The sequence below is a fragment of the Melanerpes formicivorus genome, unplaced genomic scaffold, assembly GCF_026170545.1.
Source record: "Melanerpes formicivorus ecotype bairdi unplaced genomic scaffold, bMelFor1.0.p_v2 SCAF_8, whole genome shotgun sequence".
In the NCBI taxonomy this organism is placed as follows: Eukaryota; Metazoa; Chordata; class Aves; order Piciformes; family Picidae; genus Melanerpes; species Melanerpes formicivorus.
In genome coordinates, this window is record NW_027142360.1 from 21,387,738 (window position 1) to 21,447,429 (window position 59,692).

Here is a 59,692-nt window from a genome sequence, read left to right on the forward strand (position 1 = left end):
TGTTTTGTTTTTTTTCCTTTTCCTGAAAAAATATCTCGTGTGTGGTTTTTTTTCCCCCTCTCTCTCTCTCCTCTTTTTTTTTTTCTTTTTTTTTTTCTTTTTTTTTTTTAAGAAAAAAATCTCCAAAAGAAAAAAAAAAATAATTACAGGTTGTTTTTTTTTTTGTGTTTTTTTTTTTCTCCTCTTTCTCCTTTTCTGTTAGAAATATACATATATTATATATACCCTCTCAACATTTTACAAAGGTAGCAAATTATTCCATACAAACGGACGTCGACAAAATAAAGAGAACACAAACCCATTAAAAAAAAAAACAAAAACAATCACAAAAAGAAAAAGAAAACTTTTTTTTCTCTCTCTCTCTCTCTCTCTTTTTCTCTCTTCCTACGAAACCAGGTAAATTAGTGCAGGTTTTTCTTTTTTCTTACAAAATAAACTCGAAGCTGAACGCCTACATCCGAGACTAGAAAAGACACCCCCCCCCGAACCCCACCCGCAAAAGGCCGTTTAAAGTTTCCATCGCTGCCTGTCGCTGGAGGAACGTTTCTGAAGCACTCTTTTTGTTTTCCTTCTGAGATACAAAGAGGTTGGTCCCTCCCTCTTTTCCTCCTTCCACTCACACCACTAGGTTGAAAGCGGGTACAGGAAGTGTTGGCAGGGCGAAGCGGCATCGAAGCTTCACACACATAAGCGGGTGGCCGGGGGGCGGGGGGGGGAGCATCCCCATCTCTCCCTTGTGCCAGAGGAGAGCGTTGTTGTCCCGCGGCAGCGGCTCACAGGTGGCTTTGCCAGGGGTGGGGATGGGGGGGGCAACTGGACTAGGTCCTGCCATCAGGGGCTGACCACCCCTCAAGTCCAGTGTGGCAAATGCGCAGCAGCACACTCCCAGGGAGAAGGATGGGGTGGCAGTGGTAACATCCATAAAGGGTTGAAAGCAACAACAGAACCCCCCCCAAAAACCAAACCAAAAAAGGGGGGAGGGGGGAGGGGGGGAACCCAATAGCTCAGCTATTCCTCAGCAACTTGTCCTAGTCTGGAAACCTGTGGAGTCAAGGCTGCAGGCACTGGTTTGAAGGAAGCTAGCTGGGCCTCTGCTCCCCTTGCCCACCCACTGCATTGGTCATAGCTCAATGGCAAATAACCTGCTTGGGAACCTACACTGGGTGCAAGGTTGGGACTGTGTCACTCCTGGTCGCCCAGTGAGGGGAAGGGTGTGCTAGAAACTCCCTTCTGAAGAGCTCCAGGCAGTGGCAGTTTCTCTGGGACAGTATATTACCCCTGCAAAGGCTCATTGGCAACACAGTTACAGAAGGGCTAGAGTACTTTTGTCTGAGCTCAAGGGAATGGAGCAGAAGCATGAGTTCAAGCCCGTCTCCCCTGAAACAGGGGTGTCTTGCAAAGAGCATGTTGGTTCAACAGATGTAACAGAAGTTAAGTTTCAGAGGGTGCTCCAGAGATGTCATTAAAAGAAAACCAAACATCAAGTTTGGGAGGCAGCAAAAAGCTTATTTTTCTTTCAAATTGAGAACTTCAAAGACTGGAGTCTCATCACCTCCATCTCTCTCCTCTCTGCACGCTTCCATACTCCCACAACAGCTTCCAAGGAGACCTCCTTCCCACCTAGAGAGCTTCCACTCTGCCTGGGAAAGACACAGCCCTTCTTTGGCTTCCTGTGGAGGTTGGGTTTTGGAGTCATGAATGCAGAAGTGACCTAGCAGAAAAGCCACTACCACCCAACTGCAGCACATCATCCCAGGGAAAGCTGCAGGGGCATCCCCAGATTCCAGCCCTGTGGTGGGGCAGCACCAAGTCACACACCAGCATGGCTGCTAGCTGTCCCTGCTCTAAGCCTGCCACCATCCACATTGACATAACCTGGCTGGAATAATGAATTTAAGGTAGGTGCTTCCCTTTTGCACCAGAGGAACCACTTCCTCCCACTCCTCCAGAAGGGCAAGGGAAGGGATTTAGTCAGGTGTGTGCCTGACTGAAAACACAAGCCCTTGTGATCAAGAAAGCAGTTTCAACAACACAGCCCATTTTCTTCCTCAAAACGTAGTGCTGCCTCACCGACTAAGGAGGAAGAAATTCCCACTCTGGGACAAGAAGATGGATTCACAGCAGGGAACGAGAACTCAGACCTCAGGGGCCACCCCAGCTGGGCGGTGGCCCCTACTGCCGGACAGTACGCCTGGGAAGCAAGGGCAGGATCCAAGTGGGGCTGCCTGGCTCAGCACCTCCTATCCCAACTGCAGGGACAGGTGGGTTTCTACGCCACAGGGCTGTCAACCGGATCAACCAGGCAGCCCCGAGGGGGCACCGCAAGGGCCCCTGGCTCACGTGCAGAAGGGGACGACACCGGAGTCGCTCAAACGCCAGCCCCCGTCCCCGCAGCGGGAAGCACAGACGAGGAAGGGAGCAGCAAGAAGCCATTTCACAGGAACACTCTGCCCTCCACGCTGCGTGCTGGGAGGCGGTCAAGGAGAAGAGTTGGTGCTTTCCAGCACAGACAGAACAGCTGACGCCAGGCCAGGCTGGAGCAAAGACAGCACAGCGCTCTGCGCCCGTGGGCACAGTAGATGGTCTCTGTCTACATGCAGAACCGTAACAGCAAAAGCAAGCTCACCCACCCGTTCCTGGCTAGCACGCAACAGGACTGTGTGTATCTCCACCGACACTGACTCATCCTCTCCCCATTCCTCCTCCAGTGAGGTGGCACAAAGAAGACATCCCTACACCCAGGTGCAAGGAGCCTGTGTCCAGCACTTATGGGGGATGGCGGTGCAGGGAATCAGAAGCATCGTGACCTATGGTTGCACCAGTCCTGGCTGGGGTGGGAGAAGGGGGAAAACACAAATTGAAATAATTCCAAGACTCATTTAAGGAGTAAAAAAGTGAGTAGGAAAAAAGCACAGGGACTGAGTTAAAAATAAGTCAGTGCTTCAGGAGCATTGCCAGCACAGCGCAACAACACTGGGCTCTCTCTTTTCCCCCAAGAAGCTATATTTATAAGATTTGAATATTTTCTGTATATTTCTATTTTGCTTTTCTCTCCCCTCTGTTTTGTTTGTTTTGTTCTTGTTTCCCCCTCCCCCACCCTCCCACCCCAAAATACTCGCACTTCTTTGTGTTCAGTTGGCCAGGACGACAGGCTGGAAGGACTGGCTGGGGTACTGCATGGCATTCAGGTTGTAGCTGAGTCCTTCCACGAAGGGAGACTTCTCCAAAAAGAGGCTGTTGGTGCTGCCACCGAAGACCTGAGCCATATCAAAGGCACCACCAGTGCCGGTGTTGAACTGCGATGCCGGTGGGATGCTGCTGGCCTGGCTCTCGCTGGCAACACCATCGAAGAAGAGACTGCTGGCTCCCGGGGACCCGCCGCTGTAAACGAACTCCTTGGCATTGGGGGAGAGCTGCGACTGCGGGGCTTGGCTCCCAGCACTCCCGACGAAGTTCAGAGAGTGCATAGACAGGGAGAGGCCCTTGTGCTTCAGCAGGTTGGTGGTGGGAGACCTGACCATCCTTGGCTGCTGCCCAGCCCCTGCTCCAGCACCCCCTCCTCCAGCTCCTCCACCCTTCTTCATCTTGGTAGAGCCAAACTTTGTGGCAGCAAAGGTAGCAGTGGTGAAAGTGATGGGCTGGGCAGAGCGAGGGATGAAGGTAGGACTAGGTGACTGGCCAAAGGAGGGGGATGGAGAATTGGACAATGAGTTGTCCTGGCTGCCAATGGGGACAAACACCTGGGCATCAGGGTTGAAGCTGCTCTTGATTTCTTTGTCCAGCTCCGCAGCGCTGCAGCCCTCGCTGTCATCCAGGTAGAGGACCTTAACAGAGCCCTTCTCACCAATCTGGTAGGAAACCTCAAAAGGATCAATCCAGACACTCAACTCTTCTGGCACATTGGCACGCACATCCTCCACGGCCAGCCCACTTCGCTTGGCCGCCAGCTCCACCACCGGATCCACCGTCTCCCCTATATGAACACAGCGATAGCCAGATCCCTTCAGAGGCTTTTCTGGGTACCAGTGACCCTCATATTTCTTCTTCAGCAGGCGCTCTAGCTCCTCACCAAACAGGTCTGCCCGCCTCCTAGGAAGCTTGTTGTACAGGTATGAGATGATGAAGTTAAGAGCAACTTTGATCTCCAGATGCATACTCCCTTCACAGCAAGCAAGTCAGGGCAGCGTATTAAAAGAGACAAAATGACACACACATAGGATTTGGCTCCAACAGACCTAAGGAAAAAGAGATAAAAGGATGGATGAAGAAAAGGGAAACACAGCAACTTTCCACCAGTTGAGATAGGCATGCTTTTTCATTGGCAAAAGCAGAACAAGCAGTTTACACAAAACCTAATGAGCAATCATACTCTTTAGGAGAGTCACCTCAAATCTACCGGTCCTCAAAACAGACAGATGCTGGTAGGAAGGAGTCCCCCTGCTCCTCTACAGAAGGAATAAGGGTGTAGCTACTACCTGCACAGAGGTACACACATCAGATTCACCTCACTATCACGTACTGCTGCTGAAACCTGGCAGGCCAACTGTCTGCCCTGGCAGAGCTGTTTCAGCACATCTAACATGCCTCCCTCTGCCCCGGCGCTCTGCTGCTTCCAGTACAGCTCACCTGCAGCAGCCTCTCCAGAACGTAAGAGAGGGCCACCTGAACAGCCTCGTGACTCGCTCAGCAGCTTGTGCAGAGACTGCTCACACTCAGGATGGCAGGGCCAGCCTCTCCTCTGTGAGGCTGGGTGGTCATGCTGGGTGCTGTGTCCCACCGACACAAGTATAGACAGGATGAGAAAGAGCGAGGGAGGGCGCTGAGGCACCAGCTGCCAGCCAATGTTTACTATCTCCTTGACTGGCAGGCACATATCTTATTAAGTGTACCCAGTTGAGGCTCTGCCTAGCTGCGAGCCTGAAATCGCTGTTTAATTTAGTTGTGGGGGGGAAAGGGGGGCAGGAAGCACACGCAGGGGTCACAAAATTCATGTGTGCCAACAGCCTGCCCAATACAGTTCACATTGCTTATCCCCTCACAGAGGAAAGCTGAGCTCTGCCAGGACCAGGTACCTACTTAATAAAAGCTGAGATTGCTTGCCAAAGACTGAAGTAATCCTCTTTCTGTCCCTCCCTCGTGAGGAAGTCACTGAAATGGAGAGAGCTTACAGAGGCACAATGTAAACCACAACACTCAACTCCCCTGTTATACACAGATTTGCAAACAGCATTCAGTTGGGAACAAAAAACCAACCCAGGTAGGTCAACACCATGCTCTGCCACTCACCCAAAGAAAATTAAGAGGAAGCACACTTCCACTGCCTCCACACCTCTCCAGGGGGAAGCAGAATATCCAGTTTTTAATTGGCAGCTTAGTCAGAGGCCACTCCGTCTGCAGCTGCCCTCACCTTGCTCAAACAGACACACCGTGTTCAACCGTCTTCCTAAAATGGGCTTTGGAGATGCTCTCATGCAGCTCTCAAGCCAATGTTTATGACTAGTACCAATTATTTGGGGGTGGGGATAGAGTACAAACATACAGTGTCAGCACTCCCCTGAACAAAACAGGAATTCCAGCAGCACAAATGGGAATCCACGCTGACCTAGGTCAGGGGGAAGAAAAGACTGAGCAGACAGGTTTGCTTGGTCTAGCTTAGTGGACAAACAAGATGAAGTGTATTTTAAACAAACCCTCAAGTATTTAGAGGCATTATTTAAAAAAACAAGAGGTGTAGAATCTATGCTTTATCTCTACTAGCCTGAGTTCAGAGAGGCTTGGCTTCAAAGTGATGGTAACCAGAAGCAAACCCCACAGTAACGAGGTAGTCTGTTCTGGAAGGAATCCCCTTTGGGTTTGACTCAGGAACACGAAAAGGAAAGAAAAGATTAACAAGGGGATGGAAAAGAAGGAAAGAAGTCTTGCCTTTACAACCTGCTGTAAGAAATTACTACAGTTTTGGTAGGTCACTGAGACCTGACCAAATTCAAACAACAAAAGATGAGCATTAAAGAAATAAACAAGCAGAGCTGTTCAGAGAACAGCTAAGAGAAGCCATTTTCAGAGGCAACGTTCTCAGCACAGAGATGATTTATGTGGCCCCTACTACCTCAAAGGGGATTACGTGGAGCACTCCTGCTCCTTTGGCTTTGAGACATCTAAGGGGAAGGACAACTTGGGATCCTGGCAAATTAATCATGAATAGAACAGCCAGTTTGTCAGTCTTTTAAGTCCATGTGAGAAATTCTAATCCAGATCCAAGATCTGTTACGAAGTCAGAAATCACAGACTGGAGAATGAGCAAAGGACACATTTTTTCACCACTTCTATTTGCAACACAAATGCCTCAATGTACTTGGAGGTGCCCACATCCTCATCAACCTTCTGCAAAAGGCAGTGGGTAGATACCATGATAAATAATCTGTTTTATTTTTTTAAGTACTCCTCTCTTTTCCTAAAAGGGGAATACTCTGTACCTTGCCTGTGAAAAAGATGAGTTAACCTAATAATACCAACAGCTGCCAAGGTTATAGTTGATACTTGCCAAAGGCAGCAAAGGTCAGAGATACCACTGACTCCTCAAGTTGTTGACACAAAGAAGATGTGCTCCAGTAGGATCACTTCAACGTCTTTCTAGTGCACCAAAAAGCAGTAACATAGTAATAAACAAACTAAACCAAACCCCAAACAATACCCGAACATCCACCACCCAGCCGAAGCAGCACAGCTCCATAAGAAACAAGTAAATATCAATTGTTAAAGGTATTCTGACAAGTCTTCCATAAAGACGGGCTCGTTCACATAGACAGCACTTCCGAAGTAAAAGCTTAGTGCACGATGGAGGCGCCGGCACGGAACAAAGGGATGCTCTTCTGCTGTGGAGGGCAGGCAGGAGCCCCTTCAGACCACTCGTTTGTCAGCACACCGACGCGCTGGAGCAGCCCAAGAATCACTTGCATCAGGGAAGAGCGAACGCGGGAGCGATGCCCTCTCCCTCTTGCTATTCAAGCACGGCAGGTGACCTTGCGACTATCCCTCTGAGCTCCGACCCCAAGAGGCCTAGCCCATGAGAACCGGCCGGCTACCGCCTCACCCGCGGCGCTCCCAGCGGCTTTAAAAGCCGGCTGCCACGACGGCGTGGTCCCACAGCAGCCACGCCCGCGCAGGACCAGGGTCCGCTTTCCAACCCCCACCCCCCAACTCCTACCCACGGGGGACGGAAGGGCTCCCACAGCTCGGGGCGAGCAGCCCTGCGGGGACACACCCGCGACAGGCGGTGGGCCAGCTGCCCCCTCCCCGGGAGAGAGGCCATTTCTGGTGACCCGGCCGGACACCACCCCCCGCCCCCTCCCGGGGCCGCGGGGCACCCTGGGACCTGTAGTCCTGGCCCCCCTCCCCGCCCCGCGACCTACTTCGCGCCGGACTACGGCTCCCGTCGCTCCCCGCAGCCGGCTCGGCCCGGCGCTTCGCTCGCCGGGGCAGGGCATAAAATTTTCCACAGCACATGCGCCCTCCCTGCCAGCCCGCCCGCCCCGGCACTGCCCACGGCAGGGAACACGCCCCGCGGCCCGGCGCTCGGGACCGCCGGGCAGCCGCCCCCTCCTTCCCTTCCCCTCCCCTCCCTCTCAAAGATGGAGAGGCGCGTCTCCACCCCACAGCAGGCTCCCCACTACCGCACGGCCGCGGGACGGACCCCAGGAGGCCACACGCCCCGTGCCGTCCTCCCCTGCCGCTGCCTGTCCTCATCCCCACGGTGGGGTACGCGGCGTCGCAAACAAAGTCCCCTCATGAGCCCTTCGACGGAGGGGATAAGCCTCACCCTCCATCCCCTTCAAGGACGAGCTCCCGGCCCCACACACCCAGAGAGACACCGCGGCAGGCCCCGAGGCCTACAGGACCGAGACACACAGCACCCTCGCTTCGACACCTTTCCCCCAAGGAAACCCGGGCCTGACCTCACCCCACAGCCGCAGGACCCCTCCACGAGCTCCTCGGCCTCCTCCCCCAGCGCGCCCGGCCGCACTTCGGGGGCTGGGCCCCGCTGCCGGGAGAGGGGCCGGCGGCGCCCAGCCCAGCCCAGCCTCAGCAGCGCCTTTGTTGTCGCCGGGCTTCTCTCTCCCAGACCCTGCGTGGGCTGGATCCGATGTGCAGTTGAGGAAGACATCCCGGCGACATCTCCCCCTCCTCCTCCAGCAGCCTAGGGTGCCCGCCACCGCCCCCGGGCCCAGCCTGCCCTCTCCCCCTCTCCCGAGCTTCCCGGGCTAAGCCGCACCCCGTCAGACCCAGGCAGACCGAACAAAATGGTGAAATGGGGCACTGCAAATCATCGCCGACCCAATGACTTTCATGCCTCCTCCTCCTTTGAAACGCTATTCATCTCCCGCGGGGGCCGGCATCCGCAAAGTCGATCCACGGATAGCTAAATTACCTCCCCGGGCGGCGAAGGGGACGGTGATCCCTCTCAGGCCGAACCCGCAAAGGAGATGAGGGCTGGGGGGGAGGAGGAGGGCGACGGACGGGGCAACTCGGCCCGAGAAGGGGTGGGGAAGAGGGAAAGCGCCCCCAGTCCCACTTACTTCGTTCTCGGCTCCAGGGCCGGCTGCTGGCGGCGGCTGTCGGCCGTGAGCGCTGCCGTGAAGCACGGGCGGTGCGTGCGGGTCTCTACCCTGTCCCGTCCCCTCCCTCGTCTTATCCCCAGCAGTGTGGTTCCTCCGCGGGGCGGGCCGGAGGTGGTGCAGAACTCCCGTAGGTGGGGGTACGGGTGCTGGTGCCTGTGTCGCCGCCGCCTCTTCTTTCCTCGCCCCACCAGCCCACAGCCGCCCGCGCCCTGGCCCCAAGTGAGCCAACTCACAGCAAACTTTCACCCTTAGCAACCCCGCGCAAGGATCCGCACTCCCGCCCAGCGTGATGCGGCCGCGGAGGGCGGGCCGGGACTACTTCCCCCTCCCCTCGCCGCCCGCTGGGCTCCGCCGCCTCCCGCAGAAGCTCGGGGACGGGGGGGGTGCTTTAATTACCCTTTCTCCTTCCACCCCCACTGCCGGTGCAGGAGCCGCAGCCGGGGTTACTGCCAGCTGCACCGGGGACTGCCCTGACTCTAGGCGACAGGGGGAGGAAGGAGCAGGGGCTTTACTGGGGATGAGGCTTGACCTAAGCATTTTCCCAAGCGGCTTAGCCTGAGGTGGAGAGGGACAGCGAGGTGATCGAACGGCACGGCGGTGCTGCTGCTGCCACAGCAGGCCGAGGGGGCTGGAGCTGTTAGACGCCAGCTCCGCGGCAGGCCCAGCCCCAGCGGGAGGAGGGCTGTCGCGGGGAACTCGGGCTGCAGAGGAAACAAGTTCTCTGCACAACCCCAGGGAGCATCCGTGGTGGAAGCCCCGAAGTCCCGCTAGTGGCAACAGAGTTTTGTGGAGAGGCACCTAGAGGGCTGTAAAAACAACAGGCAACCCCAGCTCATTCTCCCTCTGCAAACCCCTCAGGACTCTAGGTCAGCGACAGAAGGGGGAGAGGGGGCGGGAAGGCTGCAGGGCCATCTCCTCTGGGGACAACGGGGCAGGGTCGAGCGGCGCCTGCTGGTGTCAGCCATCCCAGGGAGGCAGGAGCAGGCACAGCTGCCCCATGCTCCAGCACCCTGAAGCAGGAAGGGGGCCTCAGCCCCGCTGACACCACGCTCCCCGCCCCACACAGTACGACCGGCGGACTACTTTGTCTCAGCACGCATGTGCGCCTCCGCCTTCAGCTAAGGGCCAGGGCGGCCGCGGCGAAGGCGAGGGACTCGAAAGCTGCGTGAGCTGTGACAGTGCTAAAAATAACTACAGCATGCTAGCAACAGCCTGCCCATTGGCTGGCCGGGCTCGGCGGCGCCTTCGGATTGGTGCGTTGCCTCAGCCAGTGAGCAGAAGGGGGTGTGCGCGGGAGGGCGGTGCCGGGCGCGGCGCGGCCGCTGTCGGGAGTTGTAGTTGCCAGGGCGGCTGAAGCTCTCTCCGAAGCGGCGGCGCCGGTCCTGCACCGCAGGGGGGCTTCAAGGGCTCTTTCTGAAGAATTCCCAAGAAAATCCCAGCAGGGAGTAACATCCCATATCTGGAGTCAGACCTCCTCAGTAGCACAAATCCACTCAAATACTTATCACTCATTTTCAAAAGGCCACAGACACTTCCCGAGCTGCTCAGTCTCCCACAGGGTGGATAACTCTCAGCAGAAACCATCCATCAAGTGATAAAATACAAAGTTCCTCTTACCCCGTGGCTACAAAGACCCTCAGCCTCATTCTGGGGTTGGTTTCTCCTCCCTCACTCAGGAACCCTTCACCTTAGGTACTGCCTTTGCCACTGGAGAGGATTTCATTGAAGCCAACAAACATCAGGCATTGAGAGATCTGGCAATCCTAGCCCTGGTGCTACAGCAGCCAGCCTTGCTTATTTTCACACTGATTAAAACAACCCCAAAACCCCCAAACCAACCAACAAAACCCACCAACTTCTGGAGTTTTGGGGGTATTTTTTTCCTGCAGAGCAAGGTGGGGGGGAAGAGAAGGAAAAGATTTATGAGGGCTGTTATCAGCAGCCTTATCTTCACCATGCCTAGTTGAAGAGGAATGGAGCGACAAAAGAAGGCTATTATTATTATTGTTGTTGCTGTTATTATTATTTCTAATACCCTCTTGCTTGGCTGGCAACAAAATTATGCTGTCAGCCCAAGCTGAGGGCATTAAAATGACCGTGCTTATTTTTAGCACCATTAAGAATTAAAAAAGGGCAATTACATTTCTAAAATTCTATTGTTGCTTTAATAAGAGGTTACCAAGAGGGTGTTACACGCTAGGGCTCTTTAAAATGCTTGTGCCTTGACCCTGCGCCTTTAATTACCGCGTCGCCCTGCTGCACATGCGGGCAGAGGAATTCTGTCACCGTATCCGCTCACGCATTCCTGGCCCTTTGGCTATGACGTCAAAGCGAAGCTAACCGGATCACGTGTGCGCGGGGAGGGAGGGAGGGAATCGCCAGGCTGCCGGGCCCCGGCTCGTTTAATGCCAAGGAAGGGCGGTCAGGTGTGCTATAATCAGGTGTGCTATAATCAGGTGTAATTAACACCACCGTACCCTGAATCCTCTTTACAGTCACGTCACATGATGGCCTCCAGGAAATGAAAAATTCTTTCCTGCTACTGAAGCAGGCAAACAACGTCTCCAGCCGATCCCTGTAATGAGAAAGTAACAGCTCCTGCGCAGGTGAGGTTCCAGAAGCAGGATTTGGCCTGCGCAGCTCCCCCAGGGAAAGCTCGCAAGCAGACTGGAGGCCTTTGCCTACCTTCAGGGCTGTTCTGAAAGAAAGATGAAGCTTCAGGATCAAGGGCTTTGTCAAGACAAGGTCAAGAGGATTCAAAGGACCAGAGGTGTGTTATAGAGCTATTCACTAAGCCTGGTTCTAGCTGTGGCTGGTAGCTGGTCTCAAGAGCTATGTAGGAGGGAACATCCACATTTCAGAACACAGCTGCAGTACTGGTGGCAAAGAGGCTAATTACTTAACAGGCCAAGAGGTCCCATGTTTTCCCCCAGTGTAAATATTTGAAGCAAAAGGATTTCTTTTACTTATTACATAACATCCTTCTGACCAAAAATGGGAGGGAAAAAGCCCCCCCCAAACCAAACCAAACAAAAAAAGAGCAGTAACCATAACCCTACCTAGAAAAGTAACAGCAGGAAGACATATTTAGCTCCATGCAATTAGGGCTTGCAGGCAGCACCATAGGGGTTCAACTGCCACAGAGATGCAACTGTCCCTCCCATCCAGCCGTCCTTGCAGTTGTCATCCAAGTGCCTCACAGCCGGTGGCCAGGTAGCCCCTGAATCCAGCTGCTTATGACTCCAAGGTCTGATGAAGCCCTTACAGAGGTTGGCAAGAACGTGGCAGCAGGACAGGTCTTGTCTCATTCCCCTCCTGAAGGGAAGCTCATCATTTTAGCACGTACTCTGGTCTCCAGTACTGCCAGAAAATGGCCTTCTGCTGGACAAGTACTTTAAATCCTATTTAGGTAAGAAATATTGCAGTTTTCTAGGGGCCCTGCCTGGGTTTCATTTGCTGGTGAACATAAATCATTACCATGCAACAAAGGCTGAGTTTTCCTGGGCAACCTAACTGTATCCATTACCCTTGTCTGAATTAGCAGCTTCAGGGCAATGTCCCATCCGTGCTCTGAAAGTACCAGAAAGGCAGCAGCGCCGAACTGATCGGAGCACCAGCATTTGGCATTCTCCCCAGAGCTGTCGAAGCAAACAAGGAAAAGGGGGGAAAAGCCTGTCCCTCCCTCTTTCCACCTGCCCAGTGACTCAGAACAACTAGAAATGGCAGCTTAACTCTCACTACTGCCAGTGCACAGACCGATACACCCAGCAGTCAGAGTGAGGGCACCGGGAGTGCCAAGAATGTAAGTATGTTTTTGGGGGTGGGGGAGGGATGGGGACACTCATGTCTCTATAGCAACCCCTGCCTGGCTGATCCTGCCAAATGATCAGGAACAAGGGCTACTCTAAAATTAGATCTTCTAGGGGTCCTTGCACCAGGGACTCCAAGACAACTGAAATAATTCAAGCTTCACTTTCCTCCACCTTCACCAAACAGCTTTTATCTTAGGCCTTTCCAGGAAAGAAAAAAAATAAGTACAACCTTTATGCATTCTTAGTCTGATAACTTGTGTGGCCTGACTGAGAGCAAGTGATAAATTCTGGTTGAAGTGATAAAGTTCCAGGTACCAAAAAAAATCTGCATGTCATGCCTTGCTTCTAAAAAACCACAGAGCTTGACATGTCTGATAAAGGCTCCAACATGGACTCCCACAGAACAAGGGGCATCTGCTTACTCAGGCAGAAATGCTTTGAGTTGCTTTGCTGGAAGCAGAATCCCAGTTTGCTCTGAACATCTTGGCAAATGGCCATACACATTAGTAAAAATTAACCAGAAACTGTGCAAGGGAACAAAGGTATAGGCAAGAAGACCTACAGGTTGTCTCAGGACTGCAAGAAGTTTGGAAGAGAAACCTGACAGAAATAATAGCTGGGAGGATCAGCTGAGATGGCTGTAGGGCCAGTCATAGCTACAGCAGGAAGAAATTACCTCTAAGGGAAGGACAATCACAACTTGTCTGTTTGTTTTCACTCTTATCTGAAACACCTGAAGGACTGGAGCAGGTACAAGTGGCACTTAAGCCAGAAAGGAGCCAGAGGAATCAGTGTTAACCTCAAGAGAACATCTGAAATCCCAGAAGGGGTACAAATGGGCTCTGCACCCCAGAACCCCACAAAGGGAATCCTGTTACTGTATCACAGGGCCTGCTCAGACTTTGAAGACTTTAAGAACTACAGGGTTTGCTGAGCCTGAACTCTAATTTAACCATCTGAGAAGTTCCTGCACTAGTAGGGACTCAGTTTTGTCTCTGCAAAAAGTGCCCATTCCCAGACCTCTGCTGAGCCAACAGCCTGCTTTTAGCCGGCGGTATGTGACAAACAAGCAGCCCCTGGTTTTCAGCCTGCACACGGCTGGTAGCCTAAAGCACAATAGTTGGTTTCCAGTTACAGCAGGGAAGGCTTTAACTTATTCACAAGAACAGGAGAGCCAGTCAAATAGCTTAGTAGGTTTTAGAAAGGGATTGAATGTTTGCATGGTGAAACAACATCCACAGCCGTATTAGCCAGGATAAGGGTTACAAGCTCAGCGATCCTCACGCTACGGGACAAAATGATCAGTGGCTGGGATCACAGGCAGACAAAAGCCACAGCCATTCCCTGAAGCTCCTTGTAGCAAGGTCACATGGCCATAAGCAGACACTGTCAGAAACCAGATAACCCATTATGCAGTTCTAGCTGGGCTAATCCTGCATGTCCCCAGAAAGCTCCAGAGAGGCTAGTCACAGAACAAACCAAAGAGAAATCCTTATTATACCGGGGGGGGGGAACCAAAACCAAAAAAAACCCTCAAAAGACAAAAGAAGCAGCTTTATTTGGATGCATCCTACAGAAATGGTTATAAGAAAGGGCCTTGGATTAATCTGTCAAAGAAAACATGGAACAGCTGTGCTCTCCCTAGGAAGGCACCAGCCGTGAGCAGGTTCCTTACAAAACAGGACAGCATGGAAATATACTGGAGAAAGGGAGCAGGGCTGGGGAGCAGACAAGGGATTGGTGCTCTGTCCCTCAACAGTGAAGTGTAGGGCGATTTCAAACAACTGGGAGGAGACCTGGCAAGAAGAACTTCAAGGTGTTTCCCCACACCAGGAAGGGATCTCACTTTTTACCAAGCTGGTCTCCTCCATGGGTAAATAAGTGCCCACCAGGATTTTTCTAGTGAGCTGGGGCAGCTACTAGCAGACCTTCTGAAAGGGCAAGAGAGAATGATTCTCATTTACTCTTTCTGATAATCAGTTCATGAGTTATCCAACCCTAAGTATACTACTGAATTTGTACTGCTTTAGAAGGAAATTATCAACCCATTTTCAACAACAGTGAAGTTCAGAGATGTTCCAAGACCCTCTTGCCAACCCAACAGGAGGTGTAGCCATGTACAGATAGGATCACCTCTTCTTGAAGCCATACTTTTTCCTTTCATAGAAGAGATCTGTCTTGGAACTGCCCAGGTTGACGATTTTAGGGCAACCATCTCTCTGCAAGAAGAGAAGAGGAGGTAAATTAGGAGATAGGCAAACAGAATGACACCACCGCTTACACAGTTCTGACAGCTTCTCAGTTCCCATGCTCCCCACCCCGTCCTCACCACACAGTTCAAACACCTGTGTAGACAAACTGCCCTCCAATTCTGGTTACTACTAGGAAAAGGCTGAAACAGAGAAGAGGACAGACACCATCCTAATGTTACTCCAGGACATTCTCTTCCTCAGGGTGAGCATGAGAAACAGCTCGGGTAACATCAGCAGTTTAATGAAAAGGATGCTCAGTGCCTCAAGACTGGGTTCTTTCTAAATTAAGATACACAGGATTTATAGAGCTCAGAGGAGTAACCTTTCCCCTCCTTAGCCCAAAAGAATCTTATTGCTTTAGATGCCACCAATCCACTCTCGTGTTCAGGGACCCCTCTTCGCTGTGACAGCAAAACTGAATCTCAGATGTCCTGCATCTTAGATCAATTACTTCAGAGACTGTATGGTCATCTTGGGAGAGGACAGCTATTCACAGCAGCTACATGGATACATTCTTGTACCTCAATTAAAGTAGAGTGAGAAAAAAGCCAGGAAAAAGGGGAGTAGGGGAGACCCACCTCAGAGGTGTGGCTGCAGAAACAAGTCAGAATTGCACCTCTTGGTGTATTAGGGCACATTTGTCCATGGGCCACCTGAGCCCAGCATCTGCGTAATTCTTGAGGGCAAAATGTTGTGGCAGGCAACAGCAACTGTGAGGGGCCCAGCAGGCAGAGGAACACATGTCCTCAGCTGTTGTGTAAGCTCAAGTGGATAAGGTTTAGAAAGCCTCAGGGCAGATGTCAGCCACTGTAGAGTCTGAACCCAAGCTGCCCCACTGCTACCTGCTCCTGTGCAGGAGATGCAATTCAGTGGGGAGGGTCTGCATGGTACAAATAACTGGAGGGGAGGGGAAAATAAGTCATCCCTCCCCCATACACCTGCCCCAACCCATCTCTAGCTACTGTCTCCTTATTTGATTTTGAACTTCAACAATAGGACTCTTCCAAGTCTTGCCTCCCATGACTCAGGGAGTCTGTGACCATCTTGACAGCATTATTGTAGGGCTCTGTTCATTCTTCCACCTCCTCCTAAGGAGGCAGCACATGAACATGCTCCTGTCCACAAGAAAATATTGTTTGCAACTCAGGGCTGTCAGGAGTGACAAGGTGAGATTTTGGCCCCTACCCCCAGATCAGCATGGGGTAAAACACTACTTAATTCCTCCCTCCATCAGAACAAAGGAACTAAGAGTAACCAGGCCCTTTGCTACATATCCAACAGCATTCCACCTCCTCTCTCCATTTTGGTATTTGCTTACTTGCTTCACTACTTCTCCAGTCTTTCTCTGAGGATCACAGAAGTGGTTACTGAAGCCTTGGTGTCAGAGCTCCAGGTACAGAGCTCTTTCCACCTGCTTTTCTTATTCACATCAGCACCAGCTACCACATTATTGTGACCAGCAGCAAACTTAACTTTTACTGTTTTGGGGCCCCTGCATCTGTGCCAGCACTTTTCAATCCTGCAAGTCAATCATGTTAAATCTGCTGTTTCAGATCTGCAACTTCACATCTGCAATAATCCCTAACATTGGAGGTGACTGGAACAGAACAACTGCCTTCACCCACAGCAGCCTTCACCCAGCTATCAGAATACCTCATTTCTGACTTGCCATTCTCATGCTCCTCCAGCTCTGTTTTCTGCAATCCTCCCTTGCAGGCCAGCTGGCTATCACACCTGAACCAGACATGGTAAAGCTACAGGTGAGCTTAGGTTATGAAAAAGGCCTGTTGGCAATCAGTATGAATTGGCAAAATAAAACCATGCCTATTTCACTCATGACTTGTCAAACCAAGTGTTTTGGTTCCAAAGGCAAGTGAACAAAACTACTGTCTCTCACAGCATTCCTAAAGTAGGAAGCAGCACCACCATCACAACTCATATCCATATTTAGACACTAAGAAAGATTATGGTCCTGTCAGGTCTAATGGCTAAATTCAGATGAAGACCTCTCTCTGTCCTGAATTTGGCTGTAGGCCTCCAATGTAGGCAGTGCAGAGAATTAAACCAGCAACTCAGCTGAGCATGTTCCTCTAAATCAATCCAAGTATTGTCTCAGCATGTTCTCCACTGTCATTAGGGTGGTGCTGGAGATGGCATTTGCAAAGCACCAAAACCCAGACAACCTTTAACACTCTCACAGCAATCAAGTTTGTATTCTGTGGATACTGCAGCTGTAAGCACCATGTTCTTGCTTCTCCCCAAGGTCTTTCTACCATGTCACGAGGCTCAAGAAGAGCAAGTGCAGGGTTCTGCACCCAGGCTGGAACAATCCCACCAATGAGGGATGAGGTGATAGCAGCCCTGGGCAAAAGGACTTGGGGATACTGATGGATGAGAAGCTGGCCATGAGCAGGCAGTGTGTGCTTACCGCCCAGAAGGCAAATCACATCCTGGGCTGCATCAAAAGATGTGTTGCCAGCAGATCCAGAGAGGAGATTCTGCCACTTTGCTCTGCTCTGGTGAGACCTCACCTGGAGTAGTGTCCATGTCTGGAGCCCTCAATATAGGAAGGATACAGAGATGAAGGAGCAGGTCCAGAGGAGGGCCACAAAAATGATGAGGGTGTTGGACCATCTCTGCTACAAAGACAGGCTGAGGGAGCTGGGGGTGTTCAGCCTGGAGAGGAGAAGGCTTTGGGGAGACCTAATAGTGGCCTTCTAATACCTGAAGGGGGCCTAAAGTAAGGATGGAGAGAGACTGTTTACAATGTCCAGCAGTGACAGGATCAGAGACAATGACTTTAAACTAGAGATGAGCAGGTTTAGATTGGATGTTAGGAACAGGTTCTTTACCATGAGGGTAGTGGAACACTGGAATGGGTTGCCTGGGGAGGTGGCTGGGGCCCTATGCCTGGAGATATGCAAAGTGAGGCTCGACAGGGCTCTAAGCAACCTGATCTAGTTGAGGATGCCCCTGCTGACTGCAGAGAGGTTTGGATTGGATGACCTTCAGAGGCTCCTTCCAACCCAGACCATTCTGTGATTCTGTGGTTTGCAGTTCTCCACATCCTGCACTGTGTTAGATATTATCACCTTGTAGGAGGTGAGCCTCATTTCACAGGTGTAGCAGAACAAGAAGATTATAAAAAGACTGTAGCACTGAGTATAGAAATAAGGGATCATTACACCAAAAAGTGTCAGCAGAAAGAGAGCTATCTACAATACAAACCATTCCAGAAAAATAACTGAAAAGTCCTATTCCACTGAAATTGTGTAAGAAACTTCAAAACACAATGAGGAGTGCAGGCACTGGATGCAAAGTCTAACATTATGTTGTTATCCAAAGGAAAACCAGTGGTGATTCTGTAGGCATGACAGTACTGTAGGTGCCAGTGGACAGTGGCTGACAATGGACTTCCAGCCAGGAGCTGCTCCTACTACTGCCTTTGCTGTGTTTGGAGTATCTCTGACTGGTAAAAAAAAACTAATCTAAGAGATCTAGTGAGATAATAACTTTAAATGGTAACTTGCAGTGTATGGAGGAAGCAAACCCTAAGCATGCAGTACAAAGTAGTCAAAGATCCTTTAAGATGAAAGAGGTACAATAGCTCAAAAAGCTGTGAACTCTCAAAATGCTTTGCAAACACAGGGGAAGAAAGGTGTGAGGTAATGAAAACCAGTGGTAGTGGAACCCATGCATCTTATGTCCCAATGATCATTTCAGTTGTTCCAAGTCCCTTAAAGACTAAGCACAGCTGCTAAATAAATCACAGAATATATCTGGTTGGAAGAGATCTCAAAGAGCATCCAGTCCAACCCCTGAGCCAGCACTGAAGGGTCAACACTAAACCATGTCCCTCAGCACCAGGCCCACATGCTGCTTGAACACCCTCAGGGACAGTGGCTCCACCACTGCTCTGGGCAGACCATTCCAGTGTTTGAGAACTCTCTCTGTGAAGGAATATTTCCTAACATCCAGCCTGAACCTCCCCTGGTGCAGCTTGAAACCATTTCAGCTGACACCAAGCAGAAGCGGCTGGTCCCCTCCTCTTTCAGGCAGTTGCAGAGAACAAGGAGGTCCCCCCCTCAGCCAATTCAGCAGGAGGCTGTATGACAACATACATCTTTCTCCTGGATGGTACACTCCTTGCAGTAGTAGGCATCAGAGACTCCTGGCCCCCCGCAGATCACGCAGCGCCCTTGGTAGGAGCCGTAGTTACACTCGTCGCAGATGCGCACCAGAGTGCAAGGCCGCACGTAGGAGTCGCAGATCACACACTTGCCATCACCTGCAAGCACAGAAGAGCCTTGGCTTACAGAGCATCCTTTTTACCACCCCACATGGAAGGGGGAAAGCTTCCTAGCCAAAGAACTTGCCCATACCCTAGAAGGCAATATAACTGAACTGCAGAAATCTGTCTGGCAGGCACAGGTGTGACACAGAGTTGAAAAGAACAAGGGCAGCAGCTTGAGGTATTTGTGGGAGCTTTATTTATTTAAGCACTCATAATCAGGGAAGAAACTCTAAGTCACTTCTGTGATTAGCCAGCACCTGCTTAGGTCATAGAGCTCCTTTCACTCTAGAACTTTTCCTGCATTTTTCACTGGTGAAGAAAATGCTGGACTGCCAGGACCAGTGTCCTTACCTACAGAGAAGCAGCAGTGTAAGCTCCTCCCGCAGTGAGACATCAACAAAAGTCTGGAGTTACTATCCTCCAGGAGATGAGATTAGAGATTGTACTCGTGGTCCCTTTCATCCTTCATCTGCGAGAAGGCCAAAGAAAGGGCACACTGGCATGAACAGCCATTTCACAAAAGTCCTTCTTGCTTGCTTTCTCACAAAGGGCTGAGTGAAAGTCAAGCACTCCTATCATACAGGCAAGCAGCCATCAGATGCCATTGACAGTATCTGCTGTGCTGGACGTTATCCAAAACACTGACCTAGGGATGAAAGGGCTTCAGATCCTATTACCAGTTCCCAAGGCATCTGATTCTGAATCCCATAAACAGCTCACCTAACCTGCTCCTCAATCTTCAGCACAACAGCCCTCAACTACTACCAATGGGAATCTGTTTCACTGCTGAGTGCTCCCAAAAACAATCTTGTGGCTTCAGACTGGGCTTCTCCCCGCTTTGCTTATTTTCATACTATTTTGGAGCCACAGTCATCCTATTTGTTCCATTTCCTACAAAGACCTAACAGCAGATTACACTCTTTCTTCCCTTCTATAGTTGAGCCCTGGTATTTAACTTCTGTGGGTGCTCACCCCTACCAACACCTCTTACTTCTCATGGATGCTCAGAGTGTAAAGAAGTCAGATTCCAGCAGTGCATTATTTTTCCTGCTTTGAAATGATCAGGCTGATCATTTTGCATTACAGATTACAAGGAACCAACCAAGAACTCACTGTAGCTTCTGAAAATGATGGTAGCATATATTCTGGAACAGCATGCATTCTGTTTGAGCATCTAACTTTATGTATTCATTGAGTTACACTTGTAATACACAAGCAACGCTCCCATCTTGAAGGGCATCAAGCTCAAGGGTAAAACAAAATCAGGGTCCAGTGTCTCAATCCAGACTGCATGCTCTAACCCCAGGATCACGTTCCCAAGCAACCATACATTGAAGCCACACTTACATTTTTCACAAAGTCTTCCAATTGCTGTAGGAAGAAAAAGAAGAGAAGGAAATTATTTGAGGCAGAAGCAGGGTAAGAAGAATATAACTAACTACAAGCTGGAATGCCAAATCATTTTCTTCTGCAGTGAGCAGTCTTAAAAAGAAATAAGCCACAGACACATTTTGAGCATACATACAAACATTTATGACAAACAGTATCTATATCCTTCTGGAGACATTCACCATGATGAAAGTTTAGGTGCACTATGAAATGCACAATGACACCCATTGAAAAGAAGAAAACCTAAGATTCATGATTCCACTTCAAACATAGCTAGTGTACCTGATTGAAGGAAATCCTGTATGAGTCTTGGCATAGCCCTGACACTGGTTTTAATGAGGCAAATGAAATCAATCAATTACTTGGTTTAAGGCAGCCCAAATAACTACTTTAATTCAGAACATGAAACTAGTTAAATGCATTTTGAACATCTTGTCACTTGCCTAGGGAACTCACAGCCATGATTTTAGTAACCTGGATAAATGCCACAAACATCAAGTCCTACAGATCAGATGTCCACATTCACAAAGACTAAACAGTGATTCAGTTTAAGTTTTGGATTCATGAGGCTGGAAATTAATCTGCAACCCAGACAGACTGTTAGCTGCACCAACTGTTCTAAAAAGAAGTTTCCTATGGACAGCTCAAGGAAATATTTTGCATTCACAGTTCTTTCAGAATAATGCACGTTAAATTTACTTTCCCAAGGAGTGTGTGGGGGAAAAAATCTGCCTGGAAGAGATATCTCAACTCTTTAGGTTGTATAGACCCCTCAGGAGAGCCAATTCTGAGCCAAGGGACAAGAATAAAGCCTGCGATCTGCACACGGTATAAACTGAGGGAGTTTTATCCAGCAGCCAGAAGATGCTCCCAGTGCTGGCTGAAGCCTGCAGCTCCTTCTCCTGGCTGCACTGGTATGGCCAACGCAGCAGGAGTAAAGTACCTTAAAACAATTTTTCCCTGTGTTCAGCCATCAGCTTCACCTCTCCCTCCCTTCACCACAGCAAGAAGAGGCTGCGGTCACGCGCGCGTTGAAGCCCTTCAGCCCTCAGATAGGCCCAGCAGCCCCTGCACACCAGGATCCGCTTGCTGGGGGAGCGCCCAGGACTGAATTAACGCCAGGGGCTTTCCGTACCGAGCCTCCTCTCCCTCTGCATGGGAAGAGCCCATCAAACACGGCAAAACATCCCAATAAAAGTGAAATAAAACAGAGGAGGAGGGATGCGGGCGCCCCTCCCCCCGCCAGGCCTAGCAGCCGCGTTCGCCCCTCACGGCCACTAACGGCAGGCGCGCGCCTCCCCTGGCCCCGCCGGCGGAGAAGGGGCGAGGGAATGCCCCGTCCGGGACTCACCCACACCCGCCTGCTTGCGGCAGAAGATGAGGTCCGGATGATGCTTGGCCATGGCGCAGCGACAAGTACCAGGCGCTGCCGCCTCGCGCCTTCACCTCCGACCCGCACTCTCCACCGCCCACAGTCCTGGCTGGGGTAAGAACGGTGCCTGAAAAAGCACCGCCCTGAATGCAAAACAGCGGAGTTCGAGCGTATGGAGCGCCACCCCAAAAATTCTCTCCATGGAGCTACTCCAACCATTACCCTCTCCTCGACCAGGACGGACCCCTGTCGCGGCTGGTGGCTTTCTTTTTGCGCGGGTACCTCCCTGCCAGGACCTGGCCGTCCCCGCCCCGCGGCGTCCCCGCCCGCGCGCCGGAGGTGTGAAAGGGGCCGGGTGACGCCATCGGGGCGCGACTTCATCTTTGTCAGTGAACAAAATGGCGCCGTACTGCGTCCTGGCGGCTCGGCTGCGGGTGAGCGGGGCGGGCGAGCGGCGTGCCGGCGGGCGGAGCGGGTGGCGAGCGGGAGGGAGAGAGTCGCGGCGGGGTGAGGACCGTTATTCGCCGGGGGCACGGGTGACCTCAACCTTCGATCGGGACTGTCCCTGCACGTCCCGCCTCCGCGTGTAGGTCAACGTGTCCCCGGTCGGGACCAGCGCCACGTATCCATGGCGATGGTGGGGAGGCTGCAGCGGCAGCCCTGCCATCTCCCGGGCTCCGGGGCAAGGTGCGTCCCGCCGCTGGGCCCGGTCGGGCCTCAAGGTGAGGACAAGGTGAACGGCCGGCGGGGACGCGGCCTGGCCTCACCGCCTCGCCCGCAGCGGCCGGACCCCGCCTTGGTGGGCTAGAGTCCCTGTCAAACGGTGGGCCCAGCGGGGTGTCTGGCCGGACGGTGACCCTGAGGGCATGGGCCCTCACGGTGGAATAAAAAGTCTTTCCCGAGGGCCTGCTTTTGTTTTCCTCTCGTTTTCTATTTCTTCCCCTTATCAGCGTCCAGTAGCACAAGGTGACTCCCCATTATGTGAGTGACCGAAAAGCCTCCGTACTTTGCTTCAAAAGATCTGCTTTTAGTATGTGCAGAGGTCTCTGGGTGAAAATATGCGAGGGTCTCTATATAAACAAGACCTAGGAAGGCTGAAAAGCATTCTAGACACACATATAAATTGCCTTCCCCCCCCCCCAAGGCAGTGATAGTGTTTCTCATAGTTCTGTCTATCATGACCTCTAAAAATCACGTCTGCCTGTAGTATGAGGTTACCACAGACATTCTCTTACTTGAGATGTTACTGCATTTAATGTGTACTCAATAATAGAATGTCATGATCTTTCAGAGCTGAGAAGACAAATATCAGAATGAATTCCTCTTTTTTTAGGGCTGCTAACAGATGGAGGAAAGCCTTTGTAACCCTTAGTCAAGCATGTGATAACTCAGGCAATTTAACTTCTGAGTTTTCCATTTGTGACCTTGGCCAGCATGTTCCCTTTTCTTTGGGAGCCAAAGTAAGAACTTGGCTTTTGAAAGTACTTTGTGAAGCTTAATTCATGCTTTGTATTGCTTTCTTCCTTCCTCAGAGGCAGGTGTTCAGTAAAGTAAAGCTTTTTCAGTTTAAGCAGACGTTAACTTGGTGTATTCATTCTTAATTGTTATATAGCTTTTAGTTTGTACTTTGACACACGCATGCCTACTCATAAAATGAAGGCAAATCCTCTATTAGGACACTGAATTGGCTCTCATGAGGTGTCACTGCATGAGAAGAGTCATTTGCTGAGGTTAATGTTTTATCATGCAAAGCAAATGCATTGCTAGCACAGCGAAGGTGAGGGATTTAGTATTCTGGGAGGCTGCCTTCTATGATCAGGCTCTGAATACATGTGTTTTTTTCTTTCCATTGTGAAGGGCTGCATCCATGGTGGTAAATATGCTTAGAAGTGATCTTTTTAGGAGGCAATTTTGTTTTGCCTATGTGTAGCAGCCTAGAGATTAATGAGTGTGAGAATCACCTTGCCAGTTGCTGTGATAGTGCCACCATTGACCGTGGCACGTGTTATTAGCATAGTTTCTGCTCATCTCCCAGCCTAGAGCTGTTCTGGAATTGGAACTGCATAGGAAGCTTACCTCTGAGGGAAATTAGTTGGAATTAGCCTTGTTTGGGCTGGCTGGCCTACTTAAAGTACAATTCTAATGGCCTCAAAGGGTCAAGATCTTTCTCATTCCTATCTGAGGCATGCTTTTAGTAGCATCCCATTTTGTGAGCCGTGCTTGCTGAGGGTTGACTGCAAAGAGTAGTACTGTAAAACTCTAAGCCATTTGAAGCATCAGGGATTTCTTGAGGGTCTGGTAGGTGAGTGCTGAAATGATGTATGAGAAGCTTTGTGTGTTTGGCAGAAAGCAATGCCAGCTAGAGCTAAACTGCTCTCCAGAGCCCTAATTTGGGTTGCTCTTTGTGGGTAGATCTGGAAAATTAGACTGCATTTACAATTTGATTATACCACACTGCTGCTTGTTTTTTTTTCAGGCTGAATCATGGTGAATGTTGGAAACTTGGCCAGTCTTCCTAGCTGAGGGAGGATGAGGAAAGATGGTATTTTTGGGTTTCAGCTAGGATTTCTAGGACTGATTTCCCAGATAGCAGTGCATGTAGTACATTTGCTGTGACTCTTTGCTTACTGTGCTCCTCTAAAGGTAAGTTAGGTTCCGAATTCAGAGTCCCTTTGCATCTGGATCGTGCAAGACAGCAAGCTGCTCAAAGTGAGCTTTTAAAATCTATAGAGATTAAGTGTTGGCTTCCTTGCAGACATTTGAAAAATCATGACCCATTTAGTAGTGTGGCTTTTTTGTGTTTCATAAGCAAGCTTTTCACCTGGCAGTCAGAATGCTGCTAGATTTGGGAGCCGTGTAATGATTGCTTTCTTGGACTGAGATCTGACTAAGGACGCTCAGTTTCTGGGGTAACAAATTCAGTGCCAGGTGAGGGAGCATCACTGGGCAGCTGTTTGCTGGGTGAGCAGTTCCTGGATAAAAGGGAAAATGTATAGATTGCTGGCTGCCAGTTTGCCTTGGCTGTTGGTCTCAAGGAACTTCTCACTATGCAGTAAAAAAACACCACCAAAGCCCTGCAAGTCACCTGCTGCATCAGGGAAGAGTGAGTGGGTGTGAAGCTGGAAACTGTTAGGCTTGTGGCTTTTCCTTTATCTTCTAATTCTGCCACTCAGTTTTGGCAGATGAAGTGGCAAAAGGACAGGCAGAGAGAACAGACAAGTGTGATGAGTGATAAAATGCAGAACCTATATGAGGAGAAATCAGGCTTTTGAACCAGATGCTGTATGCTCTTGCTCATCACTGGTGATGGCTCCTTAGGGGTGGTGGGTGCTGGGATGAGAACAATCATATTGGATGAAATTAATTCCCAAGAGAGATGTGGGAGGAGATTGAGATTGCAGTAAAATGAAGAGAGGACTTCTTTAATAGGTGCCTTTTAAAAGTCTTACATAGACAGAAATACTCTAGTCATGAGGTCTGTGGTGACAGGTTGGATGTGATGATCTTTGAGGTCTCTTCCAACCTTAGGAATACTGAATACTGAAATCATTCTCAGACTGGCCTGGATGATTCTATTTCTTTTTTTTTCCCCCAGTCTTTCTGGCCATCACAGAAACAGACCTGCTATTTTTGAGGCCTCTCTTGCCAACCTCCATGCCCAGAGAGGGTCCTTCACTTAAACAGCCTCCCTCTCCACTTCTGGTAGCCCGAAGTTACGATCAAGCAGGAGTCGACTACTTTGTATTGCTGCTTCTGCAATTCCCACTTGAATATTTCTGTAGGGGTTGGGTAAATAATACATCTCAGCCAGCCATTGCAGTTTGAAATGGAAAGATACATATGCTCAAACTGGGGGAAAAAATAAATCCCTGAATTTTGTCAGCAAAGGTTCTTTGGAAAGCCTCGCTTCAGATTTTTATCTTAATGAGCTTTGGTCCCAGACAAGAGTAGAATGCTGTGGGGCCTCTGCCATTAGTTTATTATTAGTTTATTCCAAAGCAGCTTTCAGTTTACTGGGTGACAAGGAGGAACTCCACTGGTCAGTTGTGTTGCAGGGTTAGTTGCAGGGAAGGGGGATGTGTGTGTGTAAAAAGGAGCCACTGCATTAAACCTAAATGTCTTTCCTGGTCAGAGGAAGAGGTTTCTTTTTCTGTGAACTTTGATGAAATCCTTTAGTGTTTTCTCCAGCCACCCCAGGAGCTGGAGACTTTCACAGGATAGTGGATATCTTGTAAGGTGAAGGCATTTCCACAGCATTAATTGTGCTGGGTAAATGCTTGGGTTTCAAAAAGGGAAAAAAAAAGGGGGAGAGGGAGGGGAGGGGGCCGATAAAAAGAAACAGAAGTTAAATGGCTGCTGAGTAAAGACCACCTTATGCATGTTAAAACATTGAGAAGCTGGATGGTGTTTGTTTTGATTGGCTTTATTTGATTTGGTGGTTGAGGGTTGTTTTTTTTTTTGGCTGGTGGAAAAAGGAAAAGTCTGAACCCTGACACCTGTGATGCATTCTGGAAGTTCTAAGCTTGAAGTGCACCCCGGTGAAATTTAATCACTGGGTTTCACTTGCACTGCTGGAGGAGCAGTGCCCTCTCATGTGCTGCCGTGTTCACTTACTGCAGATGTCCTGAACTAAAGTGGTGTACAGCTGCTCTAAGTCTGAATATCTGAACCTGGATACCTAAAGCTTAGGACTGTTGAGTGAAAAAGCAAACTACACCCTTATAAGTGCCAGGAAACACTGCTAAATCTCACCTCGATTTGCTGAGCTGTTTGTGGTGTAAATACTAACAGATATGCTAACAGGTATTATTGAAAACAAGAGATTTGGGTAAAAATTGGTGATGCCTCCTTGATTGGGAGTGTTGCAGACAATGCATGCAATGCTGCTGACAGGAAAACTGGAGCAAGTGTGGAATTGGCAAGGACAAATTAAAAATGCTTGTACAGAGGTAAAGAATTGAGTAGCATTTTTAAGACACCAAGCCCAGTGCTAGGTGCTGTGGTTGTGTTCTGTGCAAGGAATATTTGTTGATTTACAATAGAACAGAATAGAATTAACCAGGTTGCAAAAGACCTTTGAGATCATCAGGACCAACCTATCACCCAACACCATCTAATCAACTAAACCATGGCACCAAGTGCCACAGCCAGTCTTCTCTTAAACACCTCCAGTGATGGTGACTCCACCACCTCCCTGGGCAGCACATTCCAATGGGCAATCACTCTTTCTATGAAGAGCTTCTTCCTAACCTCCAGCCTAAACCTCCCCTGGCCCAGCTTGAGACTGTGTCCTCTTGTTCTGGTGCTGGTTACCTGGGAGAAGAGACCAACCCCCACCTGGCTACAACCTCCCTTCAGGTAGTTGTAGAGAGCAATAAGGTCTCCCCTGAGCCTCCTCTTCTCCAGGCTAAGCAACCCCAGCTCAGTCAATCATACATCCAAGAGGGCAGTACTGCTGTGTTTATTAACCTGTACTTATCAAAGCCTTGTAATGCTGAAGTAGAGGATGTGTAGAAAAAAGGAGATTGAGAAGTGTGTAATACTGGAGAAGAAAGACCTCTGAATTCTTCAGTCTGTTTCCAGACTTCTAGTGCCATCCTTTGAGACTTTCAAAGGATGTAAGAAATGCATGTTGCAATGTCCTTGGAAGTGTTTTGGAGGCAGCTGTCTGACTTAGTTTTCAAAGCTGTGTGAGAGCTTTTTAGCCCTGGGCACTGACCTGTCTCTTTCAGGTCAGGTGCTGTAAAAGTGCCTTGCCACAGCCTGACCTTCTCTCATGCTCCAGGGAACTTGTTCTGCTGTGGAAGCTGCCAAGCAAAATTTAGGGGTTTTCCCATGCCGTTTGCTGCTGCTGTGTTCAGCTCACAGCACAGTTGTCCTGTCCTGCTGTTAATTCACCTGTAGGGCAAGTGCAAAGCTTTTCTCAGGGGAAAGGTGAGAGTGAAGGTGGATAGCATATGGATCTGTGCAGCCAGGTTGGTGAAGCTGATGTGTTTGTTCCACATCCTGCCTCTCTCCTGCTCTGAGTTACCTCACTGACCAGGTACATACATTGAAGGTACCCTAGCTAGCACTGAAACATGGCTCACCTTATGTGATAATAAAATAACCCTTGTAGCTGTGTGCAGGGACCCTGCATAGGGAACATGGTCTGTGATGGTGGAACACATGGGTGTCTGCTCAGTCCCATTCTGTGTCACCTGCCAGTCCTTCAATATAACCTCAATACCAGCTTGCTTTGGAGACTGCGTGGGTTCTCCTCCACCATGGCTGTAAAGTGTCAGTATAGCAAACTACTGTTTGCTTAAAAAACCATTTCTGCATTGCCTAGAAGCAGATTTCCCCTTGCCTATGGTGCTATAAATAGGAATGTAAAGCAATTTAGTAAGTGCTACCTGTTCTGGGTAACCTGGTGTCTCATTGTTTAACACAATAGCCTTGCACAACCAAATGTTCTTTGGGTGCCTTTAAAAACTTCTGCAGTTTTTCTACTCCTCAGCCTCCCAGGAATAACAACTGAAAAACTCTTGGTTATGGATGTCACAGGAATTGACTCTGCAAGGTTCCAGTACTAAAATTCTCCTTCTCTCCAGCATGCCTTGAACAGTGGGATCCGACGTTACCATGTGGCTCCTGTCCTGTGCCAGCGGGCCAAGGTGGCCATGAGCCACTTTGAGCCCAATGAATACATCAACTACGAGAAGCTGGAGAAGAACATCAACATCGTCCGCAAGAGGTGAGAGGGGAGGAGGGCAGAGGGAAGGGTCAGTGTGCAGAATTTAGCTCTGCAGCCACAGGACAGCAGCAACTAAATGTCATGGGGCTCTGGCACAGGGAATACATACTAAGGGGGGCCGCTTTGGGCAGAGGGAAGCGTGAGTTGTGGTGTCTCCACGTAGTGGTGTGGGAAGAGTTGTGGGTGATGATGAAGCACTGTGATGTGCAGAGGAGGTGCTAGAAAGGGCTCTGTCCTCTGCTTAGTGTCCTCAGTGAGAAGCTTTCATACTGACCCCTGCTCCTTCCGTGGGGCATCAGCATGTGAGCAGTGGTCATTACAGACTAGTGCTCCTCTTGTTTTGGCGGTGAGCGTTGTCCTGTGTTCCACTCTAGGCATTAGACACAGAAAGGAGGGCTAGGAATTCGTAGCACATGTAAATAGAGTGACCTTAATCTGCTGATTGAGGCTTGTGTGCCTGCTAAGTTGTCATTCCTTGGCAGGGGTTTGTATGACATGTCCTTCAGTCTTTGTGTCCTTTGTTACATGAGGGAGCTCTCATTTCAAGTCATTGCTCCTACTTAGTTACTTCTCCTTCTACTTAGTTACTTCTCAGAAGATCTCACCACTGACATAAATAGGTTCCTCAACTGGTACAGCTGCAGGTCGAAAGGTCTGAGGTCACAAAACTCCCACTTAGCTGTACTTGCCCTGCTGAGGGATCTGGTATTTGTGAATTGAGTCTGACCTCTGTCTCACCTCCGTGTTTGCTGTCCTGAGGCATGACTCAAGGAATTACCAGAGTCAATGTGATGGGAAGGTTATAAAAGAAACCATTCAGTGACATCAATCCATATACTTCTGAACTTTGTGGACTGGGCCCTTGTTTTAGCCAGCTGCCTGTTGACATTTTAGTGCTGTGAGAAGAAGATGCGGGTTTCTGTGTGTTGATAGGTCTGCGCAGTCTGAGTGATACAGGGGAGCGTTCCGTCACGTGCTCAGAGGTCAGAAGGGCAAATACTGAAGCAGACAAGATGCAGACGCTAAAATTCTGCTCCTCCCCAGGCTTGATCGTCCCCTGACCTTGTCTGAGAAGATTGTGTATGGCCACCTGGATGAGCCAGAGAAGCAGGAGATTGAGCGGGGCAAGACCTACCTGCGCTTACGGCCGGACCGCGTGGCCATGCAGGACGCCACCGCCCAGATGGCCATGCTGCAGTTCATCAGCAGCGGGCTGCCCAAAGTGGCTGTGCCTTCCACCATCCACTGTGATCACCTCATCGAAGCCCAGTCCGGCGGTGAAAAGGATCTTCGGAGAGCCAAGGTCACTCCTGCAGAGACTCGAATCTTGTCTGTTTGAAGGCCTCCTTCCAGTCAACGGGAGATGGGGTGCTTGGTTTGTGGTCTGGTTGGGTTTTGTTTTCCCCCAGCCGTGAATCAGATATGGTAACAGACTGCCCGGGGTGGTCAGCTGTGTAGGTGGGTGTAGTGGTTTGAGCCTTAACTGGGAGTTAAAAGCCCAAATGGGGAAAAGGGCTGAGAATCTCTTCCCCACTCCACCCCCCACCTCCTCCCTCCAAACAGAGAGGGGAAAAAAAAGGATAAGGAGCAAATCCACTAAACAACAATCTGGAGTCGGCTTGGGAGTAGAGAGGCGAAGAATTTTTTCTTTCAACTATATATATATATGGCAATAACAGCAAAAAGTTCACAAGGGCAAGGAACAAGAATGGATGGGAGGGGGACAGAAAAGAATAATACAAAACCAGTCTTTCTCTGAGGAGGTGTGGAGGCAGCAGGGAAAAGGATCAGGTCCAGCCATGTGGCTGAGGAGCAGGAGGGGCAGCTGCAGTAGCTCTCATCCAGCAGAGGCAGGAGCGAAAAGGAGATCCAACAGCTATGATGTCCTGCTTTTTATACCCTAGCTGGGCAGGGAGGGGGGAGTGGAACAGACTCAGGTTTCCCAGGGGGAAACACCCTGCAGGGAGGGTAAAGTACCTGCAAGCCCTCCACCCTGCTTTGGTTTTTTTGTTTTCAGAAAAGGGCGTTAACCCACCACAGTAGGTCAGTTGCTGCAAAGGAACAGAGTGAATGGATCTTCTGGAGTTTTCCAGCTGAGATCCATCCATTACATGGGCCTAAATGACCATGAATGTAAGGAAAGCTAGTCTTGCTCTATTAAGGGTGGAAGCCCAGGTCGTGTGTGTGTTCTGCAGAGTGAGAAGATATTTCAGCTAAGGGAAGAGGAACAATCTGCTTCCAAAGGAAATAAAGGAAGACAGATTGCCCTAGAGAGTTGTGCTCTTTATGCCGCAGTGAGGAGTGTGAAAAACTTCCTGAACATGTTTGTCTTGCTCTGGTGGATCCTGTGAGAGGGAAGCTTTCTTTTCCCAAACCATTTGCTAGTGCCTAGCTGAAGGCCACTACCTGAAGCTTTCAGAGCTAGTGAGGGCAGGTGCAAATGTGTATAGAAGCATAGAGGATGCTGGTTTCTCTTGGGGAGTTTCAATGTGGTGTTTGTCCAACTGCTGATTCACTGCCTGTTCAGAATTTCCCACTTGCTGTTTTACTGCTTATTCCTCCACAGGGGCTTCTGTTAAATATAAACACATTCACCTCTGTCCTACATTCCACAACGGTTCTGCCAAGGGAGAGCATGGTCTTAGAATAGCAGGGAAGCAGGGGAAATCTTGTTATTCCAAGTGGACCTAGCCTGAGTTCACTGTCCAAGCCAGCAGGAATTGTCCCTTGGGTGTTGATCCCAAAATTGACAAGCAGTAAGCACTTTGTGGGGGCTTACCTGCATTTTAAGATTTTAGACCATACTTCTCAGAAACTCCTGATGTTGAAGTAGCTGTTTCTGGCTTCCTCCTTCAGGTCACAGTAAAGCAACTTATTCCACTCAGGAGTGTATTTGGGGAGTTCTTGTTCCACTTGTCTCAGTCCTAAATTGTGCCAAAGTGGTGTGATTAAGAATTTGGGGCTTACTAAATAAGCCAGTTTCTATTCTTTACCTGCCTCCCCCTACTCCTGCATTTGTTCTCTGTAGAGCAATCCTATTTGCTGCAGCCCTGAGCTAAACTGAGTCCCCCCTTTGCCATCCACTCTGAGCAGAGCAAATAAAGGTCCTGCCACCTTCTGACTAGGTTGTGCTTCTGCTGCTGCCAGTTGGCACACAATGAATGCTGGCAGGCCAGAGGGTGGTTTGGATCTGCTCCTGACACATCAGCATGCTTTACTGGGAGGAGGGATGCACAAACAGAGTGAAGTGACCCAACTCCCAGTGGAAAATGAGGCTTAAAGAACTGCTGCTGCCTCATGGGAAACTTCAGCAAATGTCTGCTGAGACAATTCTTCCATTATCTCCAGTTTCCCCTTTCTCTTTATTCTGAAGGGTAGCTGCATGAGAGCAGACTTTAAGAAACTCTTTCCTAGTGCTTATCTTATCTCCTCTGCCACTTCTCTGCCAGGAACTCTCAGGACATAGTGTCATACTTCTGTGGCAGCTATGGTTATTCTCACAAGCAATTTTCATGGTGTGATCTCCACCAATAATGGTGATGGTGCAGCAAGAAAGGCAGTGTTGTGTGAGTCTTAAGCAGAGGATTTGGTGGGATGAGAAATGAGACCCACCAACACCCCTGGCAGCGAGCAACTTTCAGTTGTCTGTCTTAATGTGTAAAAACAAAGGCAAAACGCTTATCTCAGGGGTTTGAAATGTCTGCAAAGCATCTGTAAAGCAAAAGCAACAGCTGGTATGGAAGGAAGGAGAGGCTAGAAGAGAAACAGGTTAAAAAAACCCCACATGGAGAATGCCAGAAGTGAGCACTTTGAAATGCTTTCTTGGCAGAGTTTTCCTGCAGTTGTGCTATTTCCCTTGTGCTGCTTGGAATTGGAGACTAAGAAAAGATAACTCAGTAGAGCTACACGCTGGAGGAAATTAAATAGCCTGTTACAGCTCACTGGTAAACAGTTTTGCTCCCTTTTGGTTTTAAAGAAGTGATGTGCACCTCCCTCTAGCTGCTACAAAACCATGGAGCAAACTACAGACAGGCATGGGAGGGAAGGGGAAGTGTTAGAGCTCTTGGTGTATGGAAGGACAAAATGCATTGCTAACGCTCTGTGTTTCCCTGCCTGAACAGGACATAAACCAGGAGGTCTACAACTTCCTAGCAACGGCTGGTGCCAAGTACGGAGTGGGATTCTGGAAACCTGGGTCAGGAATCATTCACCAGGTACAGCCTGTGTGTAGATGTTTGCAGTCTTTGAACATGCAGTGGCTTTTTTACCTTATGGTGAAGAGAGCTCAAAAGCAAAACCTTAGAGAATTTCAGCAGCTTGGGGAAGCAATCTGCGCTCCTCGGGGCGGGTGAGCTTTCCTGCTTGCTCTCTTCTCATGACAACAGTGCCTTTTCTTAAAGGTCAGCCTGTAACCTAAGGCATGATTAGGTAGTGCCAACAGCATGCCATGTGAATCACAGAAGCTTGAAATATCTTAACTGCTTGTGGGCTGGCTCCTCTTGGTACAGTTGGGGATGGTAAGGTGATATCTTGAAGCTGGCTACATGGGGATAATGTGAATTGCTGTTGGTGGTAAGGAAAGCCACTTTGGGAGCATACAGAATAACCCTGAAGAAAAAAGTATTGGTTTGGATCCATAAAAACCAGGAGTATATGAGGACACCAAAGAGAGCAGCTTCCTTTAAGTGCTCAAGAATGGCAACACATACCAAGTTGCTATGTGAACAGGAGAAAATGCAAAACAGTTCCCAAGTATGAGATTCTCTTGTTATAGCTCTTGCACCTTTATAGGGTATGACTGCCCCAAGATAACTTGCCACTTAATGAGGCTTTTTTTTCAAACCAACAGGATTTCCCCAGCTTGCTCTTGGTTGATTTGCTTTGTGGGTCCAAGAGACTTTTTGTTTTTACTGTTCCTCTGAGTTACAGGCAGTAAAAAATGAAATGCAGCACAAAACATAAGGAATGAAGAGGAGAAAGGCTGACTGATAGGCATCCTGTCAGCAGGGAACTTGTGACTAGGTGCAGTCAAAGCTCTCTGCTATATTTTATTAGCTGCAAAATGAGTGACTAAGTGTGATGCAACAGAGAAAGGGAACAGGTGAGCTCCCCAAAAGGTTGTGGGAACACCTCAGGTCATTTGTGCTCCGAAGCTACTTGTAACATCTGTCACATGGCAGCATAGCTCTGTGCTGTGGTTGCCAGCTTTCTTGGGGCTGCTTTTCTCTGGCTGGAGGAAAATTGGTCATGTTGTGTAGCTTCAGAGTCCAACTCTGGCACAAAGTGAGGACTGGAAAGTGACCTCTCTCACATGAGTGTGTTAATGTGAGCTACAAGCAAATAAAGCTGGAAGTACAAGAAGCAAAGCCTTGTCTGTTCAGCACAGGGCCCACCTTATTTCAGTTCAAGCTGTTCTGGGGTGCACATGCTGTGATTTCTGTGCTTCCCAGAAAGGCTGTCCATAATGTTGGTGCAGCACATATGCAGTGAGAAGTTCATTGGCTTGAGTGCTCTATTGTGCTGCTACCACAGCAAAGTCATTTTGTTAAAGAACTGTTTTGTTAAGAGTTGAAGAACCTTGCATGGAATTAGTAGCAGCAATAAGGGAAGGTCAACCTCCTGGTGTATTTGTGAGGGATTCTTCTCTGTGGTTAGTTTTTGGCTGGCAGCATGGGTTGGAGGAGCCTGTTGGTATTCTACTGGTGTGGGAGACTATGAAAGGTCTCACTAGCACTGGATAGGTGAAATGACTTGCTCAGCACTTGATGAAGGGCTTGGAGACTAACAAACAGGCTTTTGAGCCCTGACAAGGGTGGCACTGTAGCAAAAGCCAAAACTGGAAGGAAGAAGTCTTCCAGTGGAAAGAAAATGGAGGTGTCCTGGGATGAGCACCTTGCTCTGTTACTGCACCCTCCACAGGGAGCTTGAAACAGAAGTGGATTTCCAATCCAAACCAAATTCAATTGCTGTCATGCTACTGAAAAGTGCAACTACAGACTGTTCTAAATTTTTGTTCTTGTCACCTTTCCTGTTGTCTTCCCCCCTCTTTTCCCAACAAACAAGCAAGCAAACAATCCATTTATATTTTCAGATCATTCTGGAGAACTACTCCTACCCTGGGGTTATGCTGATCGGCACAGACTCACACACCCCCAACGGAGGTGGCTTGGGAGGAATCTGCATTGGTGTGGGTGGAGCTGATGCTGTAGATGTCATGGCAGGAATCCCTTGGGAGCTCAAGTGCCCAAAGGTAGGAGCAAAAGGAATATTAATCCTCAATGTGAAGGGTGAGATAAAAGTTGTGTGAGAAACATTGATTTTTCAGGCACTATATACCATTATATATCATTACTATATACCATTGCCCAGGTGGCCAAGAAGGCCAGTGGCATCCTGGCCTGTATCAGGAATAGTGTGGCCAGCAGGAGCAGGGAAGTTATTCTGCCCCTGTACTCACCACTGGTTAGGCCACACCTTGAGTCCTGTGTCCAGTTCTGGACCCCTCAGTTTAGGAAAGATGTTGACTTGCTGGAGTGTGTCCAGAGAAGGGCAACAAAGCTGGGGAGGGGTCTGGAGCACAATCCCTATGAGGAGAGGCTGAGGGAGCTGGGGTTGCCTAGCCTGGAGAAGAGGAGGCTCAGGGGAGACCTTCTTGCTCTCTACAACTACCTGAAGGGAGATTGTAGCCAGGTGGGGGTTGGCATCTTCTCCCAGGCAACCAGCACCAGAACAAGAGGACACAGTCTCAAGCTGTGCCAGGGGAGGTTTAGGCTGGATGTTAGGAAGAAGTTCTTCATAGAAAGAGAGATTGGCCATTGGGATGTGCTGCCCAGGGAGGTGGTGGAGTCACCATCACTGGAGGTGTTTAGGAAGAGACTGGATGGGTTGCTTGGTGCCATGGCTTAGTTGATTAGATAGTGTTGGGTGATAGGTTGGACTCAATGATCTCAAAGGTCTTTTCCAACCTGGTTAATTCTAGTCTAATCTTGTTTGTAATCACACACTGCTTGAAACTGCTGGTCTGTGATTCACTGGGAGCTTTGAGTTTGCATTTCCAGCCTTTTTATTCAGGGATTGAGAGTGATAGGTGAGTGTTGATCTTTCTTCATCTGGCCCTGTCCGTGGTTTCAGCCCTTCTGCACATGTTTAAGTACTTCAGAATCTGCTCCTTTTGGGAATTGTGACCGCCTAGGTTCTTGGGGGGAAAATAAATCTGAGCAATTGTGTTGGCTGCTGCAAGGAAATGATGTCAGCATTTCTTTCTTTCTTTTTTCATTATTGTTGCTCAGGTTATTGGGGTGAAATTGACTGGCAAGCTTTCTGGCTGGACTTCTCCTAAAGATGTGATCCTGAAAGTGGCTGGCATCCTCACTGTCAAGGGTGGGACAGGTGCCATCATCGAGTACCATGGGCCTGGTGTGGATTCAATCTCCTGCACTGGTAAGGCAACACAGATCTCTTCTCTGAGTGGATTGTTGCTGGAGCTGGCTGCTGAGTTGTCTGTGGAGGCTGGGAAGGGAGTTAGACAAGAAGTATTAAACGTTCACCCACGGTCTGGAGGGACACTCAGTGGGTGGCAAACTGGGAGAGGAAATCAAACAAGGTAGCTCCCTCTTGGTGGAGAAGTGACCTCCCTCCATTAAATCTTCTGGTGACTTTGAGTACACTGAATGGTTAATTGGGAGCAATCCTGCACGGTGCTGCACCAGGATAAGGGTAAGGGTGGAGATATTCTGGTGTGTGCTTGGAGGGTGGAGATGTCAGAGATAGATGATGACATTTTCATATCAGCTTAAAATAGGCTGTGGATAGGGGAAGCAAACAAGTTGAAGTGGGTATGTGTGTGACAGCTGCTAAAGGAAAAGCTCTTTAGAAAAGCAGGGCAGAGGGGAGACCAGAAAGCAGCAGTTTGTAATGGGCAGCCTCACACTGGTGAATGTGGGGCATGGGTACTGACTTTGAACCACCAAAAATTGCATTGATGCTAGTTAGGGCCAACTTAGGGCAAGCATCCCTTCCTTTGGCTTGAAGTGCAGCCTTCAAGCTGGGCTTCTCCTCTCCATTTGCAAGGCTTGGCTGCCACTTGGAATGTTTGGGTTTACAAACAGAGAGCAACTTGGGATTTTTCTTCCATGAAAGCAGAGGAACATGACCTGTGACACCTGCTTCTAGCTTGCTAAATGTAAATCAGCAGCTTCTACGGCTTCATCACTGTCCTTGAAAGCCATGGATCATGACAGTGCCCTCAGTAATGTTTGGGATTTTCTTCTCTATTGTGTTCTGTCACCAGGAGCTTTTTACTAAACCCATTAAATTGCAAATTTCTGGCTCTAGTAAAGGTAAAGGAGATGGGAGGGTGGGGCAGGAGACTCACTGCAGGTAGCAGAGACAATGCTCACTGCTTGGAATATATGAAGTTCTCAGTTGCACACAGGGTATTCCCTGTCATCCATTCCAGTATCTGCAAGAATCAGCCTGGTTTTCAGCTCCTTCCTGGCAGAAAAGCCTGGTCACAGGCACTGCTAGCAGTCAGAAACACTAGGGGCTGAGCCAGCCATAACACAGTCAGTGTGTCCTCTGCTGTGGAGTTAGGGATCTGTGGATGATGTCCTGATCTCTCTTGGCTGTGCTGTCTTTTCTGTGAGGTGGCTTTTGAAGAATTGAATGGCCTTGGACTTTGTCATTGACCTTGTGGTATTTTCTGGCACTCATTCTCTAGGAATGGCAACAATCTGTAACATGGGAGCTGAAATTGGAGCTACCACATCGATCTTCCCTTACAATGCACGGATGAAGAAATACTTGGGCAAGACAGGGCGAGCTGGTAAGAGGGTTTGAGGGTTGGAAGAGGTAGAAGTGTTGTTCAAGTGAAGGTGTATTCTGAGAGCAGCATCCCCCTACAGTGGTGTCTGATGTGACTTCTGACCTTGCATGGTGCTGTAAGTCATAGAATCAGTCAGGGTTGGAAGGGACCACAAGGATAATCTAGTTCCAACCCGTCTGCCATGGGCAGGGACACCCCACAGTAGATCAGGCTGGCCAGAGCCAAGTCATGTGGTACAAGCAAGGAGTCTGTAGATGAAGTGGCTGAGGAAGTAGGTGGTAGACTCCTTCTCTTTGTCTGTTCTAAGGTTTTTCTTTTCCCTCATAATTGATGCACTTCTTAGATACCCTTTTTTTCTTATTCTAGACATAGCTGCACTGGCAGATGAATTCCAGCAGCACTTGGTGCCAGATTCTGGTTGTCAGTATGACCAGGTGATAGAAATCAACCTCAGTGAGGTAAGACTTCCTTTATGCTTGTCATCTTGGATGCTGTGATGTGACTCTGCTTTGTATGAATGTGGACCAAATTGGGAGTTTGATGCAACACCCCTGGCTCTGTACTAGAACAGGTAGCAAACACTCAGCTCTGCCTCACTAACAGCTCCTGCTTTGGTGTTTTGGGTAGGAGAATCCTATTTAAACAGCTTCCAGATAAAGCTATGAAAGGAATTGTTTTTTTCTGCTGTGTTTTGGGGGTTTTCTTGGCTGCTGTAATTTCTGACTTTGTCATTGTTTCTTAAAGCTGAAACCACATATCAATGGACCTTTCACTCCAGACCTGGCCCACCCTGTGTCAGATATTGGTGCTGTGGCAGAAAAGGAGGGCTGGCCTATTGATATCAGAGTTGGTGGGTAGCATTTGCTCTTTCCTCTGCCTTCATCCTTGTGGCATAAGAGTTGCTGTCTTGGGATAAGTGGTTGGTCACATAGCTTGGGATGTGATCTTTCAATGACTGCTGTACATCCTTTGACTTTAATACAGTGTCATCTCTTCATGGCTGGGGAGAGTGACTAGCTGGGCCAGGTGTGTGGGATGAGATCTAGGATGGTTGGAGAGATTTTAGTTTCAAGAGGCAGACAAATGTTGGGTTTTTTCTTGGAAACTTTTGAATGATTGACAGGAATGTTACCTGCTGAAGAGAACCCTTGTTAAAAGCCTGCTGCCTGGAGTTGTCTGGTGCAATGATCTGTCAGGAGCATGATTGTTAGCCCTCCTAGCAGTTGGCTGCTGAGCTCTGGGGACATGGCAAAGTTAGTGCTTGAAGTCCCAAAGAGGAGGTTTGGATCTTCACCTACTCCCATGGGATGGTGACCTGTCTCATGTGTTGCTCATTGGAGGAAAGATAAGAATGCAAAGACCACATCCCAAGGGGGAAATGTATTATTTGATAGTGTTACAAATAGGATCAAGAGCAGCTGTAAGGGAGAGAGAATTTCTTTATTGCCAGTTAGCACCAGACTGCTGTCAGGATGATGCAGTATGTCCTCAAGTGCTCTTCACCAAAGCTCTTCACCATGGCTTTGTGGAACAATAGCTCTCTGGTAACTTGCTTAGCCACAGTGCAAGTAGGTGACACTTCTGTCTTGTAAAACATAGCCAGCCCAGTGCCCAGGCAGCATGTTCTGACTGTGCAACCTACAAAGCTGGACAAAGGATTGCTTGTGACCATGGTGTATTGCTTGGAGGCCTGGCCAGTGTTGGTAACTGAAACTGCTTCAGATTCCTTGTCAGCAGAAAAGGTGCTTGTCCCTTGTTGTTTGTGCTGAGAGATGGGCTGGGGAGGACCTTCCTAGAGCCAAGGCTGCAATGACCACCTCCCTGTTTCTGTCAAACACCACAGGCTTGATTGGCAGCTGCACCAACTCCAGCTATGAAGACATGGGACGCTCTGCAGCAGTGGCAAAGCAGGCCCTGGCGCACGGACTGAAGTGCAAGTCCAAGTTCACGATCACACCAGGCTCAGAGCAGATCCGTGCCACCATTGAACGGGATGGTTATGTGAGTATGGCTGCTCTTCACACTCCAAACAGCAAGTGCTAAACTCTTCCAGACAGTACTCAGGAGTCTGGAGGTTAACTAATGGAAACCTCTCAAACTTTGTCTTCGCTTATCATTAGCTGTACAGTTACTGCTGTAGTAACCAGCCTCGTGCTGCTCTGCCTGTAGGTCCTGCTGTGACCTTGGTAGTGTTCTGACCTGCTCTCTTTGCTGTCTTTACTACTGTGTTTATAGGAGTGGGACTGAAACTGGACAGAAGTGAGACAATTATTAGGAACTGGGGCCCTGAGGAATGGAATGAAGCTGGAGATGGGGAGATTCAGGCTGAATGTGAGGAGGAGGTTCTTCACCATGAGAGTGGTGAAGCCCTGGAATGGGTTGTCCAGGGAGGTGCTTGAGGCCCCGTCCCTGGAGGTGTTTAAGCCCAGGCTGGCTGAGGCTCTGGCCAGCCTGATCTAGTGTGGGGTGTCCCTGCGCATGGCAGGGGGGTTGGAAGTAGATGATCCTTGCGGTCCCTTCCAACCCTGACTGATACTATGATACTATGATGTATAGCAAGGGATGCCTCAGGCTCTTGGGATTCTGTGGATGGCCATGGCTGATGAAGGGCTAGCACCCACCTGCAATCCAGTTTTCTCATTTAAGAGCAGTTTAGGATGCTAGTAAGCCCTTTGTCAGAAGGTGTTTCCCATTTTAGTCTAACCTTAAGGCAAAGCTCATATTTTATTTAAAAGTAATGTTTCTGTAGAGGAACCATCTCCTACTTTCTCCCATTTTCTGTGCAGAAAACTACATTTCAATTAGTCCTAATACTTAGCAAATGCTGGACAAGTCTTTACCTGTGGATATGTCCAGCCAGTGATTAATGCCTCCTCCAACCAAGTCCAGGAGAAGGCCTTGTGCTAGGATATTTACCATACCAGACACTGCTCTTCAGTCAGATATCTGTGAATAGCTGGATTGCTTCATTTCAAGCAGATAGAGAAAGGCAGCATCACAGCAAGACATCCTGTGCTCTTCCCCTCTGTTCACTTACAGCTTCACTGGGATCAACCCCCACCTATTTGTAGAAGTGACCCACAAATTGCAAGTGAAGCAAGGAAGGGAGTTTTCTCAGGCTTGGTGCTTCCTTTTAGAAGACAGCTGTCCTCTTCCTCTGAAAGAGCCCCAGAAATTTACTCCCAAGTAACAAAGTTGTTCTCTGCTCCCCCCACCAGGCGAAAATCCTGCGAGATGTCGGAGGGCTGGTGCTTGCCAACGCTTGTGGACCATGCATTGGCCAGTGGGACAGGTAAACTGAAAGCCAGACCTTGTATTTTCTAGCTGTTTCTAGTGAAACCAAATTTGTTTGTAAAGATAACCCAGTGGGAGTTAAATGCACATGCTTACAGACCCATTGGCACAGCTGTCCGATGCACCCCGGAGGAGGAGAAATGAAAAACTGCAGACTTGCATTGAGCCTTCAGATGAGTGAAGCTTCAAAATGGCCACAAATGCAGCCACACCTGGAGGCTTCTTAGAGTAGGCAAAAAAAAATGGGGAGACTTATTATCTGTGAGAGGCTGGACTGGAGTTTTTATGGTCCTTTTAAGACAGGGAAAGTGAATTGGTCTGCCTTCCATTCTTTAGAATGGCAAGGAGGAAAATTCCCAAGAGAAGAGATAGGAGACATGTTCTCATGAGGCTATGTCATTGCTGATGGTGGGATGTCTAAAGGCAGTGTCCTTAGTTGACACTGTTTAGGCAGTTCAATAGTGCACTACATGGGCTATGAAAACTACTCCAGAACTTCAGTGTCTGGCTTGGTTTTGCCCTGTCCTTGGGTTTGAGTCTGTGCTTAACAGGGAGGAAAAGTGTCCAGGCACTAGTTCATGTCTCCAAAAGAGAGTGATTGCTACCAAACCAAGCTGGGGGGTTTCAACAGTGAGACATCTAGAAGCAAGCTGCCCAGGGAGGTGGTGGAGTCGCCATCACTGGAGGTGTTTAAGAAGAGACTGGATGGGGCGCTTGGTGCCATGGTTTAGTTGAGTAGATGGTGTTGGGTCATAGGTTGGACTTGATGACCTTGAAGGTCTTTTCCAACCTGGCTAATTCTATTCTTTAGATTTCATGAGCCTGCTTGTTTCTTTCACAGGAAAGACATCAAGAAAGGAGAGAAAAACACAATAGTTACATCCTACAACCGGAATTTCACAGGTCGCAACGACGCCAATCCGGAGACTCACGCGTTCGTCACCTCTCCAGAGGTAATGGAGATGCCAAGGGGGGGCTGTGGGATAGTTCAGGGTGTCTTGGGAGCTAAGTCCTGTGCCTGCAGAAGAGATCCACTGTAGCTTGGTTCGTAGCTTGTCTACTGGCTTTGAATCTGTTAGGTGCAGGACTTTGAAAGGAAGAGATGGGTGGTAAAACAGGCCTTTAAACTTGTCGTTTTTCCTTTCAGATTGTCACAGCCCTGTCTATTGCTGGCACTCTAAAATTTAACCCTGAGACGGATTACCTGACAGGAGCAGATGGGAAGAAGTTTAAATTAGAAGCACCTGACGCAGATGAGCTGCCCAAGCTGGTAACTGCTCAGTCTGGAGGGGGAGGGAGGGAGGGAGGGCCTGCCTGCCTGCCACTAGTAGTCTGTTGTATGTAATGGGAACTCTTCACACACTGACCTCTGCCTTGATGTTAACGCTGGAGGGGACAGTTACCTGTGCTGGATTTTTCTCTTCATGTTCTCTTTGGGATGGCTGAGGCTGATCACTTTCCTGTCTTCTCTGGAAGGAGTTTGACCCAGGCCAGGACACCTATCAGTACCCTCCCAAGGATGGCAGCGGGCAGCATGTGGATGTGAGCCCCACCAGCCAGCGCCTCCAGCTTCTTGAGCCCTTCGACAAGTGGGACGGCAAGGATCTAGAAGACATGCTGATCCTCATCAAGGTCAGAAGCAAAGCAGGGCAACACTGGCTATGACAGGACTGCTCAAACAGGAGTTTGCACACCCATTGCTAGAACCTTTGGGTGTGCTTTTTTTGTTGTGTGTGATTCCCTCCCTTACATCCACATTGTTAAGGGAAGTGAAGCAAGGCTCTTCCTTCCTTTCTTCCTCCCTTCCTTCCAAGTGTTCCTTCTGATACTTCTTATAACCAAGAGACTTCTTTCCCTTTGAGCTAGTGGTTAGCTAATGCCATGAAAAATGAAGCTTGTCATTCCATGTAATGTGACCTTACCCATACCATGCAGTCTGCAGTATTGGTCCCAGTGCAGTGGGAAGGGTGATGGATTCTTTAATTGGCATCTCTGACTGTTCTAAGATGTATTTTCTCTGGAATGAAGTGGTTAGGAACTTCTCCTCCATCACAGTGTGTGTTCCCTCTGCATTTCTTCACAGTAGTTAACATCACATTTCAGTCTCTTACTGAAGACAAAGGTTTCACCTCACTGCCTGTAGTGAGTTAACAGGAAGAGAGCATCAGTTAATACAGTCATGGGTTCTGAAGTGCAGTCCCTTAGGAGCTGACCTTCAGGAACACTGCTGATTCTCAGTGGCAGAGTTGCAGGGACTCCCAAGGGCCATAATGAAGCTGTGCTTGAGTTTTTGACACAGGCAATTCCCTTGCAAGCACTTCAGGATTTACCCTTCAGTTGGAGGGCCATTATCTCAGGTGGGGAATTCTGTTCTTCCAAGCTGAGAAGGCTTATGTGCAGACTGGAAACTTAGAGGAAACACTTGGCATCTTGCTGCAGTCTCCCAGCAGGCAGGCTGAGCTGTAGCAGGAAGGGTTTAATTGCTTTTTGTTCCTGAACAACCTGCTGCTGAGGGAAGTGAGGACATGGCAGGAGGTGGCATAGCTAAGCTCAGTTTTGTAATTTACACTTTGGAGCAGGGATGTTCTTCCTACCCAAAACATGCAGAATGACCCACTGGGGCATGCCTTAGAGTGCCTTCATTATGTTAACAGGTGGAATTCTCTTGGGTTCAGAGCCTAAAGCATTAAGTAAGGGTCAGGTCAGGGATCCTAAGAGGTTCTTCTCTTCTACTTCAGGTAAAAGGGAAATGCACCACTGACCATATTTCTGCAGCTGGACCATGGCTCAAATTCCGTGGCCACCTGGACAACATCTCCAACAACCTGCTCATTGGTGCTATCAACATTGAAAATGGCAAAGCCAACTCTGTGAGGAATGCTTTAACCCAGGAGTTTGGGCCAGTCCCGGACACAGCCCGTTACTACAAGGTGAGACTTTCCCCTGACACGTCCGCTCTAGGAGGATGTTTGCACTCTGGGCACTCTGTGCCAGGACAGTGGATCTCACTCTCCTGCTCCCTCTGTGAATTCACTGTGTTGAGGCTTTATCTTGGAACTTACTCTGGTGGTGGCAGTTTCTGGGGGAAATTCACTACCTGCTGTGGGAAAGAAGGGAGGAGGACTTCATGACCTAGAGGGGACCAGAAACTGTAGATGAAAGGGAAGAGCTCCTTTAGGCACTGCACAGGAAGTGTCAGACTGCAGCTAAATCTCACCTCCTGGAGTGTTTCACCTGTTATTAGTCTGATGCTTAATAAATACTCCTCTTACCCTCTTCATTCTTTAAAACTTGACTTAGAACCTCAAGAAAGTGTTTTTCACTCTCTGGACAGCTTGGCAGTGATCTCAGATTGGTTCTTCTAGTAGTAGACATAAGTTAAAATTTTCTGTGTCACTTCCAGAATTAGTGCAGGATCCTGACTGCTGTGAAGGCTGCTTTGGCACAGGACCAAGGAGTGGTTCTGGGTCTCAGGGGCAATCCTTCTTAGCCCTTGCTAGTGAAGGGTGGCAGTGGCTAACTGCTGTGAAGTACTTAATTCCTTTACTTCTGCTGTTCCTTGGAACCATGGGGAGTCTCCTGGGAGGAGGTGTCACAAATGTTGTGGGCTTTTTTCTTGGAATCTTTGAATGATTGACAGGAATGTTACCTGCTGAAGAGAACCTCTGTTAAAAGCCTGCTGCCTGGATTTGTGTGGTGCAATCTGTCAGGAGCACGATTGTTAGCCCTCCTAGCAGTTGGCTGCTGAGCTCTGGGGACATGGCAAAGTTAGTGCTTGAAGTCCCAAAGAGGAGGTTTGGATCTTCACCTACTCCCATGGATGGTGACCTGTCTCATGTGTTGCTCATTGGAGGAAAGATCAGAATGCAAAGACCACATCCCAAGGGGGCAATGTATTATTTGATAGTGTTACAAATAGGATCAAGAGCAGCTGTAAGGGAGAGAGAATTTCTTTATTGCCAGTTAGCACCAGACTGCTGTCAGGATGATGCAGAATGTCCTCAAGTGCTCTTCACCAAAGGATGATTTCTTTTCACCATGTCTTTGTGGAACAACAGCTCTCTGGTAACTTGCTTAGCCAAAGTGCAAGTAGGTGACACTTCTGTCTTGTAAAGCATAGCCAGCCCAGTGCCCAGGCAGCATGTTCTGACTGTGCAACCTACAAAGCTGGACAAAGGATTGCCCCACAGCACGGCCCTGTCAGTAGTGCAGCACTGGAATGAGATGTGTGGGTGGATGTTTATCGTCAGCTCCTCACTTGAGTGACTGCAGAAGTGCACATCTGTTTGTGTCACAGAAAATGGGTGTCAAGTGGGCAGTTATTGGGGATGAGAACTACGGTGAGGGATCGAGCCGGGAGCACGCAGCGTTGGAGCCACGCCACCTGGGGGGCAGGGTCATCATCACCAAGAGCTTTGCCAGGATCCACGGTGAGTTGCACTTCCCCTGCAGTGTGTGTAAACAGGATGTATTGGGTTTGGGTGGAAGAGGTGTTCACCTTGCCCCCACCTACAGGCACAAACCGGCTCTGATTGCAGGAATCCTGTTCCACACCTAGTTAGATGTGCCACAGCCAGGGGATGTGCTGACTGTGCTACAAAGAGAGCGATTCTTGCTGGGATGCTACTCTGAGCAGCACTGGGCAGCCAGAAGACAATCCTGATCTTCTGCAGTGTTGTTACAAGCAGGCTTGGTGGTTTGCTCTCCACAGAAACCAACCTGAAGAAGCAAGGTTTGCTGCCTCTCACATTCGCTGACCCAGCAGACTACAACAAGATTCATCCTGTGGACAAGCTGAGCATCGTGGGGCTGGCAGACTTTGCACCTGGAAAGGTAACTGTCTGTGGGTCTTGAGGATAGGGACATGACACTGATGGGAAGCAGCATCAGGCTGTGGGCCTGAAGCAGCACAGGCAGCTGTAGGCAGTGTGGCCTGGCAGCCAGGCAAGACGCTTGGCACTGGTGGCCTGGGGGGCTGGAGAGCAAGGCAGAATCGAAGCGTGGTGTTCTTAATGGTCACGAGAAACCCTTGTGTGAGACTGAAGCCCTGGACTTTCTGCCCCAGCACAAGTGTTCCCTAGGAGGAACTGTGACCACACTTCTATCTTAAGGCTCAGCCTGAGCTACCATTTTCTATTTTCAACCCTGTGAAAACAAGTAGGAATTTTCCTGTGAGAAGCTGCAGTGAACTTGCTCCCTTGAAAGAGAAGGGGGGAAATAAAACCTGTCTTTTTCCCATTAGCCTCTGAAATGCATCATCAAGCATCCCAACGGGAGCCAGGAAACAATCATGCTGAATCACACCTTCAACGAGTCACAGATAGAGTGGTTTCAGGCTGGCAGTGCCCTGAACAGAATGAAGGAGCTGCAGCAGAAGTCAAGCTAAGTGTGCACAGTGCCCCCAGTGCTCTGGACTCAATTCAGCTTTGGCATTTTCATGAAAGTGCAATTCCATGCCTACTCTTGGAATAAATGTCTGATCAAATGTAACCATAGCTTCCTTTTTGTTATGGTACTTCCTCTTCACTGACACTATGAAAAGGGAGTGCAGCTAGGCTTACTTTTGTCTTTTAAATGCCCCAGCCCCCTGTTTTTTTCTATTTTGGCTCAGTTTCAGTTGTCCCCCAGTTATTTATATTTGGAAATAACCAGCTAAGGTGGGTCTGGCTGCTCAGCTGGTTGGTTTCTGCCCCTTCACTTTACTGATGGCTAAAGAAATAAAGAATGTGACCATCTCTTCTGCCTCCTGTTGTATTCATAATGCTGCTGCTCTTCAGCCCTTGCTTACCCTGTGGGGGAGGGTGGGGATATGGTACCTGCCCCCTTATTGCTCTCCAAGTCATTGCTGTGCACAAAAACAAATGGCAGAAAAGGAGCCCACACAGCCCTAGCACTGTTTGTCCCTTGACTACAGGCTACACTGACAGCTATCACCACCTTCCCAACTCCACTGCTCTCCAGGGCAACAGTGCCACTGCTGCAGCAATGACACACTCAGAAGGAGCAAGCAATTTATATGCTTTCCCAGCACTGTGCAGTGAACTCATTTCCTCAGGCACAGTGTTTGTTGCCTTCTCCACAACAAGAGGCTTGGATTTGGGAGTAACTCATTAGCTCACTATGTAAAGCTATGCAGCTGCCACCTTGCTATGCTCCTAGGAGCTCTGACACTGTGAAATGGGAGCTGAGCACATCAGCTGGTACTTGGAAGGTACCAGGGCTGTTTTCTGCCCACTCCAAGGCACTACCCCAGAAGATCCTGTGTAGAAGCCTTGCTGGATGTTAAAGCTCTAACTCGTTTCACCCAGAATCTCCACCTATACAAACAGCTGTGGTTTTCTGCAGTTTGCTCCCACCCTGGCTAGATGATTGCATGTCTGAGCACTACTGCTCTATAGACAGCATTCAGTAAGCTTATTGTCTGAGCAGATGGACCTCTGTTACTATGTGAACCTAAAGAATCCTAGGCTCCCTTTTAATTAGGGCAATGCACCAGGAATAACAGTTCAGAATTAAGGGGTTCCAACGATGCTGCAGGGAGGGTGCTGGTGACTCAGGCTTTGTTTTCACAGTTGGAGGTTAAGCAGACCCCTCTATCCCAGGGAATTACAGCCCCTTCCTGCCAAATGTGGCTGGCTTTGTAATTATGTGCAGCATCACTCTCTTGGCAATGGGCCCTGCATAGATTTGACTCGCTGTTTTGTTCCCCCCTTTCCTTTTACTGCTGTCAGGGAGGGTGATGGCAATTGTTTGTTATTGGCTGTTAGAGCAGAGTGTTGGTCTCAACACTGTCTGCCTTGAAATCCAAGTAGATAAACTGCAGGAGGCAACTTTTTTTCCTTCCTGCTAGGCAGGAAGCTAATAGTTTCCCCACAAATTACAGAGGAAGGCAGGCTGTGTGGTTTTTACTATTGATTCCATTTCTGGTATTAACACACTCCCACAAACAAGTATTTAGCTTGCTCAAAGCAGCCTTGGTCCGTTTCTCTTCATAACTGTGCATTTTTCAGCCAAACTCCTGCAAAGTTTAGCTCATGCTACATCAATACAGCCCACCCAATAAAGTATTTCCATTCAGCACAATCAACAGCCTGTAGCTTTCCACAGTGGTCTTCTTCACACAGTCTAAGTTACTTTTAGGTGAACTACTGTCATTCCCATTCTTTTGGCTGACTTCAGCCATGGCTTAGAAGAACATTACCACCACCTTCCCCACCCTCCCAGCAGCAGCATTTTCCAGGTGTCCAGAGTACCTCTAGGAGCTGTAGTCCTTAGCTGTTTCTTCTCCATTTCCCATCAAAAGAAGGGTGGGTTTCTACCCCTCTGAGATCAAGCTCTCGGCCCAAGGAAGCAATGTGTCTTGACAGGCATTCTCTCCTCCTTTCACTCAAATCAACTCCCTCCTTAATTCAGGCAAGTAAAGACCTCCCCCAGAGTTTTCCCTCGAGGGCAGGAGCCCAAAGCTCCAGCTGAGTTTGTTGCTGCTGTGCTCAAGGGGCTTTGTGCCTGTAGAGTCACTTCTACAGAAGAGTGAAGACGTTTCTTGAAAGCGACTGTGGCAGCCTGGCAGGTTGGAAGCTGAAGGAACAACAGCAAGTGGCAGGTCTGGTTTCTCATTCAGCTCCAGAGCAGCAATGAGCACCAGCAGGATCCCTTTATTCCCCCAAATACCCACCGGAAAGAGTTTTGTGGAGCAGGCTCGGAGTGCAGCTAACTGTTTGTCCACCATGACAGGAGGCCCAGGCCTGGCTCACTGATGGATCCCTGTTGACAGAGAAGAGGGTGTGCAATGACAAACCACACAGAGAACACAGGAGTAAATGTATGAAAACATACACTATCTGCCTGCCCCGAGTCATGGATGAGGTACTCACTTCTGTCCTACCAGAGCCTGCTCAGCACTTGCCCAAACTGCTTTGCACCTCGTCAGCACTACAACAAATGATTCCCAAGTGTTGAACCAAGTGCTTGCCCATTCTACCTCCTGACCATCCCAGCTTTCACTGGTTTAGATCTGTCTCTTGCACTGCACTCAGGTGGGCCTTATGGTGAACCACTGCATGGGAAAGACCATTTAGCTGCTGTGTAAACCCTGATGTTCTCCCAGCTCTGTGCTCCTCCTGTGCTCTCTCCCACTTGCAGATCCTGCACCCACTTTAAATCAGCCTCCCAGAGGGAACTCCACCAACAACCAGAGTGTTCCAACAAAAACACACAGGAAACACAGTGTCACCACAAGAACAATGTCCCCTTTCCCACTCCTTTCATTTGTGACTACTACTTTGCCTCACAGTCCAAGCCATCAGTTCCTTGGGAAAGGAAGGGCTGCTATTTTAGACCTAGAATAAGCCACAACATTCACAAGGCTGCAGGAATTATGCACATAGTCACCACAAGAGTGTAGGGTGCCTCTTTCTTCTGGACTTCTTCTGTGGCAGTTGAAGTGGAAGCTTCTGCAGAGCTGGGACCTGTGGGTGATGTATCAACGAACGTCTCATCCACCACTCGGAAGCGGATCTCCTCCCCAATGTCCATGTAGAGGTCGTGGGCCCCTTCTTCTGTCTCATATTCCCACACCCACACCTGCTCTGCTTCATCGCTGGCCACACCACAGGTTAAGGGTGGAAACAACCAGTATTCTGCCTGACAGATTCACTTGCTGACAGTTTTGGGAACTCAGTTCAAAGCCTCTCTGTAATTACTTACCAAACCACAATGCACTGTTCTAGGTCACCACCTGCACAGCCCAGGACTCACATCTGGCTCAGGGGAGACCTTTTTCCACATACATGGCACTTAAGTACCATCACTGTGGACCAGTACATAAAGGGTGGCTACCAGGAGGATGGAGACTCTCTTTTTACAAGAAGTCCCATGGAAAAGACAAGGGGTAATGGGTACAAGCTACTTCTGGGGAGATTCCCATTGGAATACAGAAGAAAACTCTTCCCCATGAGAACAGTTAGACATTGGAATAATCTCTTAAGGGAAGTAGTGGATCCCCTATGTTGGACAGTTTTAAGACTCAACCTGACAGAGTGCTGGCCCATCTCATTTCAACTACACTATCACCTGGAAAGGTTGGACCAGATGATCCTCAGGGTCCCTTCCAACCTGGCATTCTGTGATTTTTGACTTTCCTGCTTCAGAAGGCTGCTGGGCAGAGTGGGCATTACCTGCACCCCCCCTCAAAAAAAAAATCCCCTAAGTAAGACCACCCCCAAACAAGCAAACTCCCTCACACCCAAGAAGTCCCTGCCTACCACAGTGAAGTGTATCAGACACACCACATAGCTAAACGCTACAGGATGTGGTAAAACCAGCATTCTGTCTTCAGCAGCAGCCAAGACCAGAGGCAGGGATTACAGGGTGGCTGTTCAGGGGACACTGCCATTCATTCCTATCAGCAGGCACAATGACCCTGCAAAACCCAACGAGCCTGAGGCCTGTCTAGCTGTGATAACAGTCTGCGGGACTTGCCCGACACAAGGGCTTAGCTTCTGCCACTGAGCACCTTCATTGTTGCAGCGCTGAATGCCTGTTGGGCCAGCACTGCACAATCCTTTGAAATGAAGTAGTGAAGTTATCAAAGGTGATCAAAGGATACAACTTAGCTGGCTGCTGCAGGGATTCTGGTGGGATGACAATATCATCAAAGAATCCAATAGAAACTGCGGAGGAAAGAATTTGGTTAAGACTAAACCCATCCTCTGCAAATGATTTATGCAGCAGAGCCATTCCCAAAATGCATTTCTGGGCTCATTCTCCTTCCCCTTTCAGGAAGGACATCCGAGATCAGGCAGGAATTGTTCTTTGAGCCACAATGCTCAATTTCAGTTGGCAGCAGAGCAGCCACCCAGCTGAAAGTACACACAGCAACAGAGGGCACAGTCTTCACGCCCGCTGGGAAAGGAAAAGGTTGCTTGGAGCAGGATTGGAAATGAAAGCGTTCCAAGGAATGAGTCAGATGCTATAGAGGTCTGTGACAGAAAATAAGCTTAGGAATCACAGATGTAACACGTTAAATAAAGCTCAAGATAACGTTAGCACACCCACCACCTCCCCCTTGAGCTTTCACAATGCTGGGTGTTATCCAGGAGTGGACATGCCCAACTGCAGCACCAACTGCAGCACCAACTGCACCCGAGATAATCTTATTGTCCTAACTAAACGACTGAGCAGAGGAGCTTGCTTGCATGAAAGACTCCCACAAGAAAGGGAAGGAACCCATCAATTATGTATTCCATTAATCTGACAGCACTTTGTGCTCACAAAGACATTTCCCTGCCACGTTTGCAGGTACAGGAAACTATCCTGAAATTGCACAGAGCTATAGGGAAGATGCACCAGACCAACACGAGCCAATATTGCCCCTTTCAAGAAACACAAGTTCTGTTAACTGAAGCAAGAAAATGAATCCAGTCTGAGCTCCAGATGGGCCTGCCTGTTCCTCTTGGGCATGCACATGAATGACAAAAGGGAAGGGGAGTGCAGACAAAACTGTCGAGGGCAGGGGAAGCTGCCAGGCTCAAACCACCAACCACCCTCGGGTCAGAGCAGCGTTAAAAGCCTTTAACCAGCCCACACACAGCACTATACAACCTGAAGCCTCAGCCCCTCAGAAGACCCAAAACCTCTGCAGCTCCCTAAGGTTACAAGCTCTGTTTTACCGTGAACACCATCCTGACTGCAGCTCTTAATCTGTCCAACCAGAATCTCATCCAGGAAGGGATGGAAGACCACGTAGCGGAAATGCACTGAAAAGAAAACACCTCATTAGTGTCACATCTGTGCTAGTGAACTACACAGGGTGGCTGCCACTAAAACAAAACCCCACAGCCTACACACCTACTAACATGCCTCCCCCTAGTTTATTTTACAGTTTCCTTGCAGACACTCATTAGATGGCAGAAAGGCAGAGGTCTGATTCCTGCTTTGTATGAATCCTGACAGCACTCTCCGGCTCTCTGCTCCTCCATCTGGCAAGAGTTTAAGTTAACAGAATCACACTGTAAGCTGAAGAACATGGAGCAGGGCCACTGCTTACACACACACAGAATATTAGAGGTTGGGAGGGACCTTGGAAGATATCCAGTCCAAACCCCCTGCCAGAGAAGGACCACCTAGAGCAGGTCACACAGGAACACATCCAGGTGGGTTTTGAATGTCTCCAGTGTAAAGGCAACTAACCACAACCTCCCTGAGCAGCCTGTTCCAGTGTTCTGACGTGTCCAGAGAAGGGCAACAAAGTTGGTGAGGGGTTTGGAACGCAAGCCCTATGAGGAGAGGCTGAGGGAGCTGGGGTTGCTTAGCCTGGAGAAGAGGAGGCTCAGGGCAGACCTTATTACTCTCTACAACTACCTGAAGAGAGGCTGTAGACAGGCAGATGTTGGTCTCTTCTCCCAGGCAGCCAGCAGCAGAACAAGAGGACACAGTCTCAAGCTGCACCAGGGGAGGTTTAGGTTGGAGGTTAGGAAGAAGTTCTATACAGAGAGAGTGATTGCCCATTGGAATGGGCTGCCTGGGGAGGTGGTGGAGTCACCATCATTGGAGGTTTTCAGGAGGAGACTTGATGGGGTGCTTGGTGCCATGGGTTAGTTGTTTAGATGGGTTGGACACGATGATCTTGAAGGTCTCTTCCAGCCTGGTCTACTCTACTCTATTCTACTCCTGCACAAAATGCTTCAAGGCCAAGAGTACCAGCTGAAACTACACTTCCCTGTAATACTTCTGCTCCTTTTCTCTCTGTTGGCAATGCTGTATTTTTTTAAATGAAATATCTGACAGCAAATATTCCCACAGCCAATGAGACTCCCTAACAGGACTGGATTCCACATTCAGGTCAAAACCCAAAAAGCTCCTACCTACCTTAAGCATTTTGCATTTAAGAATGCATTGAAAGAATGCTGAGACAACTTCAGCCAAACAATTTATGAGCAAATGATCATCATTTTAGCTGTCCACACTCAGTGTTACTCCTTTACATGCAATCAGGCAGTACTGTGGCCTTCCAGTATCTGAAGGGGGCCTACAAGAAGGCTGGGGAGGGACTTCTCAGGATCTCAGGTAGTGATAGGACTAGGGGGAATGGAATGAAGCTGGAGGTGGGGAGATTCAGGCTGGATGTGAGGAGGAGGTTCTTCACCATGAGAGTGGTGAAGCCCTGGAATGGGTTGTCCAGGGAGGTGGTCGAGGCCCCGTCCCTGGAGGTGTTTAAGCCCAGGCTGGATGAGGCTCTGGCCAGCCTGATCTAGTGTGGGGTGTCCCTGCCCATGGCAGGGGGGTTGGAACTAGACGATCCTTGTGGTCCCTTCCAACCCTGACTGATACTATGATACTATGAAAGGAAAAGTTATTACCAGACACTGCAATATGTATCCAAGTGCTTCTCTAGATGCTGAAAGCAGACTTTTTTCCCCCAAGCTCAGAGAGAACATAGTCTCATTTCATTTCAAGGAATAATTCAGAGTTAAGAAGCTGAAGGGAGATTAAGACAAGCAGGAAAGCCTGCCATGCTTGTCCAGTGTTAGAGAGGCTTTTACTTGTGAGGAATGGGTTCTGTTTGAATTAACAAAATCACACATGAGGAGCTACATAGTGCCAGTCCAGTTCCCTCCTAACTGGAAACATTTCCTTTGCTCAAGCTACCCTTCCACATTGGAATCTGAAACTAGGGGGAAAAAACAATGTCTCTCTTCCTAGTTTAAAGAAACTTATTTTAACTTTAAAAACTACACAAAATTTGCTTTCAAGCCTTTACTTCCAGTTTGTACTTAAGACAGGTTTGCTAAGTCAAAGTAAAGCAGTGACTCCTGTCTTATTTTGGCTTAAATAAAACAGTCACTGGAAGTGCTGCATGCTGAACTAGATCTGTCTAGGACTCCAAAAGGTAGCAAAGCCTCCAGCTAGGAAAGTAGCATAAAGTGCTGTGCAAATGTTTTATGTAGACACATGTTTCAGCATTCAAGCTAGGGAAAATAAGCTTCAAAAGGCAGGGGGGAGGAAATAGGACTAGAGAAGCAGAGTACAATTAATGCAACTTGTTTTCTATGGCTGGATTGCCAGTAATTTTAGATGAAGGCCTTCCTTTTACCCCACACCTGTGGCTCTAACTGCAGTACAGAGATGGAGCTCTGGGGAAGGCAGAGAGGACTGGCTATTTAAAGCTGTATTTGTACCCCCAAAAATGGAAAGGAAATACAAGATATTTGCCATGTCCCTCTTGCCCTTCTAATAAGAAGAGAGTTAAGGCTAAGAAGTTCACTAAGTTCCTTTAAATTTCCTTTCCTAAGAAGCTCAGTTTACATCACCAGATCACCAACCTGCTGCAGAACTCCAGAACTGAGGACAAGCATGCATACCTTTGGTATGTGAGGCACCATCTCCAGGGAATATGTATGAATCTTCCAGCTTTGTGATGTCATACAGACAGATGCAGAGGCCAACATTGTACACAACCTACCCAAAGGGAAAAGAAAATAGCATTAAAGAGCAGTAAATCAAGCAACCCACATGGCTAAATCCAGCAAACCCTCACATTTACACACCTTTTCAAAAGAAGGCCACAGAAAAGGTGCCAAGATGTGAGGCAGGCTGTTTTGGTACACTCCTTTCAATGGCCCCAGCTCTAACCACTCCACATTGCAGGGGAACCCCTAACTTAATTCAAGTGTTATGGGAGCATGTGTTTTCTTTGGCACTAGAAAGGGCACTGCTGCAAACAGAAACCCTTGGGGTAACTGTCAGAGCTGAGAACTTGACCTGCCAAGCCAGTAACTAGCTGCCCACAGACATCATTCACCACCTCCCAGCTTATCCAAAGGCTAGATACACTCTCAGGAGCCTCTAGCCTTGCCTTCATCTTAACATATACTAGCTTTCAGGAGAACTCTTGACTTCACTGCTACTTCTGAGGCAGCTACACAGCCTATCAAATTTGAGGCACCTACAAGTCATCAGTGTACAAGGGAAGACATCTACTTTTCATAACCTGTCTGTATAACCTGCTATTCACAACCCTCAGTAACTTCAGGTTGCTCCTTAGGACTCCCTTCACATTCACAAGTGCCATTTTGAGTTTTGCATCTGCCTCACCCTGAAACTCCTATGTTAAGGACAGACCCATGGGCTGCAAAAGAAACCTGTGACCTTCTGGTCTATGACAGACCACCCTTCTATATCCTGCAATGAACACCAACGTCTTACTGCCACACTGTGTTTCAAACACTGGGCACAGCCCAAGTCAGCTCTTACCACCCTCATTTCTCTTCCAGTATTGCCCTTCTTTTTTTTTTTAGTTCCCCACTCAATGGATCAGTTTGCAGCCCTTTTCCAGGCTGTGTTTCAGATCACTACTCCATACACAAAACCAGGAGTTACTCTCACTTCTTTCATGCTTGCTTGCCCCATCTGGTGCCTCAGTGTCTTCCCATTACAGAACCAGCCATTAGAGAGCACAAAAAGACCCTTTGGGACAATACATGGCTGCCTCTTTGTTTAGAGTTTATGACATTTTAGTTGTGAGGTATGACTGTTCTGATACCTCCTCCTCACATCTCACTTGGAACAAGCAAAAGGAAGAAAACCCCCAGGGACACCATGGTGCCTGCATCAACCTATACATGCCACACGCTTTACCTTATTGGCCAATTTCTTGTTTAGCTCTTCAGCAATGGATTCATTCAGTTTCCTTTCAAACTGCCAGGGAGGAATTCTCACTGTATCAGTCATCTCTACCAGGACAAACATGGTGGCAGGGAGCGCGTCTGAGGAGCGCGGAGATACCAACAGCCTCAGGAACCGGAGCACTGCAAGGACAACTAAGATCTCTCACAAGTAACGTGGGTCAGGCCTGGGAAACCACCCCAGCGTCTTGCACGGAGCTCAGTGGGGCAGCACTCTGGCTACCCCAAATGGGGCGGGGAGAAGACAGGGGGTAGTGGCGTGGAGCTCGAAGGCGGCCGCGCAGCGGCCGTCACCGGGAGTGGGGGATAGGGGAGGAAGGTTTGAAGGCGGCCACGCCAACCGTTGTCGGGGTGGACAGCCAGGAAGCCGCCCTCGTAGAAAGCGGAGGGCATACAGCAGCAGCAGCGAGTGGGCCGGGGGCGGGTGAAGCAGCCTGGCGCGGCCCGGTTCAGCCGTGCCGGGCCAAGCGCGACGGAAACGTGGCAACTCCTCTCACCCACCTGCAGTGCAAGGGGCCCAGCCGTGCGCTGCCCGCACTCACGGCACTTCCGGTGCAGCAGCCAATCGGCTTCGGCGGGCGGGCTCATACCCTGATTGACAGCGAGCGGCGCGCTTACAGGACGTGTGGGGTGCAAGCGCCTCCCCCTGCCGCGACCATTTTGTCCCTCCTCAGATTGGGGTGGGGCCCCGGGTGGGGTCCCGAACCATTCCCAGCCCCGCGGCGCGTTCCCACGCCCTTCCCCGCCGCTCGCTCACCGCCCCGTTCCCACCCCCCCACCGCGCGATTCTCTCCCGTTATTTCCCGTTCCCTCCCGTTACCGCTGTGGGCTGGCCCGGGTGGCTCTGGGTTGCGGCGGTGGCTGGTGCCCTGCTTGAGGGGAGTGGTTTGGGTCAATGTAAGCGCGGAGAGGTCCTCAACAAGCAGGCGGCCAGCGGAGGGCTGCTGTGTACCTGTGCTCCCCACCCCGAGCAGTGGCTCCTGGGCTGCAGCTGTTGTTTCACCTGCAGCAATCTGCACTTGCAGTTATTGTACTTCCATTTATCATTTCCCTAAGCTTCCATCCCGACAGGCCACGAGAGATGAAAGTTTGCGCCTCTCTCAGAGCAAATATTTGACCTGTTTGCCTACCTGCGTGGCAGCACTGTGTGTGCTTATAGCCCCTCTGCGCCCAGGAGGTATTCTTCACATCAGCACCTGCCCAGTGCTTAGTTCGAGGTTATCATCAGGTGCAAATCTGCATAATGTAGAGCTGGAATAATTTATTCTGAGTGTTAATTACCCTACCCCCCAAAAAAAAACCAACCCAATAAACCAACAAAACCAAGCAACCCTCCAAAAAAAACCCCACAACCATGGTATGATTTTGCAGGCTTCAGTGCATCCTGCAGCAAGGTAAACAGCATGAAGGATGGTAGAAAACAAGGGGGTGTGCTAATGTCTGAATGTTGTTGGGGGAAAAAAAATGAAAGGTGGTTGTTTGAAGTGTGTTTAAAAAAAGATTTGCCAGGAGAAACAAATGTCTCTGCCTGACAGTCGAAACTGCACTGTCAGCATATTGGCTTTGATGCAAAGGCTAAGTGTGTCACCCCCCCCACACCCCCCCCCAGCAAGCATGTGGTGGGACAGTAATGAGGGTTCCAGATGAGAAATCATTAAATGTTGAGCTGTCTTGGAACAGGAAAGGGGAAAGCGAGGTTGGAAACACTGGGGCTAGGTCTCATTAAGGAGATACCTGTCTTGGCCAAGGAGCTGCTGCTATCTTCAAAGGTTGCTCCTGTTTCACCAGGGTCTGCTGGGTTGTGATGGTTGGGGTTTTGGTTAATAAACATGGCTGGTCTGCATGTGCTTGGTGTGTTTGTCTTAATGAGGGGGTCCAGGAACAAGTTTTGCCCTGTCACCTGAGCAGCATCATTCCAGGAGCAGGATCTACCATCTCAGCAAGCAGCTCTGCTGCCAGCGTGGCAGACATTGCTCTATTGGAACACCTCAGCCCGAATCTTGCTCTTCTCGTCCTACTTCAGGGAGCCTTACAAAGGTTCCTTTCCCCTGTGCTACAGTGGTGGCTGCGCTAATCTTGGCACGGCACAGTTTTGCTGGCACATGTGCCCTGTTCCTTGCTGTTCTGTCCTGGCCTCGTGCAGGTCTGGCAGTGCGAGGTTTGACCTTTAGCTGGACTGCAGATTTTGTGGGTACCTGTAGCTACTTTTTCAGAAGAGAGCACAGCTCCTGACTCTGTCCTGCTTCTGGTGGCAGAGGAAGGAACAGACTTCTGCACAAGGAGGTAGAAGTTAGACACTGTTGCTACTGGCAAGGTGATCACTCTGGGTGCTTTTGTATGTAGGAACTGCAAGGTTAAATAGGGGCAGGGGGTCAAGGGAATAGTAGGCTGAATACCTGGGAGGACATCAGATTGGATGTGAGGAAGAAGTTCTTCACCAAGAGGGTGATGAGACACTGGAACGGGTTGCCCAGGGAGGTGGTAGAAGCCCCATCCCTGGAGGTTTTTAAGGCCATGCTAGATGTGGCGCTGGGCAACCTGATCTAGTGTGAGGAGTCCCTGCCCATGGCAGGGGGGATTGCAACTAGATGATCTTTGAGGTCCCTTCCAGCCCTGACAATTCTATGATTCTATGATAAGTGGATTTGGATGGAATCATATCACACTTCCATTCCCTACCCATCTTTGAGGTAACATTTTTCATGTTTCCAATAATCATGCTCAACATGAAGCAGGTGCATCTCACTTCAGCCTGATGCACAGTCCCCCAAAGCCAGTTGTGGAAGCAGCAGGTTTGTGAGGCCTCGCTTCACACTGGCTTACGTCTTGTGGCTGGGTCTTCGGTAAAGTGCAGACATCAATCAAATTCTTCTAGGGTGGGGACGTGGAATAGCTCCTTTATCAGCTCTATGATTGCCAACAAGGGCTACATACTGCATGCTGGTCCTTGGTAATCACAGAACTTGTTGAGGTTGGAAGAGACCTTTGAGATCATCACATCCAACCACTTGCCTAGAGCATGACTACTGCTAAACCACTACCCCTAAACCACGTCCCTGAGCAGCGCACCCACACATCTTTTAATTACCTTCAGCACTGTGACTCCACCACCTCCCTGGGCAGCCTGTGCCAATGCTTGATAACCCTTTCTGTGAAGAAATTTTCCGCATATCCAACACAAACCTCCCTTGTCACAACACGAGGCTGTTTCCTCTTGTCCTGTCACTTGTTCCACGTGAGAACAGACTAACCTCTACCTCCCTCCAACCTCCTTCGAGAGGGTGATGAGGTCTCCCCTCAGCCTCTTCAGCCTTCCAGTTCCCTCAGTCATTCCTCCTATGACTTGTGTTCAAGGCCCTTCACCAGCACCTCAGCGATGACAGGATTCCTCTTCTTTACACAGCTACATATTTTGGTGAAACTTGAAGGTATTTTGATACTGGGGAAACTGAACTGAAGTGTTTGGAGTGACAGCTAGTGATGGCAGTGTCACATGAGCTTCATCACCTTAAATATCTGGCTACAAATGTGACCAGAGCTGAGTCTGACTGGAGATTTCTCAGCCTCCACCAGTCGGAAATTAGAATAGAGAAGAGGGGAAGGGAAGGGAGGGGAAGGGAAGGGAAGGGAAGGGAAGGGAAGGGAAGGGAAGGGAAGGGAAGGGAAGGGAAGGGAAGGGAAGGGAAGGGAAGGGAAGGGAAGGGAAGGGAAGGGAAGGGAAGGGAAGGGAAGGGAAGGGAAGGGAAGGGAAGGGAAGGGAAGGGAAGGGAAGGGAAGGGAAGGGAAGGGAAGGGAAGGGAAGGGAAGGGAAGGGAAGGGAAGGGAAGGGAAGGGAAGGGAAGGGAATAGACCAGGTTGGAAAAGACCTTTGAGATCATCAAGTCCAACCTATCACCCAACACCATCTAATAAACTAAACCATGGCACCAAGCACCCCATTCAGTCTCTTCCTAAACACCTCCAGTGATGGTGACTCCACCACCTCCCTGGGCAGCCCATTCCAATGGGCAATCACTCTTTCTATGAAGAGCTTCTTCCTAACATCCAGTCTAAACCTCCCCTGGTGCAGCTTGAGACTGTGTCCTCTTGTTCTGGTGCTGTTTCCATGCTCACCTTCTGCAGGTAACCCTCCTGGATCCCAAGCTTTGTTGTTTGCCTGGGCCTTAGTAGATGTGATGAATGTTGCTTTGTTACACCCTGGAGGAATTCTGTGTTTCATAAGCGCTGTCCCTGATGTAAAAGTATAAACAAAGGCCAAACTTTGCCCTTTGGGTGTTGTCCCAACTCAGCTATTGATTGTGCTCAGAGTTGAACTATATTTAACAGTAAATAACTGTAGCTAAAGTATTCTGATGTTGGAACTTGTGTGAACAGCCTGGTTTTGCTGAGTGATCTCTTTTTGTCCCAGTGGTGAGTGACA

The 59,692-nt window shown here is 49.2% G+C and overlaps 4 protein-coding genes across 6 annotated transcripts; 1 reads left to right on the forward strand and 3 right to left on the reverse strand.

Annotated features, from left to right (window-relative positions):
* Positions 1–357: 357 nt before the first annotated feature.
* Positions 358–8,892, reverse strand: TOB2 (transducer of ERBB2, 2). Of its 3 annotated transcripts, none has more exons than XM_068142551.1 (2): positions 8,574–8,892; positions 358–4,235 (listed from the first exon to the last, which is right to left on the reverse strand). In XM_068142551.1, exon 2 carries the CDS (start codon positions 4,152–4,154, stop codon positions 3,132–3,134), a length of 1,023 nt encoding a protein of 340 aa, XP_067998652.1. In that variant the 5' UTR covers positions 4,155–4,235; positions 8,574–8,892; the 3' UTR covers positions 358–3,131. The 3 variants fall into 3 exon arrangements, with proteins under 3 accessions (XP_067998652.1, XP_067998653.1, XP_067998654.1); XM_068142552.1 differs by lacking the exon at positions 8,574–8,892 and adding an exon at positions 7,410–7,568; XM_068142553.1 differs by lacking the exon at positions 8,574–8,892 and adding an exon at positions 7,205–7,350.
* A 5,068-nt stretch (positions 8,893–13,960) lies between these two features.
* Positions 13,961–21,860, reverse strand: PHF5A (PHD finger protein 5A). Its single transcript, XM_068142554.1, has 4 exons — positions 21,714–21,860; positions 20,321–20,344; positions 18,801–18,967; positions 13,961–14,646 (listed from the first exon to the last, which is right to left on the reverse strand). The coding sequence occupies exons 1-4, from the start codon at positions 21,763–21,765 to the stop codon at positions 14,557–14,559; spliced, it is 333 nt and encodes a 110-aa protein (XP_067998655.1). The 5' UTR covers positions 21,766–21,860; the 3' UTR covers positions 13,961–14,556.
* Positions 21,861–22,083: 223 nt separating this feature from the next.
* ACO2 (aconitase 2) lies at positions 22,084–46,323 on the forward strand. Its single transcript, XM_068142555.1, has 18 exons — positions 22,084–22,168; positions 28,328–28,470; positions 29,515–29,773; positions 32,592–32,684; positions 34,562–34,720; positions 35,760–35,910; positions 37,190–37,294; positions 37,661–37,752; positions 38,039–38,144; positions 39,138–39,295; positions 40,513–40,586; positions 41,430–41,541; positions 41,736–41,858; positions 42,065–42,220; positions 43,327–43,518; positions 44,886–45,018; positions 45,300–45,421; positions 45,831–46,323. The coding sequence occupies exons 1-18, from the start codon at positions 22,133–22,135 to the stop codon at positions 45,972–45,974; spliced, it is 2,358 nt and encodes a 785-aa protein (XP_067998656.1). The 5' UTR covers positions 22,084–22,132; the 3' UTR covers positions 45,975–46,323.
* On the reverse strand, positions 46,150–55,904 carry POLR3H (RNA polymerase III subunit H). Its single transcript, XM_068142557.1, has 8 exons — positions 55,774–55,904; positions 55,226–55,353; positions 53,950–54,046; positions 51,259–51,345; positions 50,196–50,259; positions 48,980–49,187; positions 48,264–48,352; positions 46,150–48,166 (listed from the first exon to the last, which is right to left on the reverse strand). The coding sequence occupies exons 2-7, from the start codon at positions 55,334–55,336 to the stop codon at positions 48,299–48,301; spliced, it is 621 nt and encodes a 206-aa protein (XP_067998658.1). The 5' UTR covers positions 55,337–55,353; positions 55,774–55,904; the 3' UTR covers positions 46,150–48,166; positions 48,264–48,298.
* Between the last annotated feature and the right edge of the window lie 3,788 nt (positions 55,905–59,692).

Bases quoted from the DNA above. Each gene is read 5' to 3' on its own strand.
- POLR3H (XM_068142557.1), bottom strand. From the start codon at position 55,336: ATGTTTGTCCTGGTAGAGATGACTGATACAGTGAGAATTCCTCCCTGG. The intron at 51,346-53,949 runs GTATGCATGCTT...TTTTCTTTTCAG, and splicing joins TGGTGCCTCACATACCAAAG to TGCATTTCCGCTACGTGGTC. The intron at 50,260-51,258 runs GTAAAACAGAGC...TTTCCTCCGCAG, and splicing joins CAGTCAGGATGGTGTTCACG to TTTCTATTGGATTCTTTGAT.
- TOB2 (XM_068142551.1), bottom strand. From the start codon at position 4,154: ATGCATCTGGAGATCAAAGTTGCTCTTAACTTCATCATCTCATACCTG.
- PHF5A (XM_068142554.1), bottom strand. From the start codon at position 21,765: ATGGCCAAGCATCATCCGGACCTCATCTTCTGCCGCAAGCAGGCGGGT. The intron at 20,345-21,713 runs GTGAGTCCCGGA...TTCTTCCTACAG, and splicing joins CCGCAAGCAGGCGGGTGTGG to CAATTGGAAGACTTTGTGAA. The intron at 18,968-20,320 runs GTAAGTGTGGCT...CTGTGCTTGCAG, and splicing joins TGGAAGACTTTGTGAAAAAT to GTGATGGCAAGTGTGTGATC.
- ACO2 (XM_068142555.1), top strand. From the start codon at position 22,133: ATGGCGCCGTACTGCGTCCTGGCGGCTCGGCTGCGG. The intron at 34,721-35,759 runs GTAGGAGCAAAA...ATTGTTGCTCAG, and splicing joins GGGAGCTCAAGTGCCCAAAG to GTTATTGGGGTGAAATTGAC. The intron at 37,753-38,038 runs GTAAGACTTCCT...TGTTTCTTAAAG, and splicing joins TAGAAATCAACCTCAGTGAG to CTGAAACCACATATCAATGG.